The following is a 72089-nucleotide window of genomic DNA, read 5'->3' on the forward strand; positions in this document are numbered from 1 at the left end:
TTCCAAGTGCCTCTGATACAGGAAATACTCAAAATGTGTTTATTAAACGCAACAGAACAGTTTACTGGTTAAGTTGTCTGTTCGCTGGGATTTATGCTTCTACCTTTATAGAATTGTTTCAAAAGAAGGACAGAGACACAAACAACAAAAACAAACAAACAAAACGCAGATTTAATGATTCTTAAGGAAAGGGCTTTCTTATGATCTCATTGATATGTGACATTTAAGAAACAAGGCAGAGACTCACAGGGGAAGAGAGGAAAAAATGAAACAAGACGAAAGAAGAGAAGGAGACAAACCATAAGAGACTCTGAATCATAGGAAACAACCTGAGGGTTGCTGGCGGGGAGGGGGTGGAGGAAGGGGGTAACTGGGTGATGGACTTTGGGGAAGACGTGTAGTAATGAGCACTGGGTATTATATAAAGCTGATGAATCACAGACCTGTACCCCTGAAACCCAATAATACATTATATGTTAATTAAATGAATTTAAATTTAAGCAAAAAAGATAAAGAAAAAGGTTTTCTTAGCTCTTCTCCTTTCTTGGTTTGGAGTTGTTAAACAATTTAAATGGCAGATGCAGAACTTATTTTTTAACATGACTTTCTAAATAGCAAAATCCAAGACATTTCTCATCATTATATTATTTAAGAGCAAGGATCACATAATTTTTTTTCCTATACTGGGAGTGCCCAGTAGATATTAAATACTATAAAATTATAAAAGGGGACAATAAGGCTTTAAAAAAGAGGATTTATGGTTAGAGAAGGAAGATAAGAAAGGAATTATTTGTGCCCGTTACGTTTACAATAAAAATATGATCTGATGGAGGTTTGTGAATATGTGAAGCTTGTGAATATGAAATGGTTCTATAACCACCAGAAGTTCATTTAAGAAACTGAAGGTAGAGAAGTCCAAAGCAAAACCATGGACACCTAAATCGACCTGTGGTCTATCTAGTGACTTGCTGTGTTTCAGGGTCTCTGCCATATTACATAAAACCAATCCCTTCAGTCCCAACCACACTAGTCATAGTAAATCCAGGTCGCCTCTTTGCCCTGACTTCTCAGCATTCTCAGAATTTTACAGAACTCTTGATCAGAAATGTTCAAAGAGAAAAATGACCTCTTTAGGGTCAATTCTGATATTCAACCAAATCCGAAGAGATAAGAAAACTTTTACTGGTAGTCAGTATTTGTTTTTGTTAAATACTATTGTATTACTCAAGGCTTTCCAGAGAGAAAGAGAGAGAGAGAGAGAGAGATCTTTATTGTAAGGAACTGACTTATGTGATTGTGAAGGAGAACAAGTTTGAAATGTGCAGAGCACTTCCCTTGCAGGGAGACTCAGGGAAGAGTGAACAATGTACTCTTGAATATGAAGGCCGACTAGAGGCAGAGTCCTTCTTCCTTGGGAGACTTGAGTCTCTTTCCTTAAGGCCATCAGGTGATTTGTTGAGGTCCAACCACATTTTGGAGTATAACCCACTTTCCTTAAAACCTACCATTTAAATGTTAATCACATCCAAAAAACCAAAAACCAAAAAACCCTTCCCAGCAACATTGGGATTGGTGTTTGACCAAAAACCGGTTTCTGGAACCTCACATGAAGACACATAAAATTAACCATTACAGCAATGAATATTCTTTATTATGCCAGCTATTGTGGCTACATTTCCTTCAGCCAATAGGACATGACAGAATTTGGGGCCTCTCCCTGAAACAAAATCAAATCAGTCCTTCAAACTGTGTGTAAGATTTCTGTGTACTAAACTCTGTGTCAGACATCTGTTGGCCAGTGTCTTCCTTGGCCTCCATATGATCCAACAGTAGTTGACACAGTTTTTAGATATCAACAGGATGGTGTTTACACCTGCCCCCGCCCCCTTTTGGCTAGTCTTTCTGTACCTCAAACATTTCCACAGAGGCATGACAGCTTAAAGTACTATCACATTCCACCGGGATGGTATCCTTCGTCAATTAAGTTATCTCAATTGTTCTGATACAGAGAAGTAATTGCAATCCTTTGTTTATAAATCTGCATCTTGGATTAAACATTCATGATATCTCTACAGGGAACAATAATACACAAAGTCTTCCACCTCTGATGAAAGTTGAGTCATGATCTGATAGCAGGGGCTTACACTGAGCCCAGAGCAGTGATGGTGTGGTGTGGTGTCCTCTCCTTGGTCACAAGTCGGGGCGGCCTTCCAGCTGGCCCAGCCCACAGAGCCAGCGTCTCGCTTCCCCACCACCCGACCTCTCTCTCCCTACCTAACAACTCCCTTCTTAATTTCCCCATCTTCCCCAAAGGACTATGCAAGTCTCGGAACAGGAGCAATGCTCCTGGGAGCTGGATTTGGAAGAGATAACCAGGAAAATTTCATTTCTTGACAAATGGCGGCAAATCTTCAGTTGTCATAGGTATGATGTGCTTGTTTTCTCGTTTCTCTAGAACCAGAGGGATTTCAGGTGTTTTATGCTCACTACATGAGAAGTCCCCATTATAGGCTGACATTTAAGATGCTTCAGGAATAACCATTTGTGGAGAGAGTCTTCGCTAGCAAGATTGGGTTTGAGGGGGTTTGAGGGTTGGATAGAGTAAGTCATTTACTTGATGTTTTCTCTTTCATTTATAGGTTAGGAACCAATAACACAACTCTTCAGGTAATTACTTTTCTCGAAGCCGATGTGTTTTCTTCTAGTTTCTTCTTCCAACAATCACATTAATGGCATAATCTGCATTTATTCTATGCACATAATGTTACTCAGGCACCCAGCATTTAATGTGTGAACACATAAAACTAGAAAGCTCGTTGAAATCTTGTCTTGTGCTTTCCTTTTTCATAAAAATCTCTTCCTACTTTTAAGTACTTTTCATCATTAAGAGCGCCATATGGTTATTATTTTAGAAAAAAGTAATATTAGAATCTAAGGTTCTTACACTTGTGAAATAACACTAGATTCTGACATCCAAGTGTTTCAGTGCTGCTGAAGAAAAGTAATTTTGAAAGTCGCTATCATCTTTATTCAGCTTTTGAAAAACTGTTTTCCTTCATCATTTTCAAATAAGGCAAAGGTGACTGAATTCAGGTGTTACTAGGTATTTTAAAATCTGTTATACGATAGAAGATGAAAGATTTTTTTTATCTCCTGTAACCTGGAAAGGTTACAAGGTAACGAACTTGGTATTTCAGATATTAATTCAATCTCTGAACAAACACAGCGCACAATAGGAAGGGGATTTTCCTGGCATCAATATATGATATGATCAAACAACTGAATTATTAATATTTTAACTGTAACGCTAAAGCAACTACCTCCCAGTAACCTGTCATCAGAAGCCTTATTTGTGCTAAAACTTTCGTAACCCTAGTCTAAATTAGAATCAGGGAGATAATGCTTCCATTTTAGTCCTGGAAGTATTAAGTGGAAATAGCTACCATTTGGGTGACTAGAATATTCAAAAGATAAAACAATCTTTGAAAGGAAAAATAAATAAATAAATGTCATGTTACGCTTTATACAAGGAGAGGGAAACCCATCACTACAAATGCAAAGATTTTCCATTTGATTTACAGAATGTGTCATATCCCAACAGCCGTCTGCAATTTGGATGCTGTGTTTCTGAGATAAGAAAGCATCTTAGCCTCTAGGAATCCAGAAAAGAAGGCCGTTTCCTTCATGTTTCAGCTACCGATAGGGCAGATTTGTTTCACAACATTATTGAAAGTAGACCTGATGCTAACATATTTAAACGCCACAAGAATCAGTCAAGAAAAGCCAACAATATTTTCTTTCCCTTAAAAGTAGGAGATGGATTTTTTAAAGAAAAAAAAAATTATAACTCACTTATTAGGGAGCAGGAATCCAAGAGAATTAAAAGGAGGTAATCTGACCTTATTAGTGGTAAGTGAACAACTTGGGGAGGACCTTCCAGTATAGACTGGAAGGATTCATTGTTTATAAATTGTTGTCTTCTCAAAACAAGAGACAGTGACATTTACATTCTTCTCTAAACATAATTTCAAGTCAATGTCTTGATAGCATTAATTATGTTTCCATAGTTACATTTAACCTCTCCCAGTCAAGTAGAATTTACGAGAAACCCCTTTGACACAGACAGAAGGGTTTTTCTGCCTCTTTTACTGCTATTTATCTGATGTCTGTAAAAGGGAGACAGTATTTTCTGAACACCGCTATTTCAGAGAGAAAGAAAGAAGAGGGGGAAAAGCACATCACCAGCTCTGTTTGGTTTGTTTTTGGTGGTGGTATTTTACACAGAATCACGAAGGCAACCACCCACCTGCTGATGAAACTGAAGCTGAAACGGGAATACCTCAGCCCAAAGGACAAGGATATTGGCCATCAAGTAGCCTTTGTTCTATCCCCAAACTCCCTATCATCTCTTCAAAATCAGGCGGCTTTCCCATCTCCCTAGCAATGGCCACGGTAAGTATAGCTTGTCAATTAAACATGAAAGGAAACGTAATCTTCTCCAAACAACAAGGCTGGGGAATCTTATCTGCTGTCATGGGAGAATATTATCGAAGATAAGACTACAGACGGTGGTTATTGGTAAAAGGAGACTATAATTAAAATGACTTATTTATGCTATTTTTCAAGGACGTCGGTGATGTTACAATCTTTCATTCCCAAACTCAGAGAGTGTCTCTATTCACTTCCTTGGTCTGCCAATTAACTTTGAGGGAGTGAGGGAGTTAAGTTCAAATAAATCATTATATAAGGTAAGATAGGGCAGGTGACGAGTGCTGCCAACAACTGCGCAGGAAGCCTAGTTGCTGGGTGAGGCAGGCTCTGTCCTTGCTGGCAGGGTCAGGGAGAGGTGGGGCACCAGGGCCAGACCTGGTCCTCTTTCTCTCTGAAATAGCGGTGTTCAAGGAGCTGATCTCAGGAAATGTTTTCTGCGGCTGCCAACGAGCCAGCAGATGTGAAAAAAACCTGACACTGAGGTTATTCAAGTGGATCTGGAAACTCCTGGTCCCGGGGACCATTTGCTCAATTCCACACTTGATGGGTGGAGGCAGAGGGCTGAGGCAGAGACCCAGCTAACAGGTGAACTAGCAGTATCTCATTGGGTCAAACAGGCCAGGGCTGGAGCCAACACCTTGGCAATGGTCCGAAGGCCCAACTGTCAAGGTCAAAGAGGCATGATTGGGAACTGGGGAGGATAAGCCCTGGGTCAAGCTAGGGGGAAAGGAACAGCTAGAGTGAGGGATCCCTTCGACTGGATTGCCTCCAAGATAGTTCTCTCAACCATAGTGAGACTCAGGACAATTTCTTCTCCGGACCTTCACCCTGACCCTTGAACTTGCATGCTGTATCCTAAAGCCTCGGGCAGAGACTTTTCCTACAGGCCCTAAAAAAAAGAACTGGAAGAAGCACTTCTTCCTGAGGACATCCTGCCCTATACCTGAGCAAGCTGCAGAAAGCACCCAGGATGATGAGCCTGGTCACCTGGTTACCTGGGCAAAAACTAGTAACACTTGTTGGTTGTAGGAGGCCTGCCATGTACATACAGTTCCACAGCCCGTGCACTGCACACAGGGTCCCAGCTGAGAGGGATGAGTGGGGCTTGGAACCTCTGCTGGGCAAACCACACAGTCTCCACCTGCTTTTTGAGTTGGCCCTAACTGCAGTATTTCCAACCCTGGATACAGCCTTTCCTTATGGTCCTCAGATACAACATCATCACGTGTAAGGACCAAGCCCCCACAGTCCTTTTCATCATGCATACCCTCACTGGCTTCACGGAGCAACTCTCTTTCCTGTCATATTTACAGTACAAACGGACTGGGAGGCCCACCGTTCTTTCTCATTATCAAAAATCTTTCTACCTTAATCCACCTTCCCTCTGCTGTTCGAAGACCAGATGTCACAGGAAGATAGATCAGCCAGGCCCTCATGAGATGCTGCACCTGCCTATGGACCTCACAGCCCCAGATGGTGCCTTAGCTCGTGTCTTACGTATCTAGTGAGTGGCTCGCCTTTCAGGGAATGAAGACAGGCAATGAACGTGGGATCCTGTCCAAATCTCCAGCGTTAGTGATCGTTTGGCTTATGCTGTGCCATAGAACCAGAAGTTAGAGCACCTAACTGTATTTTACCAGAAAAGATAATGTTTTTGACAAACCATCTTTAATTAGAATGTCTTCCTGGCTCTGTAATGAATTTCTATGGGGACCATCATTTTTGAATTTACAAGCATCTGGAAATTAGACTACCTTTTCTATGAAAAAAGAGAAAGGCCAGGGATCTATATCAGTATTGGCCCGTTTATGCTCTCAGAAATTCCAGAAGCCTTCAAAGAATGTAACAGTGGAGGGAAAGAGTGGGGCAGGAGACGCAGGTGGGAGGGAATCTTCTCTCAGTGTACCTTTTTGTACACTCTGAATTTGGAACCATGTGAACGTGTAATCTATTTTTAAAAACACACATAGAAATTTTTAAAACAGAAAAAAAAAAAAAAGGATTCGCAGATGTTTCCAAAGTCTTCTAGTCTCTCTTTATATTGTGGAAGCAAGAGAGGCTGAGTCTGAATTCCCCCACTTATCTACCAAACACAAACATGGTGTGATTGCACACCTCCCCCATGACTTTTCCAAGGTAATTCTCCCGCTTTCGGAAAAGCCTGGGGGACAAAAGAATCAGACCACTCTAGCCTGAACTGGAGTTGATGGAGTGTTAAGGAAGTCCCAGAAGTGGAGATAATTGATTTTTCTCTTGAAAAAAAAATTTTTTTGGACTTATTCCCATTATGTGGGCCAGATGATAGTGTGTCTTTTAAATAGCAATAGCATTAATTAAACACACCCTGGGATTTTGAGATGCTGAGTCTTGGGATTCTGAATACGTGTGTTCTAGGGAGGTGGTTTGGAAGCTTGACCAATTCTAATGGACGTTTCGGTGGTGCAGCCTCCTGGCAAATTATCAGAGCTATTGAATCCTAATACTCACTGGAGAGTGCCTTTTGTTGTCATTCTCTCTCTTTTCCCTTCCCTGTTTGGGGTGGGGGTGCCTGGGACTTCCTGACTTTAGCACACACTCTTTGCTGGGAATCTGCTAAGAAAGGAGTGGAGGTGAACCTTCTCTCTCCCCGGCTTTCCTGTTTCTCAACTTTTGTTGACCCATTTCCAACACAGCTTTCTTCCTTCCCCCAACCAAACACCTCACAGTGCATGAGGTGTAATGACTGATGGCCAAGGCAGCCGGCCCAGGTAGGATTACAGAGAACACGAGCATCCTTCCTTGTGCTCTCTGCCCCTCCCCCCAACACTGCTTCGCTCCAGGGCACTTTCCCATCCTCCTCCACAACCAGGCCCTTCTCCAGAACCCAGCCTGGGAGACGTTCTTGTAGCCTCTTTTGTCAGCAGCCAATAAACCAACTCCTGCTGTGTTTGCAATACCACCCAGCACAATCGTATTAAAAATGTAACTCTGGGAGATCAACATATTCTGGTGGTGACCCAGACAAATGAAGCTTCCATGGAGGATAACAGGCAAGGGGGTGGCTTTTTGGAAGTGAGAAGCACAGCCTGGTGCCCCAGCATAAAGTCTGGTCAATAGATGAAACTCAGGGGATGTTTGCTTGATTAATTCACTGCTCTGGACAATTTCTCACAGAGGCATCTCAGTATGGGGCAGCGAGTATCAACTGTGTGCCCCTCAGGTACCCTCTCTACCCTTCTCCACCCTGCTTTCTGCCAAAACTGACCTGGAGGACTCCCTCCTCCTCTGGCTTCCTACTGAGTTTGACCAATGGGAGCCCCCTGGAGGGAGCCTGAAGGGAGGAAAGGGAGAGAGAAACCAGGCACTGTGTAGCCAGCTGACTCCCTCTTCTCTTGTGGCAGTTCTCGCCCTGGGACTTTCTCCTTCCTGGTTCAGGTCACTCTCCCCAGCCCCCGAAACTCTTCAGGTCTAGGGCAGATAGTGCTGCTCGCGGTGGGACACTGCGTTAGTTACTGTGTTTTCCCCACATGCAGCCCACATCTTTGTAGACAGTTCCTGTCTTCAACTTTCCTCAAGTTAATTACCCTGACTTAAGCATGCCATCTGTTCCCTGCTGGGATTCTTACTGGTACAAGTCGGAAGGCTTGCACTGGGGTCCCGGAGTTGCCATTTACAAAATATCTGACCTTGGGCACATACATAGCGGCTGTGTACCCCAAACTTTTTAATTGTAGAATGGAAGGGCCAAATTAGATTTTTAAAAAAAAATTCAGCAAATGCTTATTGTGAAGCTGTTATGTACCAGCCTCTGCACCAGATGCTGAGGGATCCATGTTGGACGTGATCAAGCCAAGAGTCTACTCTACCACTGTTTGACAGGCTAGGAGAAAGATGTTTCTTAGGACTCACTAATTCTAAAATCTCTGATTCCGCGATGAGCTGGTAGTTTCTAAGGCAAGAACAGATTTAGAAAAGAAGCTTCAAAAAGAGTTATTTTAACTCACGTTGGGGGCGGAGGCCAGTGTGGACATGCTCTCATCTGCATGGTCAAGGTTGCCGCAGGGAAAATCTAAGCCCAGGGACCAGAGAATCAAGGCAGTCAAGGCAAGGAAATTAAATGTATTGGGAAGAATGATCAGGACCTCTGTGTTTTTCTGCGTGTGTGTATGTGTGAACGTGTACATGTGTGTGAGTATGTATGTGTGAGTGTGTGTGTGAGCGTGCGAGATAATGATCCTCATCATTATCCTGATCACAGCAATCAGGAGAGAAAGGTACTCATTACAAATCCTTGAAAACTCACAAAGTGAAAAGAGAGAAACTGTAAACCGTGCTCGATTGTGTTAAATAGTAACGATCACTAGAGTCATTTATTAGGACTGTTTGCCATTTGTTTCTACTTACCAGGCACACAATGACATAAGCCTGTCATTGAATACACCAGGTTAATCTTGTGATAAGTTAGATTTGCTATGAAGGGAAATGTTATAGAGGTAAGATGAGTCACCTTTACTGTGACGAGGGCCAGTGGGTCTGGCCTGAGCAGCCCACGGCTCCTCTGTTAGAGGCCTGCCCGAGTTGTATCTGGACAGGCACACTCGCCACACTGGAAGTCGTACCCAGCAACAGAAACAAGGGTTTGGTTTGGTTTGGTTTAGTTTGCAGAGTTTTAGTAATTGAATTTGAGTTCTAAGCCTTCTTAGTGCCAACAGTCTTCATCTCCCACATTTATCCACGGCTTCCCCTCTCCTCCTCCTGCCAGGCTCGGCTCTTGTCTCATCTGTGAGGGAACTTTCTTCCCTACAGCGTCCCAGTGGAGACAGGCTGTGTGTTCACAGAGAGAGTAACACCCTGCATTTACTCAGCACTCACGGTGGTTCCTAAAGCCTTTGTCCATACTTCTTCCTTTTCAATAATAGTCATTATGTGGATTGAGCAAGGATTATCTGCATTTCAGGATAAGCAAAGAAAATCTTAGCAAGGATGGGCAGTCTGTCCAAATGCACATGGTCAGTGAGCGGCAGAAATGGGCTCTCAAGCCTGGAGTAGGGAGGGCTCAGTCTTTCTTCTGTCTAGGATGCCCTGATGTCAGGGAAGAACTTGGATTCATTTTCAGGCCTCTCCTGGGGATGTCCTGGGTGGCCCATTGACCATGGGGCACACTGAGTCTGTGTTTTCCAAGAGCAGCCTCTATGCAATTTGGCTCCCTCTCCTTGACTTGCTGTTGCCCTGAGACACCAGGGCAATAGCACTTTTCTTCAAGTGCACTCCTGAGCCCTTGCTTACCCCAAAATGCACCTGCCTCTATTTCTTTGTAGAGATGGTCTTTTCTTTTGATGGTGGGAGCAGTGATGGCCAGGAAATAAACTCCAGCTCCAGAACCAGATCATGGTCCAACAAGGGGAAATCCATTCCTCTCCTGCATCCAGCCTCTTAGAAACCATCGGGCTCTGGACCTAATGGCTGCCTGTTCTTTTGTCCACACTCTTCAGCTGGCTGTGAATGTGTGAATGTGATAGGCTGTGAATGTGTGAATGTGAAGGCTTCCAGGATCCACCCTGTGGTACTTTCCAGTCTCAACTTGCATAGACTTCCTGCCCCATGGTTCTGGAACACACACATACGTGCATACACATGCACACTTCACAACGTCTCCTCTCCCTGGATGCTCTGGGTACTCTACGTGTGTGTGTGTGTGTGAGTGTGTGTGTGTGTATGTGTGTGTTTGCCGATCTTCTCCACCTAGCCTCCCCTCCATTATAGGCAATAGGCCACTGTGTGGTCTGTCCCAAAGTGTGCGATATGTGCCTCTGCTGGAGCATGAGTGCTTTTAAGGATGTGTCATTAAGTAGCACATTAAATAGACTGAGTCACCTTGTGGGAAAATTAGCTCCTTCTTCACTCTGGGAGACCCCGGAGAAAGACTCTGTAAGGGGTACACATGTTGACACCTCTTTTAACACTTCCAACTTCCTTTTCTAATTAAAAAGAATGTGAGGTCAGGCATTTCATAGGCAACGGTTTCTAGCCTAAGTCAATAACATTGTTTTATTTCCATTATTTTTTTCTATATGGCAAATGATTTTGATTCCCAGTTAAAGATGTGATATGAAGTGTCCTTATTAAATAGATATTTTTCAAGGTATAAAAGAGTAGGTCAGGCTAATTAAAGATATCAATTTAATAATGATTGTCAACCAAAAAGGAGAGCAATCATAGGATGATACCCACTCAAAGCCGGGAAGGCAGAGTAGTGATGTTGGAATGGACTCAAAGCCCAGCTGTTTCTACCAGCTGGGAGACGTAGTCAAATACTTCTTGGTGAAAGGGGGAATAATAAGAGTACTTACCTCAAAGAATTAAATAAACATAATGAACATAAAGCACTCAGGCCAGTGCCTGGTGCATAGAAAATGCTCAATAAGTGCTAGATGCCATTTGCTGGCCCAGTTCAAATACTACCTCTTCCAGGAAGCCTTCTTGAGTGCTCCAGTCAGAAGTTCTCCTTCTTCTGTTCTCTCAAGCTACTTTGTACCTACAGAACTTTACACATTCTATCTTGTATATAGTTGTGGGATATTGGACTTTTTACATATCTATATCCCACATAGGACCAATCACATGCTAAATAACGAACACGGCCCAGATTATGAATGCATTCCCTTTTTTTTCATGTGTTTGGCTTATAAAGGCTTATTTTTTTCTGGAAAGCTCTAGAAGACCCTCTCCAATCTCAACATGCTATAGAGTGTCCAGGAAAACCTTAAAGATTTGGGGGCACAAGAACAAAGAATGCTTGCTTAGTATCATTTATTTATTTATTTATTTATTTTAAAGATTTTATTTATTTGTCAGAGAGAGAGCGAGCGAGAGCGAGCACAGGCAGACAGAGCGGCAGGCAGAGTCAGAGGGAGAAGCAGGCTCCCTGCAGAGCAAGGAGCCTGATGTGGGACTCGATCCCAGGACGCTGGGATCATGACCTGAGCCGAAGGCAGCTGCTTCACCGGGCCACCCAAGCATCCCTGGGTGATTATTTAAATGATTTATCATTTAAATCAATATTGCACTCAGGCTAGAAACACGGAGTCCTGTCTGTTTCTTGTTTCTAGAGCAATTGAGAAAGACTCAAAGATGGGAGGGGTAGGGGCTGCAGAGTCAAGGCTATAGATAGGGACAAGAGGCACAGAGGCAGAGCAGCAGCCCATGGTGGACTGCAAGTCATGAAGGAGAGATGGCTGGCAATGGAGGGTGAGACAGATGGGGACAACAAGGTACAAAGTTGACACACTGAGCCTTCAGGATGAAAGAGTCTAGGGGTGCCTGGGTGGCTCAGTCAGTTAAGTGGCCCCGTAATCTCAGGGTCCTGGGATTGAGCCCCACATTGCACTCCCCGCCCAGCAGGGAGTCTGCTTTTCCCTCTCCCTCGGCTCCTCTCCCCACTGTTCTCTCTCTCTCTCAAGTAAATAAATAAACTCTTTAAAAAAAAAATAGTCTAAGTGAACCTGGTGTGACTCTTTTGCACAAGACTGTACAGTTAAGACAGGGAATAAGATAAAACGTAAACCAGAATGTAGGAAAGGGACAGGCCTACCTCCACAGGTTTACCACCTTACTTAAGGCTGTTTGATAAGCAATGTGTCTAAGAAGAATTATCTTTGTTTGAATCCTTTATTTCCCCTCTCCTCAGAAGTTACGGCAGACCATCTTTGGAAATGCCATGCAAGTCTTCAGCTATGACTGGAAAAAGGCCTATTTCGGTTTCCATGATCCTTTTTCTGACCTGGCTTTTGCTTTGGAAGTAGGAAAGGTAATAATAGGCAAAAATTTTTAAATATTCTGATTCCATATTCCCTATCCATATGTCCTTCTATTCTCATCCATAAGAATATATGTTTTCATTATAATCATTTGTAGAAGCGTGTTTCATATAATTTAAAATTTAACCGTAAATGATAAGAGGCTGTTTAAAATTATAGCTCAGTGTCAGGATATAGCAAAGTCTCAACCTCCTTCCCTCCATGCCTCGCCCCGATACACCCTGCCCTCCCCAATTCTAGTTTTCCTGGCTCTTCTCTCCAAGTTCTATGTATCCCTGAGGATGTGAAGGCAGGAGATCCAGGAGCTCCTTCCTGGCTTGTTTAAAAGCTCAGTAATTCATGTCCTCAATTACTAGTCACACAGAATTTCAAGGACTAGCCAAAAATTCCTGACATCCTCCAAGTATAAAAGCTGGATATGAAGCGGGAGCATGGCAGAGGTAGGGTGGAGAAGGACCCATGTTCCCAGGTGCCAGTCTACAGGGTTCCACAAAGAAGGTGGTTGTTGCAGATTCTGGTCCAGCCATGGCATTTGACCAGAGCCCGCGTACATAGTACGGTGTCCCTTCGCTCAGCTGAGGGATGCTATATACCAGCAGGAAAAGGGCTGCAAGGAATAGATGGCATCCATTTCCAAGAGTTCTCCTTTGTCATGTTGGCCCCATGGGGTTCCAGCACAATTGTAAAGCCCTGCTCCCAACCCTCACATGCCTCACTATTCATCTTCCCCGTTTCAGGGAGGTGCCCGAAGCATTCAGATGGCTGTACAAGGATCCATCATCAAACACTTGTTGTTTACCGGGAAGGAAAAAGACTGTAACCTTCAGAGGTAAGGGGCCCACTTGAGAGAATTAACCATCTCATAAGAACCTTTGTTTGCCAAATAGTCACTAGGGAAAATTCCCCGGGTGGCCTCAGGAAGGGAACTTATCTCACGAAACCAAAATGGCTCTGGTTCTCCCAGAGGGACTGGATTTGGTGGCTGGGGAGGACTCTCCTGGAGCCACTCTCAATGGCTGCCAGGATAATGTTGACAGTTCTTATGCTCCGTGGCAGATCCTCTTGTCAAGTAAAGCGGTGCACCTGGTCTCAGGTGGGCTTACTTGACAATATTTGATGTGGGAAACCCCAAACTAACAATTTCAAGGAGGAACAAAAGGGCTGCTTTCTAAAAAACCCTGATAAATGAAGGATTAGTTCTCCTATTTCACCAGGCTGGCAAAGTACAGTTTTTGGTCGTTGCCTATTTAAGAAAATCAGTTCAAATGGCTTTACTTAGAAGTCAACAAACCTCATCATGTGCAAAGCTCTATGCTTGATATTAGAAAAAATATAAATAAGTAAAAGGTATATATCCACCCTCAGCAGGATAAGTTATCCCTCAAAACAGGAACTAAATGTATAATTTTTCTAAGATCATGAAATGCAGTTTCCTGACAGAGCAAGAGGTGGAAATTCTTTATACAAGTGATTTGTGAAGGGAATGTCCTGTTGGAAAGGGAAAAAGTTCTTTTACCCTTCTAGCTTCTTTGGCTGGTCTAATAATTAACCTGACATTAGAGAGATTAACAAGAGAAAAACAAACAGAAGTTTAATAACATGTATATATCCTGTATACCTAGGAGAAACCCAAGAAAATTGAGTAACCAAAGGCATCACCTTAAATACCAAAGGCATAGCCAAAGGCATCGCCTTAAATACCATCTTTAGTGAAAGACCAAAGAAGGTGTTGGGGGTGGGGATTCTGTTATGAGAGGTTACCAGGAAAAGCACAGTAAACAAGGGTAAAGTTGTTTTGTAGATTTACATCTGTGCATTCTCTACTGATAGGAGTTTCTAAAGATTTAGAGCCATCCCCCTCCTCCAGTGAGGGAAACACCCTTAAAAATGGAGATTTCCCTTAAAATGTCTTTTACAAAAAGCTAGCTTCTGAGTTTCAGAACTTCCCTTGAGTCTGTAGTTTGTTTTTGTTTTTGTTTTTAAATAACCAGTTTAAAATAATCAGTATGCCAAAGAGGCATATGTTGGAGTGGCAAGAATCGCTCCCCTTTGGCCCTCAGGAGCTGTAAGAGGGAAGCAGGAAAGGGAAGAAGCAGAAGAATGTGGTCTGCAGCGATATCCAGCCTCAGTCTGATCCCATGTGAGCTCTGCAACCTCAGCTGCCCCATTTTCAAAGAAGGAAGTGGGACCTTTGTGCTTCCCACCTGGCCATTGGCTTTGACCCCTGCCTTGAAAGGCAGGCCAAACTCATAATCACTCCCAGGCAAGGTGACTCCAGCTCTTCAGAGAAAGCTGAAAAGTAGGAGCCATGAGTAGCAGTCCCTCAAAGCAGCTGGGGGAGTTGTCTACCAACTAAGTAAAAGGGACCTCAAGGAATCTAGATGAAACACACACACTTGCTACACACATAAAGCACTTAGCACAGGACCTGGCGTGCAGAAAATATTAACTATGTGGTAACGAGGAACCGTCTCATAGACCTGCCCCGCGAAGACTTCCTGAACCTTCTTGCTCAGAAGTCCTGTCTCCTTCTCCTGCACGGTCAAAGCACTTTGTTTTATTCTCATCCACTTCCTCACACTAGAGTTTTGGAGTATGAAACTCCTTGGAACTCGATTCTGTATCATCACAGGGCCAGAAGAATGATAGATACCATGGTTGAGTTCATTCGTGAACCCCTATCATGTGTTTCTCTAACAGTTGTCTGTGTTAAACATTTAGAAAGCCAGCCTAGTAAAGGTCTACCACATAAAGACTGGCTCCCATTTCCCCGGGAAATGCTGACAGCCTAGACTATCGTGGTGAAGAGCAGGGAGTAGGAGCAAGGCCGCCTGATTTCAGGTCACTGCTCTACCACTTTCAGGGTGAAAGACCAGGGGCCAATCATTCAACCTCTTTTTCTTTCTTCTTCTCTAAAATGCAAGGAACAGCAGTAACTACTTCACAAGGTTAAAGTGTGGATGAAATGAGGTGACATGTGTGAAACCCTTAGAATAATGCTGGGGGGAGGGAGTGGCAGGTGCCTAAGCTACAAGTCAGTGAGGGTGACATAAGGTGAGTCTCCAGTGAGTCGTGGGCAGGACAGATAAGAATAGCCCATTAAAGGTGCACCAGGGCACGCAAAGGCACGGAGGTGGAAGGTAGGAAGTATGTTCAGGGTACTGGTCCTGTGGGACAGGGGGTTTACAAAATAACGCTGGGGAAGTAACACTGCAAGGATTGTTTAGGGTCACCCTCGTAAAGGCCCTGTCATTGGGGTTAGAAGTTTCGCTCAGTCTCTGCTGGAGTTCAGGGGAGGGGACATCGGTGGGGACTCAAGCGGGGTGATGACTCACAGGGCAGCACTGGCTAAGATCACGAAGAGAAATACTATGTGAGGATGCCAGTTCCCGTGATAGAGTAAAAACAGGTCCTCTGTGACATTCTCACAGGGTAGGTTGAGGAAGGAACCAAACAGACCCACCTGGGGTTCAGAAGGGGACTTCAAGGTGGAGACACCTCACATTCGTCTTGGTGACTGTTCATGCCCCTGTTTTCCTACCCAAATTCCTGTGCTGTAGTTTATGTGCAGTAAGCAAACGGGAGCAGGACCAGGGCCTGGCTACAGCACTGGCTGGCATCCTGTGGATGGCGGGAGCTGCTGAGAAGGCCACTGTCTGTCTTGTCACCGAGGACACTCATGTCCTCTCGACTCCTGACTACTCGGGAGATGATTTCACAGAGCGGGTAAGTGCACCCCCGCCCTTTCTGCCAAATAAAGGGCCAGTGAAGCCTAAGAGGGTACTGGATTCAACATGGAAATGAAGACGAGGTCTCATCCATACTCCTCGAAGAGTCCAATGTGGTCAAAGGCATCTTCCAAAGGAGGTAGGGACCAAGGAAGGGTGTAAGTGATTCAGGCAGCCTTAGGAGAGAATCCTGCTGTGAATTTTTTCTTCCGGAATTCACCACAATCAAAAATATCCCATGCCTGGGGCGCCCTGGTGGCTCAGTGATTTAAAGCCTCTGCCTTTGGCTTAGGTCACGATCTCAAGGTCCTGGGATTGAGCCCCGCACAGGCTCTCTGCTCAGCGGGGAGCCTGCTTCCTCCCCTCTCTCTCTGCCTGCCTCTCAGCCTACTTACGATCTCTGTCAAATAAATAAATAAAATCTTAAAAAAAAAAAAAATCCCATGCCTGAAATTATAGACGGCATTTCCGTAACCACTATCTTAAACTTTGCTGAGTTCTACCTATGAGGAAAAAAATATGTTTATGGTCTTATGGCTCAAGATATCATATTGGTTTAAAACTTAGGAATGGAAAAATAAGGCCAGGCCATCCACTCTCACTATGTCTGTTTTACATGGCCTTGTATCAGATAATATGGCTAGTTTTAGCCGTGTGACTCTGCAATGAAACAAAAAGCTCCCTTGAGGAAATAACAGTAAGTTGACATCGTATGGATGTAGCTTTCATCTTCCTTTTCATTTTTATCTTCTATTCCTGATTTATAGCTCCAGCTGTTTGAACTTTCAGAGAAAGAAGCCACTGAGAGATTCATCTATGATCATTTACAATGTGTAAGTGCTTAAGTGTTGAGATAATTCCTTTATGTTGAACTGATCTTACAGGAATCTTCTTTCTTTTCCAAAGTGTATTTCTAATGATGCTTATTAAGAAAACCAGGTCATTTTGAAAGCTAAGAAAGGGCTGAATGAGAGAAAGAGAAGCCCGCCTCTCCCTCCCACAGCCTAAAAAGAGGCCAGCTCACACACAGGCCACTCACAATTGCCTCTTTGTCCCTGACTAATCAAACCCAGAGAATAATACTATAGAGGGCATATGCCAAGATTTCTTTTGTGGAAAGAGAATATGTCAAAGCAGTCTTGCCTCATCTAATGGATAAAACATAAAAACGTTCAACAACTAAGGCCCTAGTCTAAGGTACCAAAATGACCATTCACAGTGACTCCAAGGAAAGGACTTCTGGTCTGAGAGACGTGGCCCTGTTTCAACTGTTCTACCAGCACCTTCCACACAGTGTCCTTCTGGTGGCCATGGCTCTTGCCCACTTCCCAGAATGGGACAGTGCTAATCTAAGGTGCTCTTTTAAGATTCCTTTGCGGGGAAAGGAATGAATGCTGCATATCTAAAGAATCAGAACCCTAAGGGGTAAAAGAGGACAGTTAGCAGGGTTACCATGAAGCCATGCAAGTATGGATTATACAGAAGGGGGAAATGTGTTCCATGAAACTCATCGCTCTGTTCCTTCCGAAGGCAATAAAGGCAGAAAGCTCCAGCATGAGTTCTCAGCCACACATTGGCCCTACGATCTTTTTTTTTTTTTTTAAAGTTTTTTTTTTTTTTTTTTTTTTTTTGACAGACAGAAATCACAGGTAGGCAGAGAGGCAGGCAGAGAGAGAGGAAAGGAAGCAGGCTCCCTGCTGAGCAGAGAGCCCGATGTGGGGCTCCATCCCCAGACCCCGGGATCATGACCTGAGCCGAAGGCAGAGGCTTTAACCCACTGAGCCACCCAGGTGCCCCTGGCCCTACGATCTTGATTAGACTGGTTGGTTACCTGAAGCCTACCTCCCCCGCCATCTCATAGGTCTGTGTGGCCGGCAGAAGAATGTCCCCCTCCCCCACCCCGCACAAAGATGTCCATACCCTACCCCTTGGAACCTTCAGAGAAAAGGGGGATTAAGGTGGCTAATCAGATGACTTAATTTTTTCATTTTTAAAAATTTATGTTATCTAAGTGTAGGTGACATTCCACGTTATATTAGCTTCAGGTGCACAACACCGAGATTCAACAACGCCGGGCCATGATCCAATGCTTTAAAATAGGGTGGGTTCTCTGGATTACCCAGGTGGGCCCGAGGTAATCACAAGGGCCCTGAAATACGGGAGAAGACAGACGAGGAAGTCTGAGGGTGTGATGAGAGAGCAGCGTCACCTGCCCTTGCTGCCTTTGAAGCTGCAAATGGGGGATGGGGGCACAGGGCCACCAGAAGCTGTAAGAGACACGGAAACAGATTCTCTCCCTGAGCCCCTAGCAGGCCTGCTGACATCTCGATTTTGGCTCAGTTAGACCCATTTTGGACTGTTGACCTCCAGAACTGTAAGACAGTAAGTTTGTATTATATTTTATTAAGTGTTTAATTTTAATTCTAGCCTAGTTAACATACAGTGTTATTGGAGTTTCAAAATTTGTATTATTTAAACTACTAAATTTACGGTTATTTGTGGCAGCCTCAATATAAAAACTAAGAAACCCACATGATAGATGATAGATTTTTAATATCTGACATGGAATATTAAGTTAGAAGCCGGCTTAGGGACTCTGTTGTGGGCAGGAGAGGTTTGACGGGGTGACTCAGAGAGAGAGGACCATGTAAGAAAGGAGCCTTCCAGCAAAGAGAGGCAAGCCCTTTCCTCTTTGTCTTCTGTGTGCTGCACTCAGGCCTGGGGTAGTCTGATTCACTTGGAAGGGCCCCCACATCCGCAAGGGCTTCCTCAGTGCAGCCAGAGTGGAGAATCAGAGGGTCGGAGCCGTGCACACTAAAGACTGAGAGTCAAGCTGGGATCAGCAATACGGACCCAAAGCAGGGGCAGACCGCATGGCATGGGTGAGCATGGCACAGCAGGGCTTCCCGGGTCAGACAGACCCGTGCTGACTGTCACCACAGCCTCCCTGGGGCAGCGTTGGCTTCATGCCTGATGCTTCTTTCAAGGGCATCCCCAACCAGGGACTGCCCATTACAATGAACCCCGACCCTAGACCATTACCAAAGCCCATTCAAGATGCACCAGTCCCATGTCCCATTCCTGCGTCCCACCTTGAGACAGAAATCTCAAGATGGAGCTCTGAGAGCTAAGTGTGGATAGCAAGACCTATCTGACTTTCATTCCCCTGAAATTCAAGACCTGAATTTCATCCCCCAAGAAGATATGGGCAAGTCCTAACCCCCCGTGCTTGTGGAGGTGATCTTATTTGGAAAGGAGGTCTTTGCAAATGTAATCAAGTGAAGAAGGAGGCATGCTGAATTAGGCTCAGCTCTACTCCAGGGACTGGTATCATTTTTTTTTTTCCTTTTTTAAGATTTTATTTATTTGACAGAGAGAGAGAGAGAAATCACAAGTAGGCAGAGAGGCAGGCAGGGGGAGGGGGGGAGGAAGCAGGCTCCCTGCCAAGCAGAAAGCCCGACTCGGGGCTCGATCCCAGGACCCTGGGATCATGACCTGAGCTGAAGGCAGAGGCTTTAACCCACTGAGCCACCCAGGCGTCCCATGGTATCTTTAGAAGAAAAGGGCAATGTGGACACAGACACAGACATGCAGGGAGAACACCATGGGATAAAGCAGGCAGACAGACAGGAGTGATGCAGCCGACAAGTCACCACATTCCACCAGAAACTCCAAGATGCCAGGAAGGATCCTTCCCTATGGCCCTCAGCGAGAGCGTGGCCATGCTCTGACACCTTGATTTCAGATGTCCAGCTTCCGTAACTGTGCCAGAACAAATTCCCATTATTTTAAGCCCTTCAGATTTCTGGCAATTTGTTTCAGCAGTCCTAGGAAACGAATATACCCATCACATGCGATTGGCAGCAGTAGCCCACACCGTGTTGTATTTTTAAAAATTTGACTTAGCAACTGTCAAAAACAATCAGGAAATTCCACATAAAAAAACAGATTTTTTAGCTTTTCCCCCCAAATCAGAAAATCTGGCTGCATTAGCCCTATCTTCTAGCATGTCCTCAAATTAACTGACATGGGGGCCTGACTCCCCTTGGACAAGTTGTGAGAAACTTGTTGATGCCACTTGCCAGGTCAAAGGGCTTTGCAGATGTGATTAAGTTGAAGACTTTTTTTTTTTAAAGATTTTATTTATTTATTTGACAGAGATCACAAGTAGGCAGAGAGGCAGGCAGAGAGAGGGGGGCGGGGAAGCAGGCTCCCCGCTGAGCAGAGATGCGGGACTCGATCCCAGGACTCCGGGACCACGACCCAAGCTGAAGGCAGAGGCCCCAACCCAGTGAGCCACCCAGGTGCCCCTAAGTTGAAGATCTTAAAATAGGGGGATTATCCTGAATTTTCCTGGTGGGCCCAATTAATAAGAAGAGGCTTATAGGGAAAGTAGATGTCAGGAGAAAGAAATAGGTGTGAGGGGAGAAGCAGAGAGAGAAGAGGGATACCATCTTTGGTCACAATGTGGGATCATGAGCCATGGATAAGGACAGCTTCTAGAAACTGGAAAAAGGGGGGCGTCTGGGTGGCTCAGTTGCTTAAGCCTCTGCCTTCAGCATAGGTTGTGAGCCTGGAGTCCTTGAATTGGGCCTGGCATCACTCCCTGCTTACCGGGGAATCTCCTTCTCCCTCTGCTTCTCCTCCCCACTCAGGTTCTCTTTCTCTCTCTCTCAAATAAATAAATAAAAATCTAAAAAAAAGGAGAAGAAGAAGAAGAAGAAGAAGCTGGAAAAGGAAGTGAACAGCATGGCCCATAAAGCCTGCAGAAGAAACACAGGCTGGCCAGCAGTTTGAATCAAACTCAAGAAGTGACACTCATGTTGAACTTTCCAGACTATGAGACCATAAGACAATGAATTTGGGTTGTTTTGCGTCACCAAGTCTGTGGTGATTTGTTACGGCAGTAATAGGAAGTAATAGGAAACTGATAGGCCAGCATCCCGGTTTGCCTCAGGGCCCACCTTCCCCCATTTCTCTCACACTCTGCAGGACACCCATTTGGGTTCCTCTCTGGCTCCTATGGCACTGGAATTTGTTTCGCCTGAGGGTCCTGCCTCTGCCAGTTCACAGAGCGTGAAGGGGACAAATTAATCCATAAAAGGGAAAGCACCTGCATTTTAGTGGAAGCCTTCCTGATACAGTGCCTTTAAAGGAGAGGTTTTAACCCTGGGAACCTTGAAAGGCAGCCAAGGCGCTAGTTTTCAGCAGGCAGAGAATTGACATAAAGCTAAGGCCTACTACCTGAATGTGGCTTGGGCAATTTGGATTTGATCCTGGAGATCACGGGGCACCTTTGGAAACTTGTGAGCAGAAAAAATAACCTGGACCAGAGAAGAGACAGGGGAGCAGTGCCTTAAAGAGGGACGGATACTAATTTTGCTTGGTTCTTGCATGTTCCAAGCACGAAGGCGGGTACTGTGCAAGATGCCATTTAACTTTTGCAACAAATCTGTACTTTATCTGCAATGGTAGATGAGGAGAGTGAAACTCAAGCATGTCAGTAACTGGGAGTGAGAGTAGAACTGTTTTGAACCTAGATCTGTGTAACTCCAGATCTAGGAGTTACAGATCTATTTCTATAAAGCATCTCTGCTCCCCTGAGGCAATGAGGAGGGAGGGATGCCCCCACCAGGGAGAGGCTGGGATGGGCGCCAGCCAAGAGCACACAGAGGGCCTGGGCTAAGGATCGACGCCGGAAACATGGAGAGGAAGGATACACTACACCTGAGCCAGAATTCAAAGACAGCCACGTGACAGATATGGAGGAAAGAAAAAGAGGTCAAAAAGCAAGAGAACGACAGTGCCTGAAATGCAGCAGGATGCGTTTGAGGGTGAAGATGACCCAGGGAAACTGTCCTATTAGCAGCTTTTCTAGCTTCTTGGGTATAAATCCTGAATACATGACTAGAGATAGACATAAGTGCATTGCTATTAGCCAAACATGCTTTTTTTTTTTTTCTTTTTGTCCCCCCCAAACAGTTCAAAGGGGAAGGAAGCCATGGTGTCATCTTGTTTCTTTATAGCCTAATCTTCTCCAGAACATTTGAAAGGTAAATTCAATGAATATCTGCACAGGCACTTCCTATTGCTCTGCGATCACAGAAGGGATGTCCTCTCGCATTGGGAAATATTTTCATGCCCTGGTGGAAACATGAGTACAGTTTTTTTCTAGTCGATGTTCTTCTGTTGCTTCACCCTTTTCTATAGTCAGTTTGGCCATAATAACGAGTGAGTAGATATCATCAGGAAGGTTTGATTCTGCTTTTCTAGGACAGTGGTGGCTTCCTTGTTCTGGTGGTCATAAAGACGGACAGATAACTCCAAAACATATTTGCATAATTGTCATGATAAAACTGTTTTATGATTTATAGACACAAGAAAATTCACAGATATTTATTTTGTCTCTGTGATATGCAAAGCCCTGTTCTTGGCACCATGGGAAATAACAAATAAAAGAGATGGCCTGACCTGCAGGATCGGCTCTGGGAAAAATAGGACGTATATACACAGAGATACTGAGCGTGGCACAGGTGGTAATTCATGTACCAAGTGAGGCGTAAAGACAAGGAGTCGTAGGGGTTTCTAGAGGAGGAAGGGTCCCCAGCTGACAGACTAGTCAAGGAAGGCTTCTTAGAAGAAATGGACTTCCTTCCGGGCTGTGAAAGGAAGGTAACCTCTTGAGAGTCAGAGATAGAGAGCCTCCTGGGAGGAAGAGTTACAAGCCCGAAAGCAGCATTCCGAACACTTGCCTTTTGCACAACGTCATCATATTTTTGTGGTCTGTATTATTATTTGCTTAACAGCTTACTTTAAATCATATATTTAGATATTAACTTCTTCCTAAACATCCATATCCTTTTATTTATTTATTTATTTTGACACAGAGAGCGAGAGATCACAAGGAGGCACAGAGGCAGGCAGAGGGGGGTGGGGTGGGGTGGGGGGAAGCAGGCTCCCTGCTGAGCAGAGAGCCCAATGCAGGGCTCCATCCCAGGATCCTGAGACCATGACCTGAACGGAAGGCAGAGGCTGAACCCACTGAGCCACCCAGGCCCCCCCATATCCTTTTAATCATGTATTTGCTGTACAAAAGAAAAATGTATTAAGCACATTATTATATATATTTTTTCATAGATATATATATTTTTTCATTTATTTTTTAAATCACGCCACACTTGGGGCAATGCTGCCCTGAATTATATCTGATGTCACCAAGGCACTCATGGTGCTTGACTGAAGTTTTCAGTTCCATTCACAGAAGCGTATGACCTCCAGTCCTGTGAATAGGTTCCTTCAAGAACACATGACAGCTCACACGCCAGTACTCAGCACCTCTCCCGAGAGAGCTGGAGCCCCATTCCACCCTGGCTTCACACGGTCCAGGGTAGGACCGCCACCCCTGCTCCCCGGTGACACAGTCAGGAAATGGGCTTCACCCCCAAACTGGTATTTTTCACTTGAACAGTCTGTTCAACTCAGTCTTGGGCCAGCACCCTCTGGAGTGGTCATGTGTCACTGTCCTAAGCCAAGCATGCCTTGTCACTCAGAGCAAACAGTTTCTCCTGCGTCCAGCATACACACGTATGAATCTGTCACTTCAGCCTTCTCCCTTACCCTCATCAGCAGCTTCCCCCAGCAGCATCCCTAGCTTTTCCCCATCACCTCTGCAGCCTCCATCCCAGAGGCTTTTCTAGTGAGAGACGAGAAGGTGAGAGGCACACGGGAGGGCACACTCAACCGCTGCTCTGTGCTGGGAGGTGGAGGAAGGAGAGGCTGCAGGTTGCTGCTGCAGTCGTTGTCTCTGACCGAAGGCTGATGCATCTCGCATTCCACAGGCTTCAGAAGGACCTGGATGCTTCCACCACTCATCTGCTACAACCAAGTGCTGGGAGTTTCCTGTGCAGGCAGGTAAGTTGGGAGGCTTTGCCTTTCTATTGTAGAATCTGAAATAGGCTCCCCCCCCCCCCCTTAAGCATATTCTCTCCTGAAGTGATGAGTAATCGAGTTATCTTTGAAAGACTAAGAAGATGCTCCCCTGAGTTTGTTACCAGAGGCTACCTTCCAATTTCCACCATGGTCTTCCCAGTTTACCTCTGAGAGCCCCACATCCCTGAGATTCTACAGACCTGTTAGAAAATACCTTGACAAAGCCCACCAGGAATCCCTAGTAATGGAAAGAAAAGTACTGTAACAACAGCTTCATGTACTGCTTCTTAAATCCCAACTATGGAAAGCAGAGTCTAAAAGAAATGGAAAGGGAAGGAGAGCAAAGAGATCTGAGTGGGGCACGTGAGGTTCTCTGGGGTATGGCTGAAGGAACAAAGTCACTCGAGTTCTGCTTAAACCCTACCAAATGTCCGTGACCTGCTTTTCCTTAATTAGCTATTATGTCATTTCATTCTTTTAAGGAAAACTGGTAAAATTTTTTAGTGATTATTAAAAGAAAAAAGAAATTCAGTCCTTCTGTCGTCGCTACCTAAAATGTAAACATTTGCGAACTATATCATCTAGGCAGTTTTGAACATGATTCTGACCGGAAGAGCCAGCCCAAATGTCTTCAATGGCTATCAGAGGGGAGAGTCGCAGGAAATATTACATGGAGTCCTGACCCGAAGTGAGGTCGGGTATTTGCGGTGGTGTAAGGATGTCTCAGAGGATGATAGACTTTCTCAGGTGAGTGTGTTTGGGTTCTCAAGTACACGACCAGAGTGTCAGTGTTTGGGTATTTTTTTCAGTCTCTATATTAAGGCAATGAAAATCTGAGCTAACATTGTCCTATACTATATTCCTGCCTACCTCCCACCCATCTCCATCCAGCTACAGGCCTCCTTCTCAGAAATCAATATTCTCAGCAGCCCATGGGTATCTTCCCAAATCTTTGTTGATGCAAATAAATACATATTTTCTATCCCTTGCTTAAAGTTAAAAAAAAAAAAAAATCACTGGGGAAGAAAGCCTTCTGCCCCACTCCCTCTTAAATTCTTCTCAAAAAGATTTCCAGCCCAGGAGATTTACAACCTCTAACAAGCAGAAAATAGAATGTGCCATTGAAAAAAATAATCAGAGAATTAAGTAAGATGTGATTCCGCAGAAACAAACAGGAGAGAGGGTGAGAAAGCAAACAGACCCACCCCAAACCGCAAATCTAAGATGCTTCTGTGATATTTTCACAAAGATCTCCATCCCAAAACCCAGGGAAGGCAAGGCAAGGTGGGTTCCGTGAAAAGCCACGCTTCTCTGGAGTGGCCAGGAAATTAGCTGGGATGTAATTCAATAGGAATTACCCCTCCCCCCAAGCCCTTCACCTGCCCCCCCACCCCCCCCCCCCTCCCAGCCACCAGCACCAAAAGAGAGCCTTGCTGCTCAGTGCCTGTTCTGTCCTTCACCCTCCCAGTTCAGCTCAAAATCCTGTACGTTGCACGAGACTTCAGGCTTTAAAAGATCCCTTTACACCCAGAGCTTCACTTGTCTCCCCTCCTGCTGCTGGCTTCAGCCGCGATGCCTTATTCATGAAAACCGCATCCTGTTATACCTGCAAACCATGTAGCTGAGGGCACCAGAGAAGTAGAGCTTGACCACAGCAGAATTAAGTACATTTTGCATACAAGCGTGTTCAGAGTTTGCTTATTATTCCTTGACTTTGGAATCCAGGCCCCTCACAGAAAAAACAAGAAGCAACAGAGAAGCTACCAGTTAAAAAAATGAACCCATTCCCATCACCCAGAAGAGTCAATCCTTGCAGCAATGCTTCCTTTTCTTTTTCTTTCGTATATAAATATGTCCTATGCTTACTCTATGGAAACCCGATTTCTATCATTTAACACAGATATCTGTATGTGCCAACGAATGTACGTCCTTCGTCACATTCAAAGGATGCCAAGAGTTCCACGGCACAGGTGGGAAAGACCATACTGAGAATATACCCGGGACAGAGAAGGGATTTGTTACTGCTATAAAATTCCCAATCACTTGGTTTTAGATAATCTGGGAACTCATTTTAGGATTTGATAGATCTAGAATAAACAGGAAAACTAAGCCACAAAGAAGAGAACTCTAGACTTCACGTTACCTATTTCTCTCTCTCTTTTTTTTTTTCAACCACACACGGTCACTTGGCAGTCACGGTCAAGCACTCCTCACCTCTCCCAGCCCGGTAACAGGCCAAGACTTAGTTTGGAGAAAAATGGCCGGACACAGGAGGAGCAAGTTTCAAGGAGCAGGGGTCACAAAGGCAACAGTTGTAATTTGACTCCTTTGTCTATGATTATTACAAAGCTCTTTCACACGATTTCACTCTATTCTCATTATAAACTACTGAGATTTAAAGCAGCGTTTCTCCAATTTCAGTCATCGGCACAGGTAATTCACGGCTTTGTCACAGCTCCACACCTGCTGCACGCTCTGCTATTATTTGATTAATATTTTTCTTTAAATCAACTCACTTTAAAAATTTGAATATAACCATTTCTGCAGCAGTAATACAAGCCACGGACTTGACGTGCTCATTATTTTCTCCCCCCTAATGCTTCAAAGAAGTAAATATACAGATTTTGTTTAAAGCTTACCCCTGGGCTACTGGCTTCCTGCCACAGGCCACCAAATGGCACTTGCGCCGTGCTTTGGAAACCCGGAATATAAGTGAGGGGGTACCTACCGTAACATGCAGGGAGCGGCCCTGACCTGAAAACCTGGAGGTTCTGCCCTGCTGCCCCTCATGGGGTGTGACTTGGGCCGGGCACTCACCCTCTCTACAGTGGTTTCCTCATCTCAGGCTCGTGTCCTGTTCTGCAACACGCGACAGATGTGAAGAGCAAACTAGATCATGAATGCCAAAGCCTGTTGGAGAGCAGAGTGACCTGGACACATATAAGCTTATAATGGATGATAAAGGCCATGTTCATTGATCTTCTCCTAATTGTGAGGCTCTGTGTCCAGATACAAAGATGAGTCACACATGGGCCAGTACTTGCACACACACTGACCGTCCGGGGAAGGCTCTAGGCAGTAAATGATGGAGAACAGTGCTCTGTACTGGCTGCGCACTGAAATCATCTGGAGAGTTTGGTTTTCTAATCATTTTATATTTTAGAGCAGTTTTTTTCCTCAACAGAATTAAGTGTAAGGTACAGAGATTTCCCATAGATCCCCTGCCCCCACACATGCATAGCCTCCCCCATTATCAACATCCCCCACCGGAACTGGCATGTTTGTCACGTTGGTGAGCCTATGGTGACACATCGTGATTATCCAAAGTCCACAGTTTACATTATCATCTCGGTGTTGTGTACCGTATGGATTCGGACAAATGTATAATGACATGTGTCCACCCTTACAGCATGATACAGAGTAGTTGCACTGACCTAAAATCCTCCATGCTCTCCTCATCCCTCTCTCCCCCCCTCCAAAGCAACAACTCCTCTTTCTACCATCATCTATGGTTCTACCTTTTCCAGAATGTCACATGGTGGAATGATAAAGTACGTAGCCTTTTCAGACTGGCTTCTTTCACTTAGTAATATATAAGTTCAAGGTTCTTCACTGTCTTTTCACAGCTCAATTGCTCATTTCTTTAGAGTGCTGAATAATATTTCATTACCTAAGTAATACTCCATAGATGTACCAAGGTGTATTTTTCCATTCACCTACAAAAGACATCTTGGTTGATTCCAGGTTTGGGGAAATATGAATGAAGCTGCTATAAACATCTGTGTGCAGGTTTTTATGTGGACGTAGGGTTTTACCATCTTTAGACAGATAACCAGGGATCATGACTGCTGGATATATGACAAAAGCGTTCAGGGTTTTTTTGGTTTTGTTTTGTTTTTTTAATTTTCTTTCTTTCTTTCTTTCTTTCTTTCTTTTTAAGAATGTATTTATTTATCTGACACAGAGAGAGAGATCACAAGTAGGCAGAGAGGCAGGTGGGGGCTGCGGGGGTGGAAGCAGGCTCCCTGCTGAGCAGAGAGCCCGATACAAGGCTCAAACCCAGGACCCTGAGATCATGACCTGAGCCAAAGGGAGAGGCTTAACCCACTGAGCCACCCAGGCACCCCAAGTGTTTAGTTTCGTAAGAAACTGCCCAGCTGTCTTCCATGGTGGCTGTTCATTCTTGCCTTCCCACCAGCACCGAGTGAGGCTTCCTCACTGTACATCTTCACCAGCATTTGGTGTTGTCAGTGTTCTGGATTTTGGCCATTCTCAGGGGGGCATCATGGTATCTCATTGCTCTTTTCATTCTCATTTCCCGGATATATGGGATGTGGAACATCTTTGCATATGCTCAATTGCAATCTGTATATTTCGTTTTACGAGAGGTCTGTTAAAGTCATTGGCCCACTTTGAGAACTTTTAAAACTACCAATGCCCAGGTCATCCCCCTGAACACCATCAGCTTCATGTGTGAAGGACCAGAGTGGGCACACAGGGCCCCACACTCAGAAGACCCTGCCCTCAGTTTAATGCTCTCCTGTCATCCCTTTAAATTCTTACTAATTTTTGAATGAGGGTCTCCATGTTTTCATTTTGCACTGGACTACAATTGCATAGCCAGTCCTAGCCAATGTCCCTATTGCATTTGGTCTAGAGAGCATCTGAGCATTAGGATTTTAAAGCCCACAAGAGATTCTTATGGGCAGCCAGGTTTAGAAACTTCTGTTCTAGATCAGGACTGCTCAACCTCAGCGCGACTGACATTTCAGACTGGAGAATGTGCTTGTAGTGGGAGCTCTCCTGTGCATTGTGAGGTATCTGGCAGAATTCCTGGTCTCCACCCCCTAGATGCCTCTAGCTCTGCCCCTCGATGTGACAACCAACAATGTCTTCAGACCCTACCAAACATTCTCTGGGGGGACAGAATTGCCTTGGCCAAGCTAATGCTTTAAAGGAAGGGCAAAAACTCTCCTTAGACCTAACTGATTAAATCCACGTATGCAGAATTGGAAAACTAGCTATTGCAACTAACATCACAGGAACGACTATTTTCTTTCAAGCGGTGACAGCCTTCTGCTCCTGTAAACACCTGCAAGGCTTTAGGGACCAGTCTCCAACCTTATCTTAAATTAAAATTAAGTAGGTGTCTGCTAAAGAGCTACTAAGTGGCTCTGAGAAAAGGGACCATGTCAAAGGAGATGCCACAGAAAGGGAGAGAGAGAGAGCGAGAGACTGAGAGAAAGAGAGTGCATGCCTCAAAGAGTCAAGAATTCACAGAGATCCAGCACTACCATTTTCTCCGGAGCACATTTTTTTCTACACAAGTCAGCTCAGCCCAGTAGAGCTGCTAAATCATGCTTCACAGAAAATTACCTGCAGAGCCCAAAGTACCCTCCAGTAATAAAGCGGATGTTTGTCAGGACCTTAAAGTAAGCCAAAAGGCCAAGGCATGAGGTAACAAGTAAGAGCTTTCCTACTGAGAAAGTGATTAATGTGGCAAAATGGACCAGACAACAGGACCAATGTGTAAATGCTCACTCATAAATCGGAAGTAGGGCACAGCATGGAAACTGCTCGCGTTCACTTTAAAATCTACATAGAAGTCATATCTACAATGCTCTTGTCCTTTCAGAAAGGGACTCATGTGACTTTTCAGCCTTCCTTCTTGGACGCTGTGTTCCCTCTCCAGGGAGACTCCTAAGAGTCCTGCCCTCAGTGAAAATTGCCTGCAATTGTACACTAATGGCTTAAAACCCCGAGGATGTTTATTATGTTGTCTCTGTCATGCACTTGGAGTTTGGTTTCAGAACAAATGTATTAAAGAGCAAATGCTGGCTGGTGGCTAGTTTTCTTACTTGAACTGCTGAGCTATATGAATATAATAGACCCGCTTTATGAATAAATAGACATATATACATGTATACATATAAAGTTTTATTGGAAGGGGCTTTTTTATCCTTTCTCTATCTGCTCATTATTTGGGGATAAAAAGCAATCCATTACTCATCTATATTACTCAAGTAATCATATCTATAATTATGTTTTATATATATATAATTTTAGATATATTTTTCACTATTCCTGGAGATGGTGATTAAAGAAGTCTATATGAAGCTTATTTGTTCATTGTAGTGCTAACAGCCTCTTGTACAGAGCACACCCTGTGTGCTAGGCTCTCTCTGAGCCATTCATTCTCAAGGATTCCTTATTTCATCTAATCCCTGCTTCCACTCAAAGGTGGAAGTGTTAGTTTCAGTCCAGTGTCCGTGGTTTGACCATTGATTTTAGACCTGAGAAAACCCAGACGGAGCAAGGTGTGGGCACTTGCCCTTGGCCCCCAGTAAGGTGTCAGAGTCAGGGTTAGGATGCCTGCTCCACCCTCATCAGAACCCAGGCTCTGCCCACCGGGCCGTGCTGTCTGTCATTACCATCTTTCTTGTCTTCTAGTAAAGTCATCAATACAAAATGCCAGTTTTTGGATTATACTCTATCATGAATGCTTTTATAATCTATCATATCTTCATATTTACATATAGATATAGATTTGTATCATGTCATCTATAATCTGTTGTAAGTACACTGATGTTAGATTCTAACATACACTTATTTATTTATTTATTTATTTTTAAAGATTCTATTTATTTATTTGAGAGAGCGAGCGAACAAGCATGAGTGGGGCTGACGGGGAAGGCAGAGGGAGAAGGAGAAGCAGGTTCCTCACTGAACAAGGAGCCCAATGTGGGACTCGATCCCAGGACCCTGGGATCATGACCTGAGCCGAATGCAGATGCTGAACCCACTCAGCCACTCAGGCACCCCTCTAATATTTATTTTTTAAAAAGATTTATTTATTTTTATTTGAGAGAGAGAGAGAGAACACTTGTGTGGGCAGGGGAGGGGCAGAAGAAAAGAGAATCCTCCCTCAGATTCCCCACCAAACTCAGAGCCCAAAGCGGGACTTGATCCCAACACCCTGAGATCGTGACCCAGGCCAGAATCAAGAGTTGGATGCTCAAGCAACTGCAGGCACCCTAGACTCTAACATTTAGATGGTGGCAATACCATGGTTAGGTTTTGGAAAGCATGACTCCAGAAGCTAGAAATTTATACATTGACTTATAGGTGAAAATCCTTGTGAGTTGGAGGTGACTATGAGTAACACGTACTTGGGGCACACCCTCTGAAATGTATCTGCCCCCCCTCACCTGCTGGTTTGTCAGACCGTGTCTGTCAGGTATACTACCGAAGGACACACTTGGTAGTACTGAGAGGCGCTAACAGAAGATGCACGTGACCTCAATGTATCTGAAGCCTCATATTTCAGAGTATTCTATCGTAGAACTGAAATACCTTACACAGCAGAAGTCTGCTCAGAAAGACCTAGATGGGGTTCCAGAACAGTGCTCTCTGTATCACTGGATCGAAGACCCCCATGGTCAAACCCCTTCCTTTTTGCTCTGAGCAGGGTAACTCCTCTGCCCAGGACTCCTGAATGTGCCAAACGGGTACTTAGGGGCTGTATGGGTATATAGCGGCTCCTGCCTGGGGTGAGGCTGCAAATCGGAGGATTACATGTATCCACTGATAATAAAATCGAATATAAGAAAGGTTTCAGAATTAAAAAAAAAAACAAAAAACCCAACATGCTAAAAGATCCTGCTGTCCAGGTGAAATCCATCTTATGATGCTACATCTGTCTTCCTAAAGTAAATCTCTTCTTACTCTGGGATAAAATTGCAGAAACTGCAAAAACACACGTCTTTCAATCGCAATGTCACAGCCCAGTGGGTGAGATTTAAAAAAAAAAAAAAATGGAGTTCTCATTAGATACCACGGCAAGCCCCCCAGAGCCCACCAGACTGACAGTTCCTGCGGAACACAGCCAGCTACCCACAAGCTGAGGCACTATTTTGAAGCCTCCCGTCACTTTTCTATTTGAAGGTACAGGTTTGAGTGTGAGGTTCCAATACCTAAGTGAGAACATAAAGCAGTTTGAGTCTAACACCATCTGGAAAGCCTTAGGAGGTTCACATTATCTTCGCACCTGCCATGGAGAAGAAAAATCAACTCTGATTTTTAGAAGGGACTTAAGTCATTTAGGTATTGCTGAAACGACTCCCCCGGCAGCCCTGGCAGAGCACACCACCATCCCGGCCATACCCTCTTCCCTCTTTAAATTCCCTTGCAAGAGACTAGTAGGAAGAAATCCAACCAGAAAAGTGCCCTGTGAAGCTCCGCCCACGGCGCTCCAGCCGGCAACCCCTGCCCCCCTCCCCCAGTTGCTTAGGTAGCACCTGGGCCAACAAGACAACATACCTGCAAACTCGTCCAGGGGAGTTACAGGCACTCTGTGCTCCAGGTGCAGAGAGGAGAGCCAGACATTCCACAGTCACACATTCGAATTGTCACCAGGAATCAGGGAAGAAAGCACAAATCTCCAACACCTTTCTTCCACTCCCATTACCAAACTAGGCCCTTGGGACTTGCAATATTAAGCTCATTATGCAAACATTCTAAGAGCCATTGTTCTAGATGGCCAAAAAAAAAAAAAAAAAAGAATTACATGGATTCAATCCTTGCCCTGTGGTGTTTAGAATTTGTCCATCTTTCGTCCTGTACTTATAGTTTTACACTGGCTGTATCCTCTAAGGATACATGTCATGAGAGGCTTGATTGCTGCATGGAACACTGGCCTTATTACACAATGAGTGAACTTAAGGAGAAAGGTATTTTATTTATAGCACTACTGTATCACCAGTTAATTTCCTTTTTTACCATGGCAACACAAGGCGACACACACAAATTCTGCATTGGCGGAATTTCACCAATAAAACATATTTAGAATGTGGCTTTTGGGGGTGGAGGTTAGCTGATGCACTGTCTACCCAAAAGCGATACAAAGTCTTCATTGGAAGTTCCAGTCAAATACATGATGGGGTCTACTAGGAAAAGAAGGGGAGATAACGTTTGGTGGCATTTAAGTGGGAGGGGCTTCATTTTATTTTTTTCGGGCTCACTTTAAACCAGGTGTGCTCTCAGCTATAATCTTAAGGCTTGCCTCTTAGAGTTAATAGCCAAACTACCCTGGCAGTCAGGAATGCCGTTTTCTTTTCTACTAGAATCTCTGAAGGCAGGTGAGGCTCTGCCTGCCCAGTGTGCAGTCTCTGTATGGTTACTTTGGGTGTGGGAGATTGTTGTATTCTAACTGCTACATCTTCCTCCTACTCTAATAAAATCTTGAGTAGCTTTGGGTTCAGAAGAGGAAACTACTGCATTGTTGTCGAAAGTAACAACAGTGTGGTGTCAGCACCTCCTAGAGAGTTACCCAAGTGCCTGCTGAATTTTGCCTACATTATAAAAACTCTGAGAAACAATATCTTACATGTCTGTGTTCTATTACATCCACCCAGATGTAATTTACAGGGAACTTCATTGGTGGGAAGTCAGCCCAAATTCAATTCTTTTGGGTTGCAAAAGAAGCGACATTTTCTTGCAAACGGCCCTAAATTTCCTCATTAGCTTATTTAAGTTTTCAAACTTTAATAATTCCATGTCCTGCAGATCTTATTTTGGTCACATCTAACCTGAATACACAAGGTGCCGAAGCAAGAAGGCATAAAAAAGAAAGTGCTTGTTTTATAACTAATGAATGGTTACAATGTTATTTGGAACTTGTGGGTGGATTCTTGGAATGTAAACACATTCGTTGGCTTCCATGGCATGTCCTCTGTGTTTTATTTCCAACGTAGCCTGTGGGCGACTTGCCGTTTGGTATGTGAGATGCTCATATTATACTCAGCGCAGAGGGGCTAGTTCTCCTGTGAGTAGATAAGCAAATCCTGCAACGACTATGAACATGTCCAAATTAAGGCGCTAGGCTTGGACTGCATTTTTAAACTACTAACTAAAACAGAGTTTGTGTCTTTCAAATACAGCGATACGTTTTTCCTATGGTAGCTGAAAAGCGAAAATCTTAAAGACAAAAGCATTTCCGAGTCACCCCCTCACCCACAACTGAAGAATGTAAAGCAAAACGAAGAGATTTGAATAGAACTATTGAGAAATCCAAATGTCAAGTTATTAGCCTTTAATACGTGGGTTTATGAAATGTGATAATTTTTCAAAGCTGGATTTTCCATAAAACAGAATTTGTTCCTGAACATACAGGACAACTCTAAAAAGGACTGAACGGAGAAAAGAAGCAGAATTGGACCCTTTGGCTACAGGCAGACACGCCAAGGCTGAGGGTCCAACAGCTCTCCCTGGTATCACGTGAAAATGTTGTTGTTGTTGTTGCCTGTGTAGTTCATAATTATGTCTTCACATAGAAAAAAGTAGTTTTTAACATTAACAAGTTTTGATGACAACCTTTTAAGAAATATGTGCTTTCTTGTCTCTTTAAACAAAATGGTCGCTATCACACATGGAAATGCACTTTAATATCAGGTTCTTGGGGCTACAGAAGGTGCCTCTCAGAGTGGTACTCTTGTCCGTCTAATTCACTAGCTATGAGAATCCAAGGCTGAACAGATAGTTGCCTGCAAAAGCTAGATAAACTAGTTAAAGGTGCAAATTTAATATTATTATTGTAATGCTAACCTAGGATGCTCAGCTCTTGGTACATCTTCACATCTGATGTGCGTGTTAACATGCAGGTATGTGTGTCTATGTATGAATGTTATATGTATGTCTGTGTTTTCCCCTCACTTCCTGGAAGCTCTTTCCTCCATTCAAAATATTCTCCATGTCTATATTCTAAATATTCTCTAAATATTCTAAATGGCATTTCCAGAAGTCTGACCACCTGCTGAATGAAGTACTGTCCTATCTTGGGCACATGAGTAAATATACCAGTCAATGATGAAGACAAGTTGAAGTTCTCTTATTCCAGCCCTAAACTTATGTCTTAGTTGATCTATTATTCTTTACTTAACTTCCAAGCCCAACTCCAAACGTGGGGTGCCTCCATGTCCCCCATGGGGCTGTGCCCACTCTGCAGCATCCCGGTGACACCACAGCACTCATGCATGTAAACTCGCTCACCACAAAGCCTTCGCTTCAGATCTCACGGCACGCAGAGTGCCCCGCACACTTGCACCTGCAACGAGAAGCCTCTGAGCTGCTTTTTGATTACGATGACGAATCAGCATCTGCCTTGATGCAGCCAAATCTGTATGTTCATCTACATTTCCCCCTTCCCTTCCAGGTGGGCAGCATGCTAAAGACCCCCAAATTACCTATTTGGCTGTGCAACATCAATGGAAACCCCGGTGTTCTTTTCAGCACAAACAAGCAGCTCTTATCAGACTGGAGAGTGGAGCGTCGCTTTGATCTGTACCTGTACGGTGGCCGGCCCTCCCAGAAGAAGCCCGTGCATCTCACAGTAGGTGAGCATTTCAGACTCCAAGTGCTGAGCCCCTTAGGGCGCTCAGAAAGACGCGGTGCCAGTGTTTTGCCGCTGTGTGGGTATCCACGCTCGCCTTGCAGGAAGACGCTTGGGCTTGAGTTCTGAAATGAAACCCACACACCAGTCCCATGGGTCTAAACCCAAGGAGGGCACCCGGGGCAGTCTGCAGCTGCCCTAAATAAGAGTGGCGGGTTTAGATGTAGCACAGGGGAACAAACAACTTCTAGGTGGGAGAAACAACAAAAGAGAATGAATCCCATCCGCAAAAAAACCCTCTCCAGGACTTTTTCCCTGTGAGCACAGGGCTCGTAATGCCTGAGGCGAAGCACTGGAAGAATGGATGGACCGGGGCAGAGGGTGTTCTAATCGGTCAGTTCCATCCTACAACTGATCAGATGATCATCCAGTGACATAACTCAGCAAACTGAGAGTGCATTTCTCTTCAGATATTTGAGGGCCTGCTAAGGGCCAAGCACTGAGCTAGATGCTGCAAAAGCCATAATAACAAGGCATAGTCTCAGCAAAATGTAAGAGGTTCTGGTCCACTGGGAGAAGCAGACAGCCATACAGGTCATTTTATTTCAGTTACGACCATATTCATTTAAACCCATAAGGAAAAAAGGCTAAACTTTAACTGTCTCTAAACTTGGACTTTAAGCACTGGCCTTTTGGACAAGGGAATAAACACGATGAGACCAGGCATCTGTCGTGGGTATCTTGGTCCTACTGGTGGAGGCTCGATGTTTGACTTGGCCTTTAGCATCACAGGCCTGGTGTTCAACAACTTTTCATGATAATGACTGAATCTGGAAAATGATCTTAATGACTGTTTTATTTGTGCAAGTCCTAATTCTTCTTTAATTATGGAAGATACATAATAGCCCATTTAATTTAGGAAGACATTGACAATATGTTCCTTAAAGTATTGTTCCTACTTTACTCTCTTCTTTGAGGAAAGCATCATTTAAAAAAATATTTTATTTATTTATTTATTATTTATTTGAGATAGAGAAAGAGAGCTTGCATGCACATGCTCAAGCATGGGGGGAGGGGCAGAGGGAGAAGGAGAGAGAGAATCCCAAGAGACTCCGAACTTAACACAGAGCCCCATATGGAGTTCGATCCCGAGACCCTGATATCATGGCCTCAGCCAAAACTGAGTTGGATGGTTAATGAACTGAGCCCACCCAGGTGCCCCAGAAAGCATGTTTGTATTAACTCACAGGCATTGCAAGAATTCTATTCTGGGCACTGTATTGGAAGCTGTACACATAATCCCAGTAAATTCTCCCAGCAATCATATGAGGTAGATACTATGATATCTATTTTCACAAAGAAGACACTGAGGTAGCCAATAAACAGTTGCTAATTGAATAAATGAGGCTGAGAGATGTTAAGTACATTCTCAAATGGCATATGAGACAAAGGTGGTTCTCTCTCTCTCTCTTTTTTAAAAGATTTTATTTATTTGAAAGATACAGAGAGAGAACACAAGCAAGATGAGGGGCAGAGGTAAAAGCAGATGCCCCCTGAGTAGGGAGCCCAATGCAGGGTTTGATCCCACGACTCCAGGATCATGACCTGAGCTGAAGGCAGATGCTTAACCAACTGCGCCACCCAGGTACCCTAAGACAAAGCTGGTTCTTGAACCCTGTTCTTTTTTTTTTTTTTTTTTAAGATTTTATTTATTTATTTGACAGAGAGAGATCACAAGTAGGCAGAGAGAGAGAGGAGGAAGCAGGATCCCTGCTGAGCAGAGAGCCCGATGCGGGATTCGATCCCAGGACCCTGAGATCATGACCTGAGCCGAAGGCAGCGGCTTAACCCACTGAGCCACCCAGGTGCCCCTTGAACCCTGTTCTTGAGCACTTCACTAAACTACCTCACCCTTCACACAAAAATGTAAATGTACTCTTAGATGCATTGAGAAGTGATGAGCTCTCCTTCCTCCTGGCTTTCCTGATAACTTCCTTAGCCTACGCTTGGCTCTATGTGTCACATCATGGTGCTGGAATGTGCATCACATGATATACCAATATTCATGTTTCAAAAAATACACATCCTACCACAGACTTGTTCTGTATAGGGCATTTCTATATACCATCTACTGGAATCCCCCTCTGCTTAACCAATTCTAGGAACACAGTTCACTGAGCCCAATTCCTGCCCACCCATCGTGTTTTTCTTCCTTCCTGGCTTCCTCTGGAATGGTGTATACAGGCAAGGGCCTAAATGCTGGCCGTTTGGAGTGCCTGGGCGGCTCAGTTAGGTGTCTGACTTTGACTCAGGTTCTGATACCAGGGTCCTGAGATAAAGCCCCAGGTAGGCTCCCTGCTCAGCGGGGAGCCTGTTTCCCCCTCTCCCTCTGCCCCTCCCCCAGCTCTCTCTCGCTCATTCTCTCTCTCTCTCTCTCTCTCTCAAACAAATAAATAAAATATTTTTTTTTAAAAATGCTGGCTGTTCCTCACTCAGATACTCACTCCCATCACTGGGAAAGGAACCAACATGAAGATGAACATGTACCAGGAAGACGGTTTTCTCCAGTGGAGATGGCAATCAGAACCAAGTGGAGAGAAGCCACCATCAACTGGCATGGAACCGTTCCCTTCCTCTAAAGAGAGAGCCAGGATGTGCAGCGATTTCTGAAGTTGAGTTGCTTGGCACAAAGCCTCATATGGGGGTAGATGCTTTACTTCTACATTCCTCATTCATGAACCCCAGTGAAAAACTCCACTTTTTTCTTTTTGCACCCCCCCCCCCCTTTATTTTGGTCTTTGCGAAGCCCTCTGCTGCTGTTATCGGTGCTGCTGAAGAAACATAGGCCCTTCCAGCAGGGGCCGCAAAGTGTATCCCTTCCTTTTATTCAATAGAGCAAAAGAAGTGTCTTTCTTGACTGTTATTTTCGATCAGTCTTTTCTTGGTGTGATTCTCCCTGAGGATGATGGACGCAGGCAGCTAGCTTTCATTTGGGGATGAAGTCATCAGTGATGCATCATCAGATTTTTAGTTATGGCAAGAACTCAAGCCTTCTCAAAGACTTCCCGGTATGGAGAGCATTCTTTTCCAAGGTTACATTTCACATGTCCACATTAGCAGGTTCTGGTCATTAAAATAGTAAATGGGCTTCTTTGGGCTTGGGGCAGGGACTATTCCTGGTAGAGTGGCAGCGAAAGTCATTGGCTTATGGGTTCAAGTCAAGGTGAGCACATAGGAGGAGACATTCCTTCTACCAGTGCTATGTTTGTTTCTTGTCTTTATAAGCTGAATATAAATACATAGACAGACAAACAGATAAACTGAGAAAGAAGTTTTATTCCTAGGTAAAATAAAATTATATATAAAAATAGATTCTCTTCTTACGTCATTGTTTAAAGAGAAACAATCCTTTTTAGAATGTAAATGTTTCCCAGTCCTATTGAATGCCTACACTTTTTCTGAAGAAATACACAGAGTAAGACACCTATTCTTTCTTTTAAAAGTACATGGAAACCATTTAGATCTTTTTCCAAACCCACTCCACTGATCTGCCAACTCTCAGACTTAGGTCTCTGTATTCACAAGCCAAAGGTTAGATTGCGAAGAACACCTTTTCCGAGCCCATTGCCCAAATTAATTTGTGAAATGCATTTTCATTTGGCTCAAAGAATAATGTTTTAACTTAAGGAGCATGGAGAAAATGAAACTTCAAGGTGAATAATAAACTATGTCAAAAAAGAAAGCCAAGTTGGCTTGGATTGCTGATTACGGTATCTTTATTACTTTGATGTTCTGATGAGGGATGTGAAAGCCATTGGATAAATACACAGATCCTTCTGGACCCTTGTTTTATTTGGTATTAGTTTTAGCAATATGGTGCTTTTCCTGAGGTGCAGGCCTGGTTTTTGTTTTATGGATACCGAGTCATTTCTAACCAAATGTGCCTGTTGGAGTGGACCGCTGGTAAGTGTAGGGACAATGACAGACAACAGCACGTACTTCAGGGAGGACGTTCCCAGCCACGATTAAGAGATTTCATTCAAAATGTCTCAAACAATAAGGACGTGCTTTTCCAACAAGAATGGTCCAGCAAGGGATCCATGACTCTCTTAGGTCAATCGTGATTCATTTCCTGGGGCTGAGAGCAGGACACTTGTTACCAGAACAAAATCGGGGCTCTGCAGAAGGAAGAAGGTTGAGATGACTGTTGTGTAGACAACTGGTCTGTCATCCTGACAAAAGGCATTTTTAATTGGCCTCATTTCTGAGTCTATTTTTGGTCCCTATCCTATTTTTCCTTTGAATTTCTAATTTATTTATAATTTGTGTTCCTTTGCCATATTTTATGTGTTGTAACTTGTCTTAAATTACTCCTGGAACAAATCTATAAATAAGTAAAATAATAGAGGAAAGATTAAGAACGTATGTTTTATATCTAAAGGTATAATAATTTTGATATATATAAAGGTATTAATCACTTTTCATGTCAATGTTGGAAAATGAGTTTTTATTTTGTCTTATTAGCAGGGCAGCCAGTAATTTTTTTTGAAAGGTGGAAACATGTTATTTAAAAGGAGCTAAAAATGTCCTGGGATATCAGATCACCTTTGAACTTTCTGTGTTTTGAGAAAAATGACTTCAGTTGTCCTTTCAGCTGCTGCTTCTTTTTTCTTCTTCTTCTTCTTTTTAATTTTAGGTATATTTATTTATTTTAGAGAGAGAGGGAGAAAGAGCACAAGGTGGGGGCCAGAGGGAGAGAGAGAGCCTCTCAAGTAGACACCCTGCTGAGCTTGGAGCCCAGCGCAGGGCTGGATCTCACAACCCTGAGATCACAGCCTGAGCCAAAACCAAACTTAACGGACTGCACCACCCAGGTGCGCCATGTCCTGTCAGCTTCTTAATCAGTCCGGAAAAAGTTATTTGCTTGAATACAGAAGTGAGTAATTTTTCTGAATAGTTATGTAAACTAACTGTATCCATAGTGGGACAATGTCCTTGAGGAGATGGTAAATAGTTTGTTCTCCTCAGTACTGACTAGGACTCTATGTCCCTCAAAATTATTGTCTGTTCCTAGAGAAGACGCGCGAATGACTTTTGTGAGTACATGTTCACCACAGTGGCAAGACAAGGTGGGAGCTGGCCGGGGACGGGCAGCCTGAGAGTCCCTTCCCCCACACTGACATGGTTTGGCATTGGGTTCACCAGCTATGTGCAACCTGCAGTCATACCTGGACCTGATTTTATTTACAAATAAGTAACACACACTGTTGACTGTTGTAATTGCCTTTTCAGGGCCTTGGAGACACAACCGTTCATTCATTCACTCAGGGAACTTTTCTAACGTTCCCTATGTGCCAGGCGCTCCGCTGGGTGCTGGAGAAATATGGTGAGACAGTCAGCCTGGGCCCTCCTCTCTCACAGAGCTTAAGCTCTTCTGAGGAGATGGCATTAATTGGAACACCACTTTAATGAATATAAACTTGAAAACTGAGATAAGTGGTCAGAGGGAAGGGATTTCCGATGCATAGTATCTTAGAATAAAGGCCTGGAAGTCCAGGAAAAGGTTTCTCTGCAAACAGATGGTTAAGCTGAGGTAGGAAGCTAAGTAGAAAAACCAGGAGGGTCATGGAGGGATGAGCAGGGGCAGAGCCCTGCAGTGACAGTGCTTAGGGACCAGAGAAGCCAGTGGGGCTGAGGTGCAGGGGGCAAGGTGGAGAGTGGCTGGGAAGCAGCTTGTGGTGGGGGGAGGGAAGGACTGACCACAGGACAACCTTGGAAGGTTTTAAGTGACCTGGTAAGATTTGCATTTTGAAAAAAAATGCCTCGGTGTGGAGAATGGGCTATAGAGAGCCTGGAGGGGATGTAGAGACAAGTTAGGAGACTATAGCTGTGGTACAGGGAAGAGATGGCCAGAAAAAAAAAAAGTGGCAATAAAAGCAGACCAAAGTGGGCCCCTGGGGAGCTACCTATCGGTAAAACAGACAAGACCAAGAGATTGGCTGGGGAGGGAGGACTCAAGGGTAGGGGGAGGGAGGACTCAAGCATGACTTCCAAGTTTCTGATTTGAAAACAGGTGGAAGTTTGGGCCTCCAGAGAATTTGGAATCACTAAAAGATTGGCAGATGTGGAAAGGAGGAAATCCCAGATTCAGTCTTGGATGGAACATTCACATGAAGAGGAGGAACAGGGGACTAGAAAGGGGGACCTGGCACTCAGAGGAGAGGCTTGGATCAGAGAATTACATCTGGGAGTCTTGATGGGAAGGAGCATGAGGGTCTGGAATAAATGTGCCTAAAGAAGAGTAGGAAACAAGAAGAGGGCTGGGGCTCCAACTGAGCCCTGAGGAATTCCAGCGTCAGCAGTCAAGTCAGGTGTGATGAGCCTGGAAAAGAGGCAGAGAAGGAGCAGACAGGTACAAGAGGCAGCCAGCTGGTGATACCTAAATAAAAGGTATTTTCAGCAATGACTCTTAATGTTAAAGTCAACCAGAGGGGATCAAGTCTGAATAAATCCGGACAGTTATTTTTAGGATAGCAGTTCAACTTTAATTCTGTAGAATGTAATCATACCCAATCTCCTTCCCAGAAGGACATAGAATGGCTGACAACTGGTGAGACTCTTGGAGAACTTTGTGTCTTCTTTCTGTTACTGAAGCTGATGAGAAAACTTCTCACTACTGTCCACAAGGTGGTGCTGTGAGAGGGACTTTTTTCAATCCCATGATCAAATCTAATTACCAAGTGAATGTGGGTGATTCAGTTACACACACAAAAACCCAGTAAATAATTATAAAATTGATATAAGGGTTATTCAATCTTTGTGATACTTGGAACTGGTATCTCTAAGCATGGTGAGTGGAAGTATTCTAACCTAGGAGTCTTCCTTTCTCTCCTGCTCCATTGGGGGCAGCAAGAACTATAAATGTTAACTTCAAAACAGCCCCACATGCACCACCCCCTTCCTGGCATGGGCACCCCCTGGCTCTCTGCTGGACTATTACAATAGCCACCCAAGTGTTCCCCTTACTTCTCTCTTATCCCCTTCCGGTCCTTTGTCAACAAAGCAACCAGTCCTCTTTCTAATACTGGAATCTGACCATATTATAACAATTCATATTGCTATGTTATGAATTCATTTTCATGTAATGAGGACAAAATACCAAAATCTTAACATAATCTACAAGAGCCTGTAGGATTCAGCTCCTGGTTCATCTCATGCCACTTTCCTTCTCATCACCGTACTCCACCTAAGCCACACTCACCCCCACTTCAGGGGCATTGCCTCTACTGTTCCCTCTGCCCACAACAATCTTGCTCTTCAGATCTCTGCTGGAAACCACTTCTTCAGAGGTTCCTTCTCTGATGTCACCCTCCTTCCAATAGCTCCCCTAGTTCACTTCTCTTAGCATCCTAATCTTTATACCATTTGCCACGATTTACAATGACGTGCTTATTTATAAGCTTATATGTTAAATGCCCAGCTGAGGAATAGCCACAAAGAGCTGCCCCTAGCTGCCCCTAGACCAGTGGTTCTTAAGCTTTTTGGTCTCAGTACACTTCTATGCTTTTATAAATTATCAGTGACCCCCGCAAAGAGCTTCTGTTTATCTGAGTAGTATCAATTAATACTTGTCCTATTAGAAACAAAAGCTAAAAATTATTTAAATATTAATTCATTTAAGATAGCAGTGGTGAAACTTATCACATATTAACCCAAGACAGTATTTTATGCAAAACAACTATATTTTCCAAAGAAAAAAAATAATGAAAAGGGTGTCATTATTTTACATTTCTGTAAATCTGTTTAATGGCCAACTTAATAGAAGATAGTTATATTCTCACATTTGTCTCTGCATTTAATTTGTTGTGATATGTTTTTAGATTAAAATGCATGAAGAAAATCATCTCTATATAGGTATATAACAGGAAAGGGAAGGAGAAATGTAACAGCTTGTGGCTATTCTTCTTTGATACTACACCAAAACTCTACAAGTGGTCATGTTTTAAACATTAGTTACAGTGTAGAAACTGGAATCATATCAATGAATTCTTCAAATGCTGTTACATCAAAATCCATTCATTTATATTGTACCATAAGTGGATCTTTCCCATGCATTTGTCATTTGGAAAATATTGGTTTGTAGGGGCACCCAAGTGGCTCAGTCAGTTGTGCCTCCGACTCTTGATTTCAGGTCATGATCTCAAGATCATAAGACTGAGCCCGACCTTGAGCTCCATGTTCAACAGGGAGTCTACTTGGGATTCTGTCTCTCCACCTGCATGAACATTCACTTGCTCACTCTCTCTCTCTCTCAAATAAATAAATACATCGTTTTTAAAAAGAGAAAGTACTGGTTTTTTGAATTGCATATATCCTTAAATAATATTATATAATACAAATCCAAAAATCATATTAGTTACTAATGAAATACTTGTACATGAAAAAACACTGATGGAGCTCACGAACATAATGATGAAGGGGAAAAAAAAACCAAACAGGAAATAGCCCGTTCTATAAGGATCCATTTATATATATAGTTCAAAAACAGATAAAACTGATCTGTGGTGATAAAGGTCAGGAGAGTATGTACCTTTGGGGGGCAGTGACTAAAAAGCAGTAAGGAGTTTAGTGGGGAAGTAATAATGTTTTATTTCTAAGTCTGGGTGCTGGCTACACAGTTGCATTCATTTGCAAATTTTTTTCAAAAATATGCACTTAAAATTAGGCTCTTTTCTGTATATGTTATAGTTAATAAAAAGATTTTTCCAAAGAAGATATTTGAGGATAGTCATATAGATCAATGGAATGGAGTTATGAACCTAGAAATGAACCCTAAATTTTATAGTTAGTTGATTTTTTACAAAGAGGCCAAGACAATTCAATGGGGGAAAGAATGGTCTTTTCAACAAACACTGGGACAGCTTGTTATCGACATGCAATAAATGCTTTTGGACCCCAACCATACACAATATGCAAAAATTTAACTCAAAGTGGGCCATAGATTTAAGTGTAAAGGCTAAAAATATACCACTTTAGAAGAAAGCATAGGAAGAAATCCTTGTGATTTTGTTTTAGGTAGTGATATCTTAGATGCAATACCAAAAACATAAGCAACAAAAGACAAGATTGATAAATTGGACTTTCTCATTAAAACTTTTGTACTCCAAAGGACAACCATCATGGAAAGGCAAAATTTACAAATCATGTGTCTGATAAGAGACTTGTATCCAGAATATATAAAGAACTTGCATAATTCACTAATAAGACAGCCCAGTTTTAAACACAAATCACACAAGTGATTTGAATAGACATTTTTCTAAAAAAGATCTACAAATGACTCAATAGGCACACAAAATGATTTTCAACATTATTAGCTATTAGAGTAATGAGATACCACTTTACAGTCACTGGGATGGTTATAATAAAAAAGACAAGTGTTGCTGAGTATACTAAGAAGTTAGAACACTCATTACTGGTAGAAATATAAAATAGTGCAGCCACATTAGAAAACAGTTTGGCAGTTCCTCAAAATGTTAAATACAAAGTTACCCTATTACCTAGCAATTCGATTTCCAGGTATGTAACTCCAGAAAAACAAAAACATATGTCCACATAAAAAATTTGCACACAACTACTTATGTCAGCATGATTTATAATAGTCAAAAAAGTAGAAACAACTCAAAGGTCCTTCACCTTATAAATGAATAAACAAAAAATCATATATTGCTATAATGGGATATTACTCAGCCATAAAAACGAACAGACAACTATATCATAGTTGACTATTACATAGGTGAATTTCAAAAGATTATGCTAAGGGAAAGAAGTTAGTCACAAAAGACCACTTATTGTATGCTTCCATTTATATAAAGTGACCAGAACAGTCAAATCTATAGAGGCATAAAGTAGATTAATGGTTGCCTAAGGTAGGGGGTAGGGGAAGGAGGAGAAGTGTGCAGGTGGGGAGTGGGGATCGGCAGTGACTGCTAACGGGTACTAGGTTCCTTTTGGGGGATGAAGAAGTGTTCTAAAATGAGATTATGGTGATGGTTACATACTCTCTACATATAATAAAGAACATTTAAACAGGCAAACTTTATGGAATATAAATTATATGTCATTATGGTCATTATAAAAAATAGCTATTTATAAGGGGTACCAAAACCATTCCTGTGAAAGGGACCATAGTAAAATAATTAGGGTCTGACAGGTCTGCAGAGACAAAACATCTCTGCCTCTAACCAGCATGTTTTGAGAGGCGTAACTGTTTCTGGGGTTGGGAAGTGGTAAAGGTTTCCTCAGCATCCCCCACCCCCAAAATAACCAACACAGCTCCCTACAAAGACACTGGCATTTGATTTGTTTCATACCCTGAACTCAGACTCTTCTCCAACCCAATTAAGTCCTTTGACCTTGAATTATCTTTTCTTTTGCATGTGATTATAACCCCACAAGAGGGAGACAGCTGGCCCCTTCCTCTCCCTCGGGGGCTCCCAGGGACACCCAAGTTCACCGCACTGTAGGAGTTAATCAGACTTGACCAGGCAGAAAGACAGGGGAGCCCTAATGGGCAAAACAAAAGTGGCAGGTGAGCAACCTGCCTGGCTGCTACTTAAAAGTAAGACAGATGCACTAACTAAGCAATTTAAAACCACAGAGGCAAGGGTGGGGGTGGGGGGAAGAGGTGTGCAGATGAGCTGGCAAAGTGAACCCAACCGTCACCGTGACTGGACATAGCTGCCGTCGGTTCATGCAGGCAATGCCAAGCTCACGACGAGGTGTGTGCGCACGTGTACACAGAGTCACTTCCTAACCAAATCTGGTTCAGAATAACATCATCCATAAGAGACTCCAGAACCCGAATTTAATAAATTTAATCAAAATGCAGAACATTGTTACCTGCACAAGGCTGTAATCACGGCTCAAAGTTAGTTACAGCTGCCCGAAGCTACCGGCATGTAAAATGAAAAGTCAATTTGAAATTTCGTCCACAGAATGAGATTTGCTATTTTGAAACAGGAATGGTACAGCACAGAAAACACTTTGCTCCTTATCATGGTCTGGGTCACTTTGCCCTGCACACTCAGGTTGAGGCTGCGAGCATATGGAAAAAAAATGAAATCGTTATCCAAGAATTTAACCAATCCCAGGACGTCAAGTATGATGGATCTCCTTGTTCTGCCCTCAGCGTGGTACCCCTTTCCAGGACCCACCAAGGAAATGTACGTTCCAACCAACAGGCCACATCTGGGTTGTTTTTTTCCTAGCTTCTTCTCCCCAGAAATCATCAGAGAGCTTCTGGACAGTTTTGTTTACATAGAGTCTGTTACTAAGCAAACAACTCTTAAAATCATAAAATCCAGTCCCTTCCATTTTGCTCTGCGTCTTTTCACAAACTTGCCTGTGAGTCATCTTTTGGCCTGAGAGAAATAGATTTAATCAGTCCTTTGGTGTCGATGGAAAGGTATCTTTTGGTTATCTACTCAAACAGCTCCCATTTTTTATGAGAAAGGATAGAGAACAAAGCAGGGGTGATGCTGATGGGCGTGGGGAGGGGGGAAGAAGGGAGGGAGGACCACAATAAGAGGGAGGAGAAGGACCCTCCAGGGTACCTCAAGACAGACTGATAAGGGGCAAGCTTCCCAGAGAAGACAGAAAACAGTACAGCCTAGTAACTGTACACATTTTATAATAAAGCTGTAACAGATACCCGTTCAGTCAGAATAGCTGACTCCTTGTGTTAAATCTGGCTTATCATTTTGTTTCAGAAGGAAACGGTATTCCTGCCCCAAGCTTCAGTTTTCTCATTTTTTTTTTAAAGATTTTATTTGTCCATTTGACAAAGAGAGAGAGAGATCACAAGCAGGCAAAGAGGGAGGGGGAAGCAGGCTCCCCGCTGAGCAGAGAGCCTGACTCGGGGCTCGATCCCAGGACCCTTGGATCATGACCCAAGCCGAAGGCAAAGGCTCAACACACTGAGCCACCCAGGCACCCCTCAGTTTTCTCATTTTGAAATAACTACAACCCACAAACTACTACTAGTATTAGGAAGACAGGAATTCCATGAACAACTTTAGGCTCCTTCAGACTGTAGTGAAACAAGGAATGAAAAAAAATGACTCAAACTTTAGTGTTCAAAATAGTTGTTTTTGGGGCACGTGATTGGGTCTGCCTTCGGCGGCTCAGATCATGATCTCAGGGTCCTGGGATCGAGTCCCATATCGGGCTCCCTGCTCCTCAAGGAGTCTGCATCTCCCTCCCCCACCACCCCTCTACCCCTTCTTGTGTTCTGTTTCCCTCTCTCTCAAATAAATAAAATCTTCAAAAAAATTCCATAGGGCAGAATTATTTAAGATTTTATCTTATTTTGGGGTGCCTGAGTGGCTCAGTGGGTTAAAGCCTCTGCCTTCGGCTCAGGTCATGATCCCAGGGTCCTGGGATCAAGCCCGCATCGTGCTCTCTGCTCAGTGGGGAGCCTGCTTCCTCCTCTCTCTCTGCCTGCCTCTCTGTCTACTTGTGATCTCTGAGTGTCAAATAAATAAGTAAAATCTTTAAAAAAAAAAAAAAGATTTTATCTTTTTTTTTTTTTTTAAGTAATCTCTACACCAAGCATGGGGCTCAAACTCACAACCCCGAGATCGAGAATCACATGTCTCACTGACTGAGTCAGCCAGGCGCCCCCAGAAAACAGAATTTAATGCAAGATGGCAGGGAGGTTCAGACTTATACAAGGCCACTATCCACATTGACTGAAGCAGTCTTTCCCCCAGTGCTCCCTCCTGAACCTGAACATTCTGTCACCCGCCCAACCCCCTCTTCCCCTGAGCCCTACAGCATCCTGGGAACCTCTCATTCCTTTCAGCAACCTGGCACAAGGCAGCACCCGCTGTGACCTTTCTCCTCGGTCAAACCCCAAGAGCCCTCTGCTACCACAGAAGAGGTTCACAGGCAGAAGTCTCACCCTCCCACCACCAGCTATCACACATGCTTCTTTGATATTTGATTTAAATCCCCACTTGGGAATAGCTTCAGTGTCTAATATTGTACTGGAATTGCTGTTTACATAGCAAGAGAGAGAAACACATGACAAATTTCTAGACTGACCCACCTCCGTCACTTGATGTTTTAGGTCATAATCAAAATAATCTTTTAAAAATTGCATTTAAATAGTGTTGTAGCAGCTATTGGTGTGGATTGAAGTTGGATTTAGTAGGTGTTTTCCAGGTGAGGAAAGAGCTTCAGAGAAGGTAAGCAAGCTGTTCGAAGTCTTATGGTGATTAAATTGCAAGGCCACGGCTAGAAGCTGGGGCTTCTGATTTTGTCTGGGGCTCTTCCCCTCTTTGTTCCACTGACACCTGTGTACGCTGCCTTAATGGGAGATAGGAGACTTGGTCGGGGAGAGGAAGGGAGGTCAGCTGCTTTTTCTAAGGGACCTTGGGCCCGGGAGACTGGCCATGCTCCCGGACCTCCAAGTTGGGAGTCTTGAGGGGCAAGGCAGGAGGTGACATCAAAGCTGAGCGCTGCTCTGACATCTCTGGAAACCCAGACTGTGCCCTTCCGGAGTCTGTGGCAGGATATCGGAGTTTCAGAGCCTTTCTGTGAGACTCAGGACACCTCTGCTTCCTCGTGAATGCTGTCCCCGCAGGCCATTGATCCTTGTTTGTGCCACATTCATTCACTCATTCACTCCCTCCCTCATTCATTCAGTCCCTCATTCATTCACTCACTCACTCATTCATCGTCTGCCCTTCTTCCCTAGGATGTAAACTCCACGAGCATGGGAATTTTTGTCTCTTTTGTTCACTGATAAATCTCAGCACTTAATACAGTGCCTGGCACATTGTAAGCTCAGAATAAAAATATGTTGAATAAAAACACAGAACCTACCAGCCGTCCCCTATTTTGACTAAATTATATCTCACCAGCACACATGTTGAAGGCCATAGGCAAAAAAATCCCCAGAAGACAAAAGAAACGTGATGGGAGGAAGCTACCCCAGAAGGGGGCGCTCTCTGTGACAGGGGCTAGGCGTCTGGGGGTGGGGGGCAGACTGTAGCTTAGCACTAATGGTCATTTTTCAAAATAACCACTGAAAAGTGGGGAGCTGCTGATTATAGTATAACTTGACATTTCTCTGTTTGTTTGTTTGTTTGTTTGTTTTTCCAATCCCTAGATACTCTTTTGAGGCAAAACTCTCAAGTTTGATATTAAAACAAATGTATATCATAATTTACAAGTTGAGATCCCTAAAGGAAACTGATGTCACTGGATACTGATTACAATCTCTGGCCCTTCATTGAAATATCACACAGCTTTAAACAACATATGAATCCTGAGTCTTCACGGTCTAGGGATGGAGTCCAGAGCTGCCTACACAGCTGACTTGGCTTCTCAATGTCCCGTTTTCCCCAGCAGTTGCAACGGAAGGTGGGAAGGAAGGAGAGAAGGACAAAGGGAGGGAGACAGGACAGAGGTCACGGCGCTGGTTAGCAAGGAGGTGCTTTAAGTGTGGGCATGACGTGTTTTAACCTAGTAACTAAAGACACAAAAAATAAACCTGATTCTTTAAGGGATTTGATAAGTACAGAAAACCTGGGTATCTGGAGCTTTATTTTCATCATGTTTAGAGATTATACTGTCTGGTTTAGTCCCCGTTTTTAAGTATATAATAAAGTGTACTTTATTTATTTACTTACTTGGAAAATGCCTCCAGCAGTTCTCTTGTAGCAGAAACAAAAGGTGTCCTCAGAGCAGACGTTTGTCTTGCTGGTCACTGGAAGCAGTGGAGTCCTGGAGGTAGCTGCACTCCCAAGGGCAGAGGGAGTTGATGGTGGGCGTCTGGTCTCAGCTCCAAGGCCAGTGGCATCACTGAGTAGGTTGAAATTGACTATCCTAAGAGTATTTACATCACACAAACTGGCAAACAAAAAAATTGGCAAAAAAAATTTTTTTTCAGAGGTCCAGTGGTTTAACATTTGTCAATGTGTCACTGCTTGAGAGGTCCTTAGGTCCTTTTAATAATAGAAACACAGGGTGGTGACCCTCCATGGTCCTAAAGCAAGGGTGTAACTGCTCTCTATCCTCTGCAGAGCTTAATGAAGGCTCCCCCACCCCTGTAAGACCAGAGGGCTGTGCAGACACAAAGATCATATTCATAAAGTGTCCAAACTCCTCTGGGTGAGAAGGAACTGTGATGCCCCACCTTGCTTATTGAAATTCAAGTTAGGGGCATTTGTTAGGAGAATCATGGTGTGATCCCAAGCAAGCCCCAGTATTGGCAGAAGCTGACAAAGGGCACGATATAAAATTACCTTGAGGGAAGGGGCTAGTTGAGATTTGGTCCAGACTCAACACAAAGGCCTTGAGGGTTTGGTGGGAGACCATAGATTCTCCAACTGTGGTATTCCTCAGCTGTTTCATGCTTTGAAAACCCATGACTGTGAACTTGAAGCTAACATGTGAATCACCTCCACAACACTTTCAAGAGCACCCGAGTCTTCTGTCCCAGAGCACAGAATTGGCTGGTGTTCGAAAACAAGACTGTCACGCATTGAGTGACAGAGGAATGTCACAGTTTTGGTGCTACTGACGCCTGGCATCTGCAAGCAGGATTAAACCACTCTATCCAAGGAAGTTCTTGAAGCTTTTCAACAAAAAGTGGTGGTTGGTGGGGGTGGGGGGTTGTTCCGATAGGACAGAATTCAAGAGGAAGAGACCCGGCTTCATGCTAATGAGGCAGTATGGGTACTCGGGCAATCACATGGTAAGCAGAAAACATTTTATATGTATATACAGAGGGAAATATATTCAAGTAGGAAGAATGATTATTATGATATTTCTGACAATTATGAGATATGACAATTATTGCTGATGATTTTCTTCTTTACACTTGACTTTCTACAGTTACGGAAGAAAAGTGAAACCTAAGCTCACATATTTCGTTACTGTATCAAAAACATTCACGTTCCCCCTATGGCAAGAAGTTGCTCCCAGACCCATAAGGTTGCCTTTTTAGGATTAATGAGGGAATCACCCTCTGGTTTAGACCATTCCAGGATCCAGTCCACTCAAAACACAAGGGAGACTGGCAACACTGGGGCTCAGCTGGGGACTGAGAGTAGGGCTTGGAAAGGTAATGGGCTGTCACCAGCCCCAGCAGGACAGAGAAGAGAAGTACAGTCACAGCCAAGATCCAGACTCCTAGACCCAGGCAACACCATGAAGGTCACCTATCCCATCTGCTGCCAGCAAGTGCCTGGCCCTGTATTAAGTGAGGGGAGACTGTGGCTATCTTTTATCCTTTTTCTTAAATTTCTTTCATGTCATGTTCTTGTATTAAAAAAAAAAAAAGGCAAAAGCAAGATTGGCCAATAGGTAATAGGATTTCCTCTGAGTGTCATTTAAAGTGGCAGCTCTAGAGTCAAGACGAGACTTTTGTGTTGCTTTCCTCTGCTGAATCTCTGAGGGAAAGTTTTTTGTGGATCTGAGGTGGGGAAGGGGGATCACTCTCCTAAGATCAACTTGACTCAAGAGAAATGTCTCCAGCTCCCTTAGGACCCCGGGGTGCCTGACATCGGCCCCTCCCCCTCCTGACCTGTCTCCCCCATGCTGATGACAAGCTCCTCCGTGACAGAGGCAAGGGCAGGAACCACTCAACCACAGACTTTAATAACTTTCTCTCTACATGCTAACATGGGATCAATGAGATCTAAATTGAAATGTGTGGTTGAATGGCTTTCTGAAAATGTCCCGAGCCTCCAAGTCTTTGCAGGAGTTAAAATCTCCTTCAGGGAAAGGAGGAAAGTACTTGTGTGGCTGGCTCCTAAGCACCTTACCCTTTTCATAGATAACAAAGAAGGGAATGGATTTATGTCGTTGACGGAATGGGAAATAGAACGTAGAGGAACAAGGCGTTCTCCAGAAAGCACAGTCTGAAAAGCAAAGGCTTCTGTATTCCTCCTTCATTAAGGGGGGCAAGTCGGTGGGGCAGGAGTGAGGGATGAAGGGTGGGGGTAAACTAAGGAAGGAGAGAGAGCCACGTGAGGATGCGACCCATGGAGTGCATCTGACTGCTCGACCTCACTCCAACGACCCTCCGTGAGGTCATTTAAAGTGCACCTCAGGTTCATTCACCTGGGAGAGAAATGTAGAAAAATTACCCATCACTTCTCAGCTCAGGTTGAAGACCCTGCACTTTCGGCTGTGCGAGTGTGGGCACCAAGTGGGCTTCCACAACTTCCCATGTCTCAACGTTAACAAGGAAGTCCCCAAACAGAAGGCAAGAGGTCTGAGGTGCAGGCGTGAGGCTGGGTGCTGTCATACGGCAAATGTGTGAAGTGGACGGGAGTCCACACAGAGCGGGCCACCGCTGCAGCCGCTGGACCCGGAGACATGGGCTTGCCTTGAGCTGGCTAACTCCTACGTGTGTTTTAAGAATCACATCAGATCCTCCTTCTCCTCCAGGAAGCCCTTCTCTGACAGGCCTTTCCTCCATCACTCTGCCAAACTGATTCACTTAATAATACATACACTGACAGATTATCCTAGCCAGGAAATGCTTCATTTAAAGGTTTTAAATTCTCAAAAATAAAGGACTATTCAGTAAACTAAAAATTCAACAATCCACGTGTTGATTTAACTCAACACAGCATAAATACATACCTAAGATACAATGGTTTTAAAATTCTTGTTCACCATGGCAGAAATTGATAGTTATTCCCAGATATCCGTTCCCCTTCTTCTCTGGGAACATAGCAAGACTAATAGTTTTACTACTGGCCTCCCAGAATACATTTCTCAGGTTCGCTGGCAGCAAGGGACCACCATGTTTCACTCAGTTCTGACCAATGGAATGTGAGCAGAAGAGAGTAGTAAAAATGCCAGGTTGGGTCCTTAAAAGGAAAGAGGGAGCGATCCCCTTATTCTGTTCTTTCTTTGCACTGGTTTGAAAGAGGACGAACCTGGTGGTGGAGGTTCACCTAGGCCCGCATGGATACTGTGAGCAGCTCCTTTGGGATGGGAGAAGAAAAAGATAGAAGGAGCCTGGGACCCTTCACCCTGGTACCACGATCCCAGTCCTGAAAGCTTACATCCAGACTCTTCTGTGAGAAAGATGCCCATATCATGTTTTCATTGCCTACAAGAAAAAATTGTATTGACTGTCTTACCATGTACTTAGGATTGCCTAAGTTTGAGGAGCTCAGAGTAGGGATATGGAAATAAGAGATGTCATCCCAATTTAAAGGAGGGGTTAGCCTAGTGAGAAGGGAGGCTATAAAAAAAATTACACACACACACACACACACGCACAGTGTGACAAGAGCTGCAGGTGCTGTGGGAGGTCACGTACAGGGCTTCCTGAAAGAGGTGGTTTCCGTAAGGACTTCTAAATAACATAAAGGAGATGACAAGCTCTGAGGAAGGAAGGGAACAGCATAAACAGAGACAGCAAGGCCAGAGAATGCTTGGTGCTGTCCAGGAAGATGGCAGTGGGTCCGAGCACTTAGGGGGATGGGGTCTGTGGTGAGTTCAAATTCTACTGTAGCACCTATTAGCTACATGACCTTAGGTGAATTACTGAACCTCTGTGTGTCTGCCTCCTGGAGCCGCCATCAGAATTAAATGAAATAACTCATGTAAAAATCCTTAGCGCAGTGTTTGACTCATGGTGTGGAACAGGCCCAGCAAACAGTAGCTTAAAAAAAAAAAAGAAAAATGTACTTTGGTATGACTGGAACCCAGAGGACAAAATGAAGAATGGTCAGAGAGAAGGCTAGAGGGGTAGTTTGTGACCAGACCAGTAAAGCATCTGGATTTCATCCTGAATCCAAGGGATTTTAAGTAGGAGGCTGGCCTGGTCAGATAGCTTTCTGCCTTTGAGGCTCAATTTGACGGCAGAGTGACACATAGGTCAGAACAGGTCAGGCCTTCCTTCTAAGTGAATCTCAACTTTGCACAAAGGAAAGCATTATTCCCCACAGTGCACCCCCTAGACAAACATTTTTATGAACTGTAGATGGTGAAAACAGGCAGCCTGAGTTGTAAAGACAGATTACCTACCCAGTAATGACAATTCACAACCCGGTCTGAAGGGGGCTCACTGCCTTGTCTCTGCTTGAAAGGAAAGCTTATTATTGCTTTAGCCATTGTTATTCTGTAACAGCCTAAATTTCCACCACCTGTCTTGCTAAGAAACATACCCATGGTCAGACGACCCAGAATATCATTTTCCACCTGAACGGGATTAAGCCATTACAGAAGGCTCCCTCATGTTCAAGGGTAAATTCACAGAAGCTCTTCTTAAGATGAAACCTGACTTACTTAGGAGTCTGATTTTTCCATGCAAGCAAATGAGAAAGATACTCAGGACTTGCGCATTGTTTACATCCTTCGGAAGACCCAAGTGGATTGAGCAGAGCCCCGGGAGCAGAGAGCTCCTGTTGGGGGAATTCCCTGAACTGTCTCTACCCAGTGTTGGGTTACCCAGACCCTGTTGTGTCATAATTTTCCTCCCTTCAGAAATGGTGAATACTAATAAAATCATGACTCTTCCTTAGAGAAAGCATACCAGATAAGGATCTGTACACTTTCCTGTAACATATCTGTGCTAGGGGAGAAGAAAGAACACATGCAAATCCTTGCTGGAAGGTGGGGGAAGTGGTTTCTTCCCTAGATGAAATCCCCATGAATCAAGATTTAATAGGCTTTCCCATGGGTAGGGAGTACCAGCAAACTCACCGAAATCCTGAAAGCTTCCCAGGAAAGACCCTAAATACCACTTCCATTTTCTAGAAGGGGAATAAGGTAAGTCTTGGGGAGCCTCGGCTCCACAGGCAACCCTCTGGTCTTTGGACGATGCATTTCCTACATAGTGTAAATCAGTGATCAGGCCCTAAAGAAGGCGGCAATGATGTGAAATACACAGGCTGATGTGAAATACACGGGGAGGCACACACAACCTGGGAATCCTCAGCCACTGGAAGGGCACATTCATCCTTTGTAGGTTCACTCCTGTTCTCCCAGCCCCCTCATATCTGAAACTCTCACTTTTTTCTACAAGAATTCACAGTTAGTCTCTGAATGACTAGAGACTAGGTCTTGTCTCCCCATTAGCAGGGGCAGTCTCCTGTTGTGTCGCATGCATGGCTAACGTCCCATTATGGCTGCTCCATTACTTGGCTTTAATTATTCTAAATTAGTGTTTTCCCATGGCACACCAAGAAGGGAGGAGCAAAACCTCTTCTCACTCTTCGCGTCTCATCTATTCCTCATCCTCCAAACATTCCAGACACAGGTGGCACAGCTACCCAGGACTCTAATTGCCTTTGACAAAACAAAGCATTGGCAGTGTGACCTTTCATAGGTGGTGAACAAAGAAAATGACACAAATTCGGTTGCTTCCAACATCCCTTTGTCACAGGCTTACCAAACCCTTCAATGATTTCTGCATTTGAAAGCAGAAATTGTTCATTCACCGATTGGGGGAAGCTTCAAGATTATTGTTATAGTTCTTCAATGTCAGCTAGTAGAACAGGAAAGTGCCCAGAATATGCATATGGAGATTCATCCCTCTTCCAAGTTATCTCAGAGGAGTTCGTGATTTATTATACGTTGCTACTGTATTGAAGTTAATTATGTACATGTATTATTTCTTCTACTAGACTGGAAAGGCTGGGAGGGCAGAGATAGCATCTATTGCTTCTTTACTTTTAGAAACAAGCTGAAAAATATAACCATGCATACAGAAATTCACACACACACACACCCCCACACACAAGTGCACAAACACATGTGCACTATGTACCTCAAGGCCCAGCACAGTGCCTTTCCTATTACATTCTTCAACTATTAAAAACAAACAAAAATGAGCTCAAAGACTTAATGACAAAAACAAGATGTCAGATTGCCAATGCTGGTTGTTCCTAATATTATCAAACATGGATACATGGAGATCTACGCATCAAAACGAGATCGTTAGAAAACACCAAAGTGTTAACAACACTTATTCTGAGTGGTAGAATTTTTTTGTTTTCATTCACAAAATGTCCAAGGTGCTGTGTTGTGTTTTGTGGGTTTGTGTGTGTGTAGGTGTGTAAAGAATACCTTTTACTTTTGTAATCCGAAAAATTTCATTTTAAAAATATTTGTCACAAACATCATATATCTAAAGTGTTAACTGGATCCGTGTATGATTTTCAAGATGCAGAAGGCGTGTAGGTCTGCAGCACAGGCATATGAGCTTAAAGGAGAAAGGAGAATCAGATGAAGATACATTCCATTCCATGGCTCCTTGAGACTCCAAATTTTGCTGCTTTCTTAACATGACCAGATAGACTATATGAGGAAGCCCTCCCTTCACCAACTCCTACAATCAACAGAAAGTTACAAAAGCCCCAAACTGCAGAGGATTCTGGGTTCCTACTGACAGAAGCCTAGCATCCTAATACTGGTCACGTGATGAGATGGGAAGACAAATCTAAAGTAAGGACCCCCAGGGGCCAGAGCCGATGGATCCCCTGTTGATCACAGAAAACCACCCAGCAGCTGAGTTGCATGAAGGTCCCCTTCCCTGCCAGGCTCCAGGCTTTGACAAGCCTGCGACTAGAAAGAAGGCCCCCTGCTGCCCTCTGGCCCCTTGGTACAGGGCACAAAGTGCCACCCCAGCCAGAGATCACCGTGGCAGTGGCCAAAGACGCAGGACATCTATCTGGAAATGCTGAGAGCCCACGCCAAGCTGTAGGTGAGCAGTCTTCATCCGAGTGTGCAAGCCTTTGCAGGGAAACAAAGACTTGTCCAGAGGCACAGAGCAGGCACAGATCGGTTAAAGGGCCCTGATTTCCAGGCCCTGGACTGGCTTATCTACTCTGCAAACACCTATCCACCAAGGAAAGGGGGCTGCGTTCACAGTTCTCTCCCACGCTACACCTCGCCCAACCCACATAGAGTGGTTGTGTTGCCCCGGGGTATAAAAACCCTGGAAGATTGATATCAAAGGGATGTCTTTTTAATGAATTGGATAGGAACCTATAACCCGTCCCATCTCTCTCTGTTTTGTACATCGTTCTAGTAAAGGTGATGCTTATCCTGAAATAAACTGGGCTGGTGCTGGGTGCTCTAAATTCAGAAGAGAGAAAGCCAGCGGAGCAAGGATTCTGTTCAATGTAACTGTAATTTTCAAGTTGAGCCGGGTATTTTGGCTTGTGTTAAGATGCTACAAATTAAAATACAGGTATCCCCCACTTTTCCAAAAGCTCGAACTACACAGCTTCACTTTTATGGAAGGTCCCCATTAGTACTTGTGTTCGCTAAAAAGAAATTTGAAGAGGATTTTCACTTCTACGATAAAAGGCAGTAAGCTAAAAATCACGTTCAGTGTTTGTTCAGTCGAAGCGGTCTCAGAAGCAGTGTGCACCCCAGGCAGCAGGAGTGGCCCCATCAAGCTCCTTCCTGGGACCTACACTCGGCATCTCAGCATCAAGCCACCATAGCTCTGAACTGCATCTCTGGACATCTGTGTTTTATCTCAATTGATTTTGTGCATCCGTCAGCAAGGTGTCTCCTAAGCTATTAGAAAAGCCCGAGCACTTATTTTGGGGATTTGGATATGCTCAAAAATTTTTTCACATAAATTAATGGTAATCAGTCTTCAACTCATGCCATTTCAGCTTAGGAAAGGCTTCACTGGAATGCTCTACTTTCCGATGGGGGAGGGGGGAATCTATATCTGGTAAAGTGGATGGGAGATAATAATTTTTACTTAACAAGCCTCTGTCTCTTTTAAGTTTGATTTTATGTTTATTTTGAGAGAGAGAGTGGGGGGTGGGAGGTGGAGGAGAGAATCTCAAGCAGAGCCCCCCACTGAGCGCAGAGCCTGACATGGGACTCAACCTCAGGACCCTGAGATCAAAACCTGCACCGAAATCAGAAGTCCTACGCTTAAACAACTGGGCCACCCAGGCGCCTGAACTTGTTTTAATTTTAAAATATTTAAATTCATATTATGGAAATTCCCAAACAGATTAAAAAATAGAGAGCACAGCATAACAAACCCTCAGGCACCCACCATCCAGCTTCAACAATAACCAGCATCTTGCCAACCTTGTCTCACCTGTTTCTCTGCACTCAGTACACAGAGGCATGCACACGCACTTTTTTGTTAGTGTGGGAGAAATATTATGAAACAAATACCATACCTTATATATCATCTTACCTATAATGATTTCTGTACACAGCTCAACAGATATATCTTTCTATGCCTTTCTATAAATAGACTCATAATGTCATTATCTCACCAACAAAAGTAGGGATTCCTTCATCTCTAGTATATATCCAGGTCATATTTAAATTTTCCTAATTGTCTCAAAAATATCTTTTTTTCCTAGTTCGTTTGTTGGAATTGGCATCCAAACAAAATCCACAAAGTGTATTTGCATTAAATCTCATCTAACCTATGACAATTTCCCTTTCCTGTTTTTTTTTCCCTGTCATTTACTTATTGAAAGAAAGGCACCGTTCATCCTATGGAATTTCTTTCATATTTATAGCTACATTGTGTTCCCTCGTGAGCATGTGCCAGAGTTAATCAACCAGTCCCTACATTTGTTGACGTGCATTCTTTCCATTTACACTTATAGTTTAACGCTGCAATAAAGGATCTTTGTGTGTTTGTGTGTGTAATTTCTTATTTTTGCCAGTGAATCTTTAAAATGGATTTCTAGAAGGAGAACAAGGACAGTAGGTAACGGTATATGGAATATCGCTAGACCTTGTCAAATCCCCTGCATAGGGGTTGTAACCACTTCACATTCCCCCGCAGCAATGAAAAAGAATTTGTTTCCCCAAAGACCTGTCAGCGGAGCTGTCCAACATTTGATTTTTTGCAGTTTTACCTCTCAGGAGAGCGGTTATTTGTTTTTTTTTTTCTTGTCTCTCTGCTTTGTTTTTAGCTATCTATCTCAAGGGGTGACCACTCTCCCACATCAGCAGCACTTGGCATGTGTATCCTCTTAATTCATCATAGCCGCTGTGAAGCTGGCATCCCTCTTTCTTCCCTGAACCCCAGTTCTGAATCTCAGGACCCCTTCTCATCACCTGCTGAGCCCCAGGACCCAGCCTCTCCCCTCTCCAAGATTTTCACATCCCTCAGGTTTTACTTGTATCTCCATTTTTGTTTTGAATGAAGCGAAAAACTTTTTTTCTTAAGATTATAGGCAATTTGCAATTCTTTTTCTGTGGACTCTTTGTATCTCTTGTCCTTCCCCCCACCCATCTTTTAAACAAGCCTATTTTCAAGGAATGAATCATCTCAGGGAGAATTTCATGAAAGCAAAGCAAAGAGATCATCAATTAGAACTTCTGGATGCTAAAAATAACTTTTCCTCATGTATTTAAACACAAGCAAATATTTTCTGCTATTCTCAATACTCATCCCTAGAACATGTCATTAGCGGGAAAGAAAAGCAACTGTGAGCAGCCAAAGTGGTGAGGTTTAGTGGTGCTTATTCTTTTTAGTATATCAAGAATATTTTCTAGCTTAGTCAGGTTTTGAAGACCCACTGGAATTAACCTTTAGATAACATTTTCTTCTCTCTTTTTTTAAAGATTGATTGATTTTAGAAAGAGCATGCAGGGGATGCGGGCGGAGGGAGAGAAAACCTTAAGCAGACTCTGTGCCAAGGATGGAGCCCCATGTGGGGCTCGATCTCACCACCCTGGGATCAGACCTGAGCTGAAACCAAGAGTTGGAGGCCTAACCAACTGTGCCACCCAGGCACTCCAAGATAACAATATACACTGAATCTAAGAAAATGTTAACAGTCCAGTTAAAACGTATTTTATTATATACCATGAAATATTTAATTGGCGTAAAATTTCTTTCTTTCTCTCTCTTTTTTTTTTTTAAAGATTTATTTATTTCAGAGAGAAATAAATGCAGTAGGGAGGGGTAGAGGGTAGAGGAGGAGGGAGAGAGAAACCCAAGCAGACTCCGTGCTCAGCATTGAGCTACTTGGGGTCGGGGGTGGGGGGCTCACCCCATGACCCTGAGATCAGAACTGAGCTGAAACCAAGAGTTGGATATTTAACTGACTGCTCTTCCCATAGGTACCTACCCATTAATCTAATCTACCCATTAGATTTTTGTAACTGGGCATGAGCTATCCTTCCTACCTTTCACGTTCCAGTTGGCTTTAGCAAATTCCTTGGTTAGTCATGGTTCCTTGCCAAGTGGGGTGGGTAAGTCAGTTCTATCAGGTCCTCGTGATTTAAACAATAACCTCCCTGCTTTCATTATTTAGCGCACAAGTTATTGCTCAGCGGTTGTCATAATACTTCTCAAAATACGCCGAGTTCAACGAATGGAATGCCCTTGCTCTCGCAAGACTCCTTCCTCTCCCATCCACTTATATACGTGAATGAATGTTCTCACTTCTTATACTGATAAAAATAAAACTGGGAAATAATTGATGATAACCTTTTCTCATTCTAGAACTAAACAATATTCATCCAGATACATGAATTAATTTTTAAAATCATATTGTTTATTTCTTAGACAAGTTTAATTTTTCTTTAGTACATGTTTATCAAAATTTATAATACATTTATATAATTTTGATTATTTTATTAGCTCCACACTAAAAAATGACTGTAATGATAACCCAATCTAAATAATGATTTTAACATTTAGGGCCTTAAGGTAATAAGAAATAAAATGAATCGTAAAACTTTTATCTACATGCATAAATTTGTTGCAGAAAATACAACAGAGCAATCAATATAAGACTTTAAAGCATAAAAATACGTTAGAATAAAAATTTGTAGGGTAAGTGGAATGGAAATACAAGTTCAAGGAGAAAAAGTAAAGAAATAAAATGTCTTGCTTTAAATATTACAGAAGAGCTTCTATAGGAAAGAGAAGCTTGTTCATGTGTTTTTAAAATAAGGATACTGAGGGGGCACCTGGATGGCTCAGTCATTAGGCGGTTGCTTTCAGCTCAAGCATGATCCCAGGGTCCTGGGATCAAGACCAGCATTGGGCTCCCAGCTCAGCAGGAAGCCTGCTTTTTGCTTTTCCCTCTCCCACTCCCTCTGTTTGTATTCTCTCTCTTGCTGTCTCTTTTTCTGTTAAATAAAATAAGGAGACTGAGGAGACTCCTGAGTCGTTCAGTATGTTAAGCATCTGACCCTTGATTTCACCTCAGTTCACTACCTCAGGGTTGCAAGATGGAGCCTTGCTTTGGGCTCCATGCTGTGCATAGAGCCTGCTTAAGATTTTCTCTCCCTAGGGGCGCCTGGGTGGCTGAGTGGGTTAAGCATCTGCTTTCAGCTCAGGACATGATCTAAGGGTCCTGGGATTGAGCCCCGCATTGGGCTCTCTGCTCAGCAGGGAGCCTGCTCCCCCCAACCCTGCCTGCCTCTCTGCCTACTTGTGATCTGTCAAATAAATAGATAAAATCTTAAAAAAAAAAGAAAAAGAAAAAGATTTTTCTCTCTCTTCCTTTCCTTCTCCCTTCCTTCTCTTCCTAAAAAAATAAAAACAAAATAAGGATAGTGGGCATCAAATCATTGTAGTATTTAGATTCCATTGGAGAGATTTAGAACATCGATATATCACTTTTAATTATAATTAATAATTACTACACACTCCAAATTCTACCCTTTGCTATTATGTAAATCTATTAATGAAAAATTTTAGATGTCAGCTTCCAAGTGTTCAATGGGTACAGATTTGTAAAGAAGTTTGCTTGGGTGTATCTAAGCAAAAAATAACAATAATATTGGCGAACACTTTCTGAGCCATTATTATTTACCAGACACTAGACTAAGCTTTCTCCTTTAATAGTCTGGTGGCAACTGTATGAAATAAGTATAATTATTCTCATTTTATAGAAGAGGGAACTAAGGCAAGAGAGGTATTGTGTCTTCTGTATTGTGCTTTAAAATAGTAGAACATACCGTGTGCTATAAATATGTGTGTTACTTTAGGCTGCACCCTTGTGACCATCATGTCCTAATCAGGAATATACACGCCAGGGGTGGTTTGCTGGCATTTAATCAAAAGGCCCCACTCCAGAGGGGGCTACTATAAGCTTCTCAGCTATTTTTATCTCTCACCAGCACTTGAAGTTTTTTCATTAGCATAATGGACGATAGCATGAGTTTCCATTAGTAAATTTAACAGTTTGCTCAACATGTATGGATAACTAAAATAAAGAATCCACTCGCGTGAGTGGCCAGCAAGAACCTTAACCCTCATCAACGACCCCTACAGCTGATTAAGTCCTGCCCCCACCTACTGATTCCAGGGAGGTCCTGGGTGCCTGACTCCCATCAAAAAAGGTTCACAGAATCCTGCCTCTAGACCAGAGCTCCATTGGTCTCAGATGCAACTCAGATCCCTCCCTTAGGAGGGATCAAGAGCTGGGATTCCATCAAGCTTGCTGAGCAGGGAGTGTATGTGATGCACCCCGACTTGCTAGAGAACGCCTACATGGAGCAACAAGTCAGCTCGAGACCTCTTTTCCTGGCAACTCAGCAGTGACGTTGCAGTGGTTCATGTCACATGGTCCCTGCCACCCCAAATATCGAAGAGGATCCCACATCTACCAAGAGTAGTTTGTGCTTTGCCCACCTGGGTTTGGTATATTGATGTGAAAAGGTGAAGTGATGCTCGTGCACCTCATAATGTCAAACTAGGATTGGAAGCTGGGGTTGCCAGCCCCTAAAACCCGTCCTGCTCACAAGGCTGCTCTGGGGCCTCCTGAGGCATTCACTCCACGGGAGGCAAGAATGAGAGTCGCGGGGGGGTAATAGGGAGTCCGGGAGTTAGCTGGGTGATCATCTTCAAATGCCTCCTTGTAGGCAAGTGTGAGGTCCTGCTGGGGTGCCCTTCAGAAAGAACGGGCGTTTAAGAAGTGTTCATTGATCACCATTAAATTGGGAATCCTTTTCTCCACTTCTGCCAGAAGTGGGCCCCAATCTCTGCAGCCACGTTGACAACCACACAGACCTGTGGGAAATGTGGGTCTGGAGGGTGGACCTGTGGGTGCCGCGATCCTGAGTCAAGCGTAGATGGTTGCTATGACTTAGTCTTCTTACCATTCTTCATTCCCTCACTGGAGTCCCAGCCCTGACGTGAAGAAACCTAACCGGGGTGCAGAGGAGCATGATCTTGCTAGTCACACAAACACGAAATGGTTGTGGGGTTTTCATCTCTGAACCCCAAATGCCAAGTGTTAACTTTTCTTTCCCCATTGGGTACCATGACATCCTGGGCAAAGCTGGCTTTCTGGTTTTCTGAAGTTACTAAAAAGCCCAGGCAACTAATACCTCCCCATCTTACATTTGAGGTCAAGCTCTTCCCTTCCAAATAACTCACCAGGCTGTGACGCCAGGGATTGGTGTGGGGAGACAGGTGGCCTGTGCTTGCTCCTGCTCCCCCACAGACATCCCTGATGGGAGATCCACATTCTTACTCACTTCATTGGATCCCTTAGCTCCCGCCTCAGGGCAGCCCAGCCCCTGACAACTCTGCACAGAGAGTCTCTTGCTTCTCAGGTCCCTCTTCCCTGGTGGGCAGCTCTCTGGACCCCCTGGGAACTGTCACATCCTCCTCTAACCACCCCCCACCCCCACCGTCCCTCTCTAATTCTCTTTTGCCCTTCTTGGGTAGGCAGAGGGCAGTTCAACACGTCCAGTGCCAAAGTCGATGTCTAATCAAGGACCTCCGACAGTATGGGCTGAATAATGGCTGCCGAGATGTCCACGTCCTATTTCATGGAACCTGTGAATATGTTACTGTACATGGTGAAAGAGACTTGGCAGATGTTAAATTAAGGATCTTGAGGTAAAGCTTATCCTGGATGATTCAGGTAAACCAATGTAATCACACTGGTTCTAATGAGAAAGTCAAAGTTAGGAAAAGGCCTTCTGAAGATGGAACCAGGGTGGACCAGGGTAGAAGAAATGTAGCCCTGCCTATGCCTTGACCTAACTCAGTGAGATTGGCTCAGACCTCCAGAGCCATACAAGAATATCCTTGTGTTGTTTTAATCTACTAAATATATAGTAATTAATTAGAGAAATATGAAAGAACTAATACAATGACCATCCTCCTTTCCTGAAGGATCCACGTCTTTATGAGAGACCCCTTTGGGATAGCCACAACCACTCCCACACACAAACTGAGGGTTCCAACAGCTTGGAACACTTGGCTTTCTCCACCATGCCCCCTCTCCTAATTCCTGCCAACTGTCCGTGGCCAATGTGGATGGAGAGGAGCAGTGTGGTGATGGCTAGGGTCAGCCAGTGACTGACCCTAATTTTTACTGTTTCCTTGGCATCTTTCTGTGCAGAATGTGGGGAATATAAGGTTCCTATGTCTTCAGCTTCAGCCCTGGCCACCAGTCAAAGACAAGACATCACTAAGACAAAGAAAAGTCCTGCACCGTACCTTGTTACTTTGGGGGTCTGCTCCTGAGGAAGTGGGAGGCCATAGCATTCTTCTCTGAGAAATCTGGTGTTCTAGGGGACTAGATCCCATTCCCCTCATTCTTGTATCCTGGTATCTTTTGTAGGAATTTAGAACCCTTGTTTATGAGAAAATATTGAAAGGTCGGTTACAGTGTAACATGCTAAGCCATTCCTTTGTGCTCAGATTCTAAAGGATCAACAATAAAGCCTGGTTTCCTTTCATGCTTCTGGTACCTTGCTTCACCTCACATCCAGCCCACAGCAATTAAATCCAGAAATTAAAATCCAGATCACTCAAAGCTATGCAGTGCTTGAGCTCAGTGAGTTTCATCCTGCCACTAAAGAGCTTTGCTAGGTCTTCTCCTTCACCCTTGCCCCCTTCTGACTGGTCTATCACTTAGGGTGAAATCAGACTACAGGTAATAATAAAATTGCCAAACAGTAGCCTCTCTCCGTTGAGGTACATCCACCACTCTGGTCTGAATGTCTCTTCTCAAATTCATATGTTGAATTCCTAGTGCCCAGTATGACAGTATGAGGTGATAGAGTCTTTAGGGTGCACTGGTGGAGCCCTCATGAATGGGATTAGTGCCCATATAAAAGAAGCTAAGAGACTTCCATTCCATTCCATTCTACCATGTGGGGATACAAGGAGAAGCCTGTGATCTGGAAGGGGCCCTCCCCTGCCCATGCCAGCACCCTGATCTCGGTGCTGAAGATGGAGCACCGATCTTCGCCTCCTGAACTGTGAGAAATAAATGTCTGCGTTTATCAGCTACTCGGTCTGTGATACCCTGTGGTCGCAGCCTGAACGAACCATGACATCCACATAATGGAAAGTTACATCTCTGATAAATGGAATAAGGACGCTACATGATGAAATGGAAACATCTCTGGAACATAATGTTAGGTGAGAAGCCAGCCGTACATAGTGTTGCCATTTGTGTAGGAAAGTGGAAATGCACATTTTTTGCTAATATTTGCCTTAAAAACTCTGAAAGACTCCCAAAGCAGCGTTTATAGTTGCCTGTCAAAGAAGAGGGGAGGATGAGGACAGTATGGTTACGGACAGGGTGAGGATGAGACTTCTCAATGTGTAATCTTAGATTATTTACATTTTGAACCTGACGAACATGCTATCAATTTTTCTTTTCTTTTAAAACATTTGGTTATTAGGGTGTTCTATTTGGAGGATCTATGTGAAGGGTATATGGGAATTTTTTTGTACTATTTTTTGCAACTTTTTTTGTAAGTAAAATTATTTCAAAAGGAAGAGTTTTAAAATCTTAGAGATAGTGCTAGAAGAGTAACAAAAAGACCTAAAAACGAACTTGAATAGGATCCATGCAGTTGCCAACAGAGGAAACAGTCTGAAAGAGAAGGGTATGGGGGGTGCGGTGGATAGGACGGGGTGGTAGAAAGTCAAGTGATGAGAGCGAACCAAGGAAGGGCTAATTAAGAAGAAAAGCTGGCACTCTAGACTCCTTCCCAAGGGTTGCATTGCCATCTTCCTGGATGTTTACAAAGACTCCACTCCTACAGGTGAATGAGTGGTTCCTGACAGCCACCCAGGACAACCTCCCTTCAAGCTTCGCTTTCCTGCTAGATGCTTTTCCTCTCTCTCTCTGCCCCAAAACTGGGTGCAGGGGCACTGGCTGAGAAGGAAAGGCTGGAGTGTTTGCGGCAGGATTTGATTTGGACCTTTTGGCTGGAAGCTCATCATATAGACTGCAGCAGCTGGCAGGATTCACATACTTCCCACGCAGGAAGGTCACGCAGATTAAATCCTCTCCTTGTAGGTCAACAAAAACAAAGGCGTCTACTGCAGGACATGTGTTTACCAACCCGGGTTCCTGGACACCAGGGGCCTGGGAGTCTGGCTACAGCAGTGCCTGGGAGAAGCCCCTCAGGGAAGCTTATTGAGGGAAGCCTGAGCACAGCTCCCCCAAGGTAGGGCTGATCCCAACATTCCCACAACTTCGGCGTGCACAGAGATTGCTGTACCCCAGGTCCCACCCTAAGAGAGTCTAAGGGAGTCCCCAGAAGTGTGACTGTGAACACAGTGCCAGCATCCAGACAGAAGGAACCAAAAGTACAAAACATGTTCCCTGTCCTGACACCCTGTATTCCTCTTTCTTTAGCTCTCACACTCAAAGTGATCACCTTGTTTTAGTTTGGGGTTGTTTTTTCCAAAGTAAACTTATTAAGGTTATATTTCTTTTCTTCTTTAATGATGGAGTGGCAAAGGTGGAAATCATAGGCAGGATCTTTAGAGACTATGTAAGTTCTATACCAAGTAGTAATCATTCACATTTGTAATATAATGCTATTTTGCACCACTGTTAAACACTAAGTGCTCTGCATAGTTAAGCTTATTTAATCATAACAACCATTTAAAATGCTTTTCTCCCCAAAGCAGAGGTAAAAGATGAGGTTTAAAGTATTTAAATCATTGACCAATGCCACTCAGTCACGTATGTCATCAAATCTAAGATGCCACTATTCTTTAAGTACTGATAAGAAAGAAAAAGAATGCTACCAATTAAACTATGACGTGCCATCGATTACAAGACACTTCCTGAGTCAGAGAGGTTGTGTGGAGGAGGACAGGATTCCAGATTCTGCGTGCAGGAGTGAGTGGTTAGAGTCATTATTGAATTGCTTCCTCAGAACAATCCTGAAGAAAGCAGAGATAATTATCTCCATTTTCAGATGAAGAAATAGGTTCAGAGTAGGAAAGCAACTTACCCAAAGTCACACAGCTTATAACTCAAGGAGAACGGCTCACTCCTACTTTAGGATTTCCTTTGCTATATCACACAGCTTCCATATACCCCCAAGAAATACCCTATTAGTTAATTATCAATGGAATTTTCTGAACAAGGGTAGAGGATGTGCAGGAGAAGATCTCTTATGTTTACAACCCTGGCCACATTATCTTGCCAACTGCTTTGGTTGTGAGTGAAATGCTGCCCTTTATTCAATTTAATTCAAGCAACAATTATCGAGCACACACCATGTGCCAGTGGTCTCTCTGCCAGGCAGGAGATTGGGGCTGCTTTAGGTTGCAAGCCTGACTATGAAAACTTTCAAACATAGAGAAACACTGAAAGAATCATACAGTGAACTCTCATATACCCTCCATCTACGTTGCACAATTTTTACCCTTTCACCATATTTGCTCTTTCTAATGTAGATTTTGTAAACTAAGTGAGCTAGTGAGTGTAAGTTGCACCCAGCATGATACCTCACCTTAAATATTTCAACATGCATCTTCTAAGGGCAAAGATGTTTTTCTACATAACCGTAGTACCCTCATACTTGTGATGGTGAGTTTTATGTGTCAGCTTGGCTAGGCTACAGTCCCCAGGTAATTTTATCAGATGTGGACCAGGGTGTCGCTGTGAAGATAATTTACAGCTATGACTAAAATCCATAGTCAGTTGAGATCCTTGCTAATCTGGTAGGCTCAGTTCAGTCAGTTGAAAGGCCTCAGGAACAGAGCTAGGGCTTTCTTGAAAGAAGGCTTTCCATCTGCAGATAGCTTCTCCCCACACCCAAGGGTTCCAGCCTACCCCTCCCAATGGCCTGCGGTACAGATTCTAGACTTGTGTTTGTCTGTCCGGGCTACTAAAACAAAAAGACCATAAAATGGGTGGCTTAGACAAAAGACATTTATTTCTCACCATTCCCAAAGCTGGGAATTCTGGGATCAAAGCCCCAGTGGATTTGGTGAGTTGTGAGAGCCCACTTTCTGGTTCATAGATATCCACCATCTTGCTGCATCCTGGCATGGCAGAGAAACAAGGGGCCTTCTCTGGATACTCTGCTCCCATTCACAAGAGTGTTACCATCATGACCTCATCACCTCCCAAAGGCCTCACCTCCAAATACCATCACCTTAGGGGGCTCAACATACAAATCTTGAAGGAGATAAACACTTGGTCTAGAGCATTTGCCTCACTGGCCCCTCACCATCACATAAGCCAATTCCGTGCAACAAATGTCTTCAGACGTGTCCCTAGTCTTCTGTCTCTCTGGTCAACCCTGACTAATAAACTACCCAAGAAAATTAACATTATGCCATAGCTGTAACCTTTGTTAATTATTCTTAACCAGAGGTCACAGGTTGTGGTTCAAGGGTCAGGGAAGAGCTTGAAATGCTAGGCAGCATTTGTAATGTTCATACATTTTGGGAACTTCTCTGGGGAAAGTCTTCCATTAAACTCCTTTAAAAGAGCATCAGTCCCTAAATGACTACAAGCCACTGCATTAAACACATCTTTCTAGATTTATAAATCCGGCAACAGAGACAACAGAAGGAATGGAAGCGGGCTGGCTTTACATGAGGCTGGAGTAAGTCCCTGAGAGAGAAGTTGGATTGTGGTGGCAAGCAGCCAGCAACCCTGTGGTGCTTCTCAAGTTTCATTCTCTTTAGTTCACCATGGCCCAAGGTATTTACAGTGTGTTTCAAACTCTTTAAAAACAAAGGGAATCCCTATAAGGTTCACGGTTAGTGGGGACACGCACAGAGCACCAGAGACCCAGCTATCCTCAGGCAGGCAGATCTGAAGACCAAGAGGTACAGTGAGGTTTTGCATTTAATTTTGATCACCTCATTTTTAAAATAAATATTTGGCACAAAAAGCTGAATAGTAAGCTAGTCCTTTGGCCAACATTCCTTCTTCTTCCGACAACAAAGTAAAAGATAGCAAACATGTCAGTTATCAAGGGGGAGCAAGGGGGGACAGCTGTTGACTGACTGAGTGGGAGGGTGCCAGTGAATGTCAGTCCAGATTACGCAGAACAGACGAAAACCTTTTCAAAGTGTTTTCAACAAAAGTAGCATATTCGCAAGGAAGAATGTGTCCCCCCTGCTTTTAGTTTTCCATCCCTGTAAGAAATCAGTTTCTCACGTACAGGCATTCCTGCTATTTACCAAGTCTAACTTGCCAGCGGCCATATTACCTTCTTGTCACATACCAGGTAGCCACTGCCCATGACAAGGCAGAAAAAGCATAAAACAGAATCACCTGGAAAGGTGCTTCTTTCTGAGCAGGGAGGAGGTAAGTGTCTCAGCCTCTGCTGGCTCTTTCACCCACAAGCTAAATGGGCCCAGGTCCTGGGCCAACCCATATCTGAGTAGGACATGGCCAGGAGCTCCAGGTACACTGTCCTGTGGGGCCTGGAGTTGGTCACAGGGCTGTCAGGCGGATGTCCGATATTGCTGGAAAGTGCCCTGGGCCAGGGTATAAATACCAGCTGTTTCCTTGCCCCAGGAGCTGGCCAGTTCATAGCCCCAGTTTTTTTCCTTTTGTTTCTGTACTCATAATTGAGTTCCCACCTGGACTGCAATCTTCTTCTAAACACCTAAGTTAACTCCACATAAAGGGAGAGAAGGATGCTTGCTCCGAGAAGGAAACTCCATTCCAGAATTTGACATGCATTTCTACCAATCTTCACTATTGCAGCTGGAGAGGAATTAGTGTTTCCTGGATTCTCCGATCAAAGTCTGAATGAGGCTGATGGAGAACACGTTAAGACTGTCAGAAAAGACAAGACTGTCAGAAGGGGGCGCCTGGGTGGCTCAGTGGGTTAAAGCCTCTGCCTTCTGCTCAGGTCATGGTCCCAGAGTCCTGGAATGGAACCCCACACCGGGTTCTCTGCTCAGCGGGGAGCCTGCTTCCAACTCTGGCTCTCTGCCTGCCTCTCTGCCTATTTGTGATTTCAGTCTGTCAAATAAATAAATAAAAATCTTTAAAAAAAAAAAAAAACCTGTCAGAAGGAATTCAATTATTATTCAGGGTCAAGATGCCTTAGGGCTACCCCTTCCTGCTTGCCACTGAGTAAGCCAAGACAGTTGAAACTTGACAATTAAAAATTCTAAAAAGTAGTAAATAAGAGAAATGTAAAAGATAGTTAAAAATCTTTAAAAAAAAAACTACAATAAAACAGAGGGGGAAAACTGAAGTAAAACAATGAGAGAAAGAGACAAAATAAATATAAGCTAAGGAAATGTCAGAGTGAGCTAAAAGAATTTCCTATAAAATAAAAAATGTATAAGGGAGGCAATGTAAATTTTTTCCTCCATCATCCTAGTTTCTCTGGCTAGACCCTTAAAATAAGTCTGACAAAAGACCGATTAACAAGAGAAAAAGAGAAGTGTATGAATGTGCCTCGTACATACACAGGGGAGTACTCAGCATTGAATAACTCAAAACAGTGATTAGAAATTGAGCTTATGTAACATCTTATAAAAACAAAGAAAAATAAATTTTTAAGGAGGTAAGAAGACAGAGGAAAAGTTTGAGTTTCTAGGGTGGCACATGCAGGAAGGTAAGGGTATAGGAGAGCAAATGGAAGATAAGGCTGCTTAGTAAGGTTGCTATGTAGGTTCGTCTGGTGTGGTTTCTAGGCAAATGGTGCAGGGCAGAGAGCTTTTCTTGTATCTGTTTCTTCTCAATTGCCTTCAGCTCAAAATAATTCTTATGCATATTTTTGGGTGGCATATTCTCGTATCCTTAAAAAGCAAGCCATGACTATTAAGACACAAATAGAATAAAAAGTCTCAAATACATAAAAGATTAACACCATAAAACAAACGGTAACCTGCATAAAATTGGGCCTCCATATCACAGCCTTACAGCAGAATAGCATGGAGTTGCATCCGGGAGAAAACCAGGTTTACTTCGAGGTGGAATGAGAGAAAAGTGGAAGTCACGGCCATAGGTCTTGTGAAGATGCAAGGAAAGAGCAGTTCTAGTGCACGGGACAGCAGGATCGGTATCTGAAAGCCCTCTTTTGATGCATCTCCCTGCCAAAAAGCCCACCTCAAAGCAGCTGTTAGGACTACCATCACTGTCCTTCTCCACTAGGTTCCCACAACACCAAGCCTGCTCTTCTGTTTCCACCTTCTCTGAGGTACCCTTCTTTCCAAAACCATACAGCTTGATAAGTCACCACCCTGCCATGTGGCTCCTGATACTTTTTCTCAAAAGAAGAAATACTCCACCAATCTGGAATTGTAGTGAATTACAATCCCCTTATAAAATGTAAATGAAAAAAAAATGTAAATGATACCACAGAACTATAAAGTATTTTTTTTTTTAAGATTTTATTTATTTTTGAGAAAGAGAGAGAGCAAGCACGACTGTGGGATGGACAGAGGGAGAGGGAGAAGCAGACTCCCCACTAAGCAGGGAGCCAGATGCAGGACTCTATCCCAGGACCTTGAGATCATGACCTGATGTGAAGGCAGATGCTTAACCAACTGAGCCACCCAGGCGCCCC

General features: G+C 43.7%; 1 protein-coding gene across 1 annotated transcript; it reads left to right on the forward strand.

Moving 5' to 3' along the window:
* Positions 1 to 2317: 2317 nt before the first annotated feature.
* MINDY4B (MINDY family member 4B) lies at positions 2318 to 37969 on the forward strand. Its single transcript, XM_059388348.1, has 12 exons — positions 2318 to 2424; positions 2640 to 2667; positions 4285 to 4452; positions 12158 to 12277; positions 13025 to 13116; positions 15848 to 16013; positions 16783 to 16848; positions 21998 to 22068; positions 23854 to 23926; positions 24530 to 24691; positions 35154 to 35334; positions 37827 to 37969. Exons 1-12 carry the CDS (start codon positions 2318 to 2320, stop codon positions 37967 to 37969), a joined length of 1377 nt encoding a protein of 458 aa, XP_059244331.1.
* The last annotated feature ends 34120 nt before the right edge of the window (positions 37970 to 72089 follow it).

This window comes from Mustela nigripes, chromosome 2 (genome assembly GCF_022355385.1).
Source record: "Mustela nigripes isolate SB6536 chromosome 2, MUSNIG.SB6536, whole genome shotgun sequence".
Classification (NCBI taxonomy): Eukaryota; Metazoa; Chordata; class Mammalia; order Carnivora; family Mustelidae; genus Mustela; species Mustela nigripes.

Coding starts and splice junctions, on each gene's coding strand:
- MINDY4B (XM_059388348.1), top strand. CDS start 2,318: ATGCAAGTCTCGGAACAGGAGCAATGCTCCTGGGAGCTGGATTTGGAA. Junction 16,014..16,782: donor GAGATGATTTCACAGAGCGG/GTAAGTGCACCC, acceptor CCTGATTTATAG/CTCCAGCTGTTTGAACTTTC. Junction 23,927..24,529: donor GGAGTTTCCTGTGCAGGCAG/GTAAGTTGGGAG, acceptor TATATCATCTAG/GCAGTTTTGAACATGATTCT.